This window comes from Mauremys reevesii, linkage group 17 (assembly GCF_016161935.1).
Source record: "Mauremys reevesii isolate NIE-2019 linkage group 17, ASM1616193v1, whole genome shotgun sequence".
Classification (NCBI taxonomy): Eukaryota; Metazoa; Chordata; order Testudines; family Geoemydidae; genus Mauremys; species Mauremys reevesii.
Window position 1 is genome coordinate 17,557,256 of NC_052639.1, and position 72,089 is coordinate 17,629,344.

A 72,089-nucleotide genomic window follows, 5' to 3' on the forward strand; every position below is an offset into this window, starting at 1 on the left:
TTATAACATTCAAAAACCAGTCGGAGAACACTTCAACCTCCTAGACGCTTGATTACAGACCCAAAAGTCGCAATTCTTCAACAAAATAACTTTTCCAAAAAATTTCCCCATGCTAATTTTTCCCTAGTGTTACTCTCACCTTCTTGTCAACTGTTTGCTATCCTGATTATCACTACAAAAGTTTTTTTCTCCTGCTGATAATATCCCACCTAAATAGAAAAATCTTGTTAGAGATGGTATGGCAACCCCCATTTATTCATGTTCTCTGTATATGTATCTTCTTACTGTATTTTCCACTGCATGCATCTGATGAAGTGGGTTTTAGCCCATGAAAGCTTATGCCCAAATAAATGTGTTAGTCTCTAAGGTGACACGAGTACTCCTCGTTCTATAAACTACAATAGGGCCAGGATTTCATCCCATGATATCAAAATTCATCTTAGTAAAAGTATCAATGAATCAGTTTGCAGGATTTATATCAAGCATCCTAAAGTAGTTTTCATATTGCTCTAATTAAGAGATCATCTCTCTGCTGGAGAATGTTATCTTAGGATAATGGTCTCCCGCTGCCGAAGCATTTATGGAAAAAATGTTGACGTGTGATATTTATTTTCAAAACCTAAGGCTTTGATCCTCTCTCAATGTTCTGTTACGATGACTTTGTTTCTGTTCAAATTATCAGAATATATATCTAATAATTTTCTCAGCTGAATGTTGAAGCAGTAAAGTAACAGATGTTTCCCAAACAGTTATTGCCCTGAAGCATCGTGATTCGTTTAGAACAACTTATTGTTTGATTCAGCCAGTCAGATCAGTTCAGTTTATCCATAAAAACACATCCAGAGAAAGTTGACAATGGTGATGGAGAGAGGGTGGGTGAGAGGGGCTGAGCTGTTGTCTTAAATACTCTTTATGCATCTGATTAATTAGCACAGATTTAATTTAATATACATCTAGTTTAAAATTGGAAGAACTTTCCTACTTACTCTCTACTTTCTCTTCATGTAAATTCAAGCATTGCACTATGCAAACTTGGGACAGCTATAATGTTAAAGAACCTGAATCTCTAAATAGGACTCAGGGAGGGCATTTGGATAAAAATCCTAGCACCTTCCCTCTTCTGACAATTGGGGAAGAGGAGTTCTCTGGGCTTCTCCCAGGGCATCGCCCTGATCCCACCCCTATATTTCATATTTACTGCTGATTGATAGATTTAACGCTCCAGTTGGTTTGGTGGCTTTAGCTGGTTTTGTCAAGCTCTGTTATTGTCTCTAATTCCTTCATCAGCACAGGGAAAATACAATGAATCAGCCTGGCTGATTCTCCTCTGTGTGTCTTTAAAAATACTGTGAATTTAAAAGACACTATTATTGTTTATTTTTTGTTTGCACAGGTTCCATTCTGGGAGCTATGTATACAAGTCATTGTTAAACCTCAGGAACATCTGAGTTCAACTCCTTTAAAATAATGTTTGAACTATAAAGAAAATTAAACAGTGATTTCTTTTGAAATGTCAAGCTATTTTGCCCTTTTTCTAAAAAAATTCTCCGTGTCAACTAAGTCCTTGGATTGTTTGAAAACAAAATGTATTTTTGCATGGTAGAAAATTTTATGTTCAATACCCACATGAGTAACTCGTGGGTGCTGGGAATCCTTGCAAGGGGGGACACAAAGAAGCACTCTCCCTCCTCAGTATGCAAAATGGGAAAAGATCAATGGCTGGAGTAGCTTCCACTGCTCTAATACTCTATTAAAGTCAATGATTTAGGTACATAACTATAGGCACTCAAGTATGGAAATTTTGGCCTATGTGATTTGACCAGGGCCACAGTGGGAGCCAGTGTCAACGCTAGGATTAGTCCTTTGTTCTCATCCCTGAGCCCACTACATACTATATTGCCTCTTCTATTTGTCTGCCCCTTTTTGTGGTCAAACGTCATGCTGGATGCTCAGCAGAAGAACTTGTGATGGTCCTAGTGTATCAACGGTAGCCTGAGTGGTGCTGCCCACTCCAGCTGCAAAATGATCTGGGGCCTTCCCAAAAATCAAAGAGCTTCTGGCTGTGATTTGTCAGTCCTCAAAGGCCAGCCAGGTGACTGTAAATAACTTACAATCATTAGGAAAAATTAGTATCAAGATTCCAACTCTAGCAGTCAGACAACATTGGTTCAATTTACAAGAGATTACTTTTTATATTCCTTGGTTCCCCCGAAATTAGGAAGGGCCTGTGACCACAGGTCCTGCAGGGTACAAAGGGCAGGTCTACATCCCTTTTCTCTTTGTGCATAGTCCTGCCTGCTCCCTTTTCAGTTTCAGTTCTGCTACCACAGTACTGATCAGCACATAAGAATAGGAAAGGGCACACACACACCCCCTTCCTGGTGTTGGGAGGGGAGCACAGGAATGTTATGTGCTCTTATTCAGCACATAAGAATGTTATGGCACATAGGAACGTTATGGAATAACATAGGAATGCGTTAGGGCACATAGGAAAGGGCACGCTGGTAGCACACGGCCAGGCGGACCAGTGTGCCTCTGGCTCCCAACGGGGCTGCGCACCTGTGTCTGTCTGTCTCCCCCCCAGCTCCACCAACGTGGCCTGATAGTTCACGCTTGCGATCTGGTCACCCTCCCACTCCGTCCATCCTTCACTCCCTTCCCTGCGTCTCTCCATCCTTATCCTCTGTCCCGTCCCCTCTGTCCATCCGTCCCTGCCCCCTTCGTCCCCTCCGTCCCATCCCTGCATCCGCCCAGCCCTGTCCTCTGTCCCGTCCCGTCTCCATCCGGCCCACCCCCCTGCGTCCCCTCGGTCCCGTCCCTGCATCCCCCCCGCCCTGTCCTCGGTCCTGTGCCGTAGGCACCCGTCCCCGCCCCCGCCGTCCCCTCCGTCCCATCCCTGCATCCACCCAGCCCTGTCCTCTGTCCCATCCCGTCTCCATCCGTCCCTGCCCCCTTCGTCCCCTCCTTCCCGTCCCTGCATCCCCCCAGCCCTGTCCTCTGTCCCGTCCTGTCTCCATCCGTCCCTGCCCCCTTCGTCCCCTCCGTCCCGTCCCTGCATCCCCCCAGCCCTGTCCTCCGTCCTGTCCCCCGTCTCCATCCGTCCCTGCCCCTCCGTCCCTTCGGTCCCGTCCCTGCATCCCCCCAGCCCTGTCCTCCGTCCCGTCCCGTCTCCATCCGTCCCTGCCCCCGTCGTCCCCTCCGTCCCGTCCCTGCATCCCCCCAGCCCTGTCCTCCGTCCCGTCCCGCCTCCATCCGGCCCTGCCCCCTCCGTCTCCTCCGTCCCGTCCCTGCATCCCCCCAGCCCTGTCCTCTGTCCCGTCCCCTGTCTGCATCCGTCCCTGCCCCCTCCGTCCCCTCCGTCCCGTCCCTGCATCCCCCCAGCCCTGTCCTCTGTCCCGTCCCTCTCCATCCGTCCCTGCCCCTCCGTCCCCTCCGTCCCGTCCCTGCATCCCCCAGCCCTGTCCTCTGTCCCGTCCCGTCTGCATCCGTCCCTGCCCCCTTCGTCCCCTCCGTCCCGTCCCTGCATCCCCCCAGCCCTGTCCTCTGTCCCGTCCCGTCTCCATCTGTCCCTGCCCCCTTCGTCCCCTCGGTCCCGTCCCTGCATCCCCCCAGCCCTGTCCTCCGTCCCGTCCTGTCTGCATCCGTCCCTGCCCCCTCCGGTCCCTCTGTCCCTTCCCTGCATCCCCCCAGCCCTGTCCTCCGTCCCGTTCCGTCTGCATCCGTCCCTGCCCCCGTCGTCCCCTCCGTCCCGTCCTGCACCCCCCAGCCCTGTCCTCCGTCCCGTCCATCTGCATCCGTCCCTGCCCCTCCGTCCCCTCCGTCCGTCCCTGCACCCCCCAGCCCTGTCCTCCGTCCGTCCGTCTGCATCCGTCCCTGCCCCTCCGTCCCCTCCGTCCCGTCCCTGCATCCCCAGCCCTGTCCTCCGTCCCGTCCGTCTGCATCCGTCCCTGCCCCTCCGTCCCCTCCGTCCGTCCCTGCATCCCCCAGCCCTGTCCTCTGTCCCGTCTCCATCCGTCCCTGCCCCTCCGTCCCCTCCCTCCCGTCCCTGCATCTCCCCAGCCCTGTCCACCGTCCCGTCCGTCTCCATCCGTCCCTGCCCCTCCGTCCCCTCCGTCCCATCCCTCCCCCAGCCCTGTCCTCCGTCCGTCCGTCTCCATCCGTCCCTGCCCCTCCGCCCCTCCGTCCCGTCCTGCATCCCCAGCCCTGTCCTCCGTCCCGTCCCGTCTCCATCCGTCCCTGCCCCCTTCGTCCCCTCCGTCCCGTCCCTGCGTCCCCCCAGCCCTGTCCTCCGTCCCGTCCCGTCTCCATCCGTCCCTGCCCCCTTCGTCCCCTCCGTCCCGTCCCTGCATCCCCCCAGCCCTGTCCTCCGTCCCGTCCCGTCTCCATCCGTCCCTGCCCCCTTCGTCCCCTCCGTCCCGTCCCTGCATCCCCCCAGCCCTGTCCTCTGTCCCGTCCCATCTCCATCCGTCCCTGCCCCCTCCGTCCCGTCCCTGCATCCGCCGCCGCCTCCCCTCCAGCACAGGTGCGCGAGGCGCTGGGTCGCTGACCGCGAGCGGGGGGGCGGGGGGAGGAGCCGCCCTTGCGTCGCGGACTCCTCCTCGCTGACGTCATTGCCGCGCGCTGCCAGCCAGCTGCTTTCTTTGCGTCACGGCCCAACCTTACCCCCCTCCCTGCCCCACGTGTTCCGAGAACGTTTGTTTTGGTGGTTGCCGCGGCGACAGTGGGCGGAGCCCGGGTGAACACGCTAGTTGGACGGGCCGAGAGGGCGGTGACGTCACAAGTGGGGAGTCACAGTTCCGAACGGACAGTGTCAGCGCTCTGGGCGCGAGCCCCGCCCGCGAGGACACCCCCCCTCCACCCCCCGCGCACCAGCTCGCAGCAGCAGCGGCTCCCCCCGGCAGCGGCGCGAGCAGGGAATCCCCGGGAGCCGTCTCGCGCCGCCCCCTCCTGCTGCCTCAATGCTGCTGCTGCTGCCCGGCGGCGGGACGCGGCTGGCCCCGCCCCTGCTCCAGAGGGCCCGTCCGAGCTGTAATTAAAGGGTTTTGTCTGGCAACTTTTTCATATTTTTGGTGCAACGTTTTTACCCCCCCCCCCCTTTGAGCCTCTCCCCAGCTGGACTCTCCGCCGGGCTCCCAGCCCGAGCAGCCCCTGACACTTCCATGGGGTGGGGGGGGGTGTCCCCCGCTCCCGTGGCCCGTGGTGGGGCGCGGGGGGCCAGCAGCGTGGATCCGGGTCCCGAGCAGCGGCGGCGTTACAGGGCTGTCTGGTTCTCTCCCCCGTGCTGTCTGCAGGCAGCCACCCGGCCAATTGGACACGGCTCTCAGCGGCACGCTGCTGCCCTCCCTGGCGATCCTCGCGGCGGGCAGGGAGAAAGCCCTGAGGCAGGCAGGTGTCAGCAATGCGAGTATACCCTGCACAGCCTGCCCGGTGCTCCGCGGTGCCCGGTGCTGGATCGCAGCGCAGGGGAGCTGCCCGGCCCCACCTGGCGAGAGTGACCGGGGCTGAGCTGGGCTGCAAATGAACGGGAGGGGACGGATGGAGACAGGGGACGGGACAGAGGACAGGGCTGGGGGGATGCAGGGACAGGACGGAGGGGACGAAGGGACAGGGACGGATGGAGACAGGACGGGACGGAGTACAGGGCTGGGGGGATGCAGGACGGACGGAGTGGACGGAGGGGGCAGGGACGGATGGAGACGGACGGAGACGGAGGGCTGGCTGGGGCTGCAGGACGGGACGGAGGGGACGAAGGGGCCAGGGACGGATGGAGACGGGACAGGACAGATGACAAGGATGGAGAGACGCAGGGAAGGGAGTGACAGATGGCCGGAGGGGGAGGGTGAGCAGATCGCAAGCGTGAACTATCAGGCCACGTTGGTGGAGCTGGGGGGGAGACAGACAGACACAGGTGCGCAGCCCCGTTGGGAGCCAGAGGCACACTGGTCTGCCTGGCCGTGTGTTACCAGCGTGCCCTTTCCTATTGGGGTGCGCCCATGCTGTGCCACAGAGCTCCCCTGCCCAGCAACCCCCTACAACTCTTCCACCACAAATGCACAGTGCTGTGCACACACCTCGCCCAGCACACCCCTGCCCACAGCCCCACCACAGCTGCCCAGCACCCCACACAGAAACCCCACTCTCTAGTTTCCCAATACACACAGATTTCCCTCCCTTCCTTCCTCCCTCCCAGTGCCCTTCCCCACAGCCCCACACCATAACTGCACAATGCCCCACACAGACCCGCAGTGCCCTGACACACACAGATCTCCCCCATAGCCCAGCACCCTGTTTTTCACTCTTGTTTTTTCAAGACCCACAGGAGAAATCCCTCCCTCCTCCTACTCCATGGGAGGAGGGAAGCGGGGATTGAGCTTCTCTATGAATAGCTCCAGTGCCTGATTCTGCTTGAACTTACTTTTCCTGAAAGAGGCACCATTTTTCTCAGTTTTACCGTCACCCCTGGGGTTCTGAATAACAGCAGTGAAACTGACCAAAGCTGCTAGTGCTTGGCAGCATTGTGAGGCGGAATAGAAGCTCTGGAACTGCCAGTTTGCAGACTCAGGAAGACAGGTCTGCACTGGTTTACATTTGGAAGGTTATCTTCAGATAATGAAAGCTGGGCATGTGCTTTCTTCAGTCCCTGACAATGCATGGCAGAGAATACAATTATTAAAGAAAAACAGTTTTAGCCCCTTTTTGCACAGTTACCTGCACTTATACAGGTTGCAACCTGATATTCCTTGCACAATCTACAAGTTTGGGTGCATCGGTAATGCCCTATTGTATTACCTTTGCACCGTGATTTTGCTTGGTTCTTTTTAACCAAGGTGAAGTATTCCTAGAAAATAGGTGAAACATTTGGATTTGTAACAGTAATGTAAATACTGTGATAAATTCAGTGCCCCTGGCTTCCCATGGTTCCACAATCATAGCTCACGAAAGCTCATGCTTAAATAAATTTGTTAGTCTTTAAGGTGCCACAAGTACTCCTGTTTTTTTTGCGGATACAGACTAACACGGCTGCTACTCTGAAACCAATCATAGAAATGGCACTGGAATTTACTTTTATCTTCAGAATTCTTCCCCCCTCCCTCCGCAGATCACCATAAGAACTTCAGGAAGGGCATTTGAAATAACACATAAAAGTGATTCCATGCACAAGTCTAGAGTGTTTTCTGTTTCTCTGGAATTTGGCAGTCTATGGTGCTTAATACGGGCATATATGTTTGATTACTATAGAAATTTTTCAGATCCTGTAAAAAAAAGTCTGTCTTCACAGAATCCTCTCATCATTGGTACAGAAAGTGAAACAGAAGTGCTGCAGTATTTTAGGGTTTCTGGATTTGTTTTTCTCCAGGAAACAATTTTGGTGCTTTTATTATGCCAGATAATTACAAAAAATGTACTATCTTAAAAATATTGGTGATTGGCAGCAGTAGCCCTGGAAACGAAAATGGGTGAGATTTTCAAAAGAGAGTAAGTGATTTAGGAACATAAGTCTCATTAACTTTTAATGGGACTGGCATTTCTAAGTCATGCACTTTTCAATGTCTCACCCATCATGTAAAATAGGGCTTGAATTTTCTATGATTTAGTTGACCACTGGCATGTACTTTCAGTATTTTCAAAAAGCATATACCAAATGGTAAATTAGAACATGCTGTAGCATGGCTAGTGCTGAATTATCAGACAAGTAGTTTCAAAACTTCCAATTTTTATGCAGTATGTAGCTATTTATTTGTTCTAAAATCCATACTCTTACTGGCAGACTATTCTCAGACCTTGTAACCTTGTATGACTCTTACATAAACAAAGTTGTAGCTTCTAGTAGAGACTTAACTGATTTGCTCCGCTCTTTGTGTTATAGAGGAAAATCTTGTTCTCAGATGCCGATTCTTGAAATGATGAGGGTTTGTCGATCCCATAAATCACCTTCTTTCAAGGCCGGATCAGATATTCAAACAAGGTTATGAACCTCCTTACTTGTACAGTCATAGTTCCAAAACAGGTCGATCAAGAGGAGTTAAGTCCCTGCCCTGTATAATTTATAAACATGAAGCTGAGTAACCTTGGATGACTAAATTAAACTCTAAAATAATAATGAAAAGCTTAGCTTTATTTTAGCAAACTGGTATTACAAGTTTCATGACATAAATGTTAATTATCAATATCTTTGGCACTAGAAAATGGATTTTCTCTGCACAAAGTCCATTTCTTGGCAGAGGATACATTGGGAACTATCAATATAAAAAGGATTCCTTATTTATTTTCGTGGCCCAGGGTTGTCTCCCTGGTTTCCCTGTTTATATATTATATAATAAGCATGTTAATCAAGGGTGATCATGTTAGGTTCTTTTCATCCGTGGTTTAAAACAATTAGAGAAACTCTTTCTTTTCCCCCCCTTAGCTTAGTCTGAAGAAAAATTCACAAGATGAAATAAGCTCTGTGTGGGTTTTTCCCATGTAGAGCAGTGAAATTGTCCTATTTGTTTTTCTATTTCATATTTCTGTACATGTTAATTTATTTTTATTCCTAAACCATTCCACAAGTTCCTATGTTTAAATATAATTTGAAAGTCAGAGTCACTCTAGGCAAAAATTAGAATTAAATTCTTTATTAGAAGTACATCATTAAGCATAAAGAATGAGGAGTACTTGTGGCACCTTAGAGACTAACAAATTTAATAGCTCTGTAAAGGCAAAAGGGGAAGGGCATGGGTGGAAATGAAAAAGTGCAGGCATTTGCAGAGGGATTTCAGTGGAGAGAGGATGAGGCTTGGAGATGGTAGCACACATTTTAAAAAAATCCATATTGCTTGTGTTTCAGGCAAAGATTAGGCATTTATTTACCTTTAAAATACATTTTTAACTGGATTTTCAAAACAGTTGCTCTCAGAAACCACTGTGTAACTTAACCCCCTTAATTTAATTGTCGAGTAATTGATAGAATTAGAAACCACAGATATTAAGAAAGATTACACCAGAGGTTATCAAGGTAATTCACTGGACTGCATTTCTGGTATCTTTTGGATGATGCTGCAGAATATTTGGGGCACGGGACCATTGTTTTGTTAGACAGTGCCTAGAACAATGAGGCCCTGAACCCTGATTGGTACAAATCATAATAGAAAGAACTGGGTGGAAATTGCTGAAGGGCCCGATCTTGCTCTAATTGAAGTCAATGGAAAAAATTCCATTGATTTCAATGGTGTAGAATTGAACCACAAAGGAGGCAGTTGGGGGAGGGATACCGCTGGGATAGGTTTACAGAAGGACAAGTGGCATTTGGGACTTCAGACACCTTGCAGAGCCAGAATGAAGTGACATACACAGAAGCAAAGACAGAGGGGTGGTTGGTGAAGCTATTAACAGCTGGGAGGTCCAGATATGTGAGCCACACTCAACAAAGTGAACATGTACAAGCACCGGGGCCAGAGTTTATTGTTTCCTGGATACTTTAAACAGGATCATTACATGCTGAAATAGATGAGTATTGCTAGAGTTATGAAGGCAAAATTGTCCTGTTAGATTGCACCTGGGGAAATCTGGGTTTTGTTTTATCTGTTGGTTTTATGGTTACTGTATATTTTGTTCCTGTCCTCTTTATAAAGTGCTGCTGATTTTTTTATATTGTTCCTTATTCATTTGATGCCAGGGCCTTATTATATCCCGTTGTTGTTTTTAGGCTACTCTTGTGGAGTATGAAATATAATTAAAAGGCCACATTTTCAAAGGATCCTCCTCTATTCAGGCGTGTAGAAGTTTTCATGCAAATAGCAGCATGTGCATGTTTCAGGTAACAGCAGATGCATGCACAGGTGATAGATTCAGACTTGCAGTGCTCAGAAAGTGTGCATACAGATATTTGCATGGATTTAAATAGAGGCCACTTTTTGAAAACGTGTCAAAAAATATCAGTAAGTTAGGCCAGCTTATAATTAGGTTACATTTAAATAGCTACATAAGTGGGATCAGGGAGATCTACTTTGTCCTGAGCTGTTACAATTGAAAAGTGCTGGGTCACTTTAATAATTTCAAACCCCTATAAAGAACCCTTGTTATGGCAGGAGTCTTGTAGGTGATGTATGTGATGATGAATATGCCAGAAAAATTCCAAGATATCGTGTGTAATTGAGCAAAACCCCAGGTTTAATGGAATTGAAAAGTACTTGTGTCACAGATGTAGGCAATTACTGTTCATAAGGGGCACCCACAACTTGAAAATCATTTCAATCAGAAAATGCTGCATCTACTATTGTTACAATTAGCCACGGAGGTTGCTGTCACTGAAAGGGATTAATGAAAAAATAACATTTTCATCTCTTGTTTTCATTTGTTTGCTGTGTGCATTTGGCAGGTCTCTGTGTAATAGTCCTTGTGTGATGGTGCCTGCCCTTCCCTATGCTACTGAAGAATGTGCTGATCAGTACTGTGGTAGCAGAACTGAAACTGAAAAGGAGCAGGCAGGACTATGCACAAATTGAATAGGGATGTAGACCTGCCCTTTGTACCCTGCAGGACCTGTGGTCACAGGCCCTTCCTAATTTGGGGGGAACCAAGGAATATGAAAAGTAATCTCTTGTAAATTGAACCAATGTTGTCTGACTGCTAGAGTTGGAATCTTGATACTAATTTTTCCTAATGATTGTAAGTAATTTACAGTCACCTGGCTGGCCTTTGAGGACTGACAAATCACAGCCAGAAGCCCCCTCGAGGTTTGAAACCTGTTCAGTCTCAGTCATCTGGTGAGAGTTGAATTCTAGGCATGGAAAAAACGAGCTTAAGGAGGCAGAATTTTATTGTGTACCTGGGATTTTGTCCCTTAGATTCACTGGGGACATTGGGGTTTGTCCTTTGTTTCACCTTTTCATCCCTCCCTCCCTCCCTCCTTTCTCTTCGTCTCTTGCTTCTTTTATCCTCTCTTCTATTCCCCACCCAAAACCAGGAGAGGTGTGTGTGTGTGTGTGTGTGTGTTGCGGGGCAGTGATCCCCACCAGTGACCTGGGCCATCCTTTGGGCTCTCTGGTGAGAACTCTCAGCCTCCCATCCTCAGTTTCTACCCTGATTGTCTGAGCAGGGGGTTATTGCCAGAGAAGAGACTCAGGTCTTGTTGTTCTTTTTTAAGACCAAGTAAATAAGTCATAAGCAGTTGTATGTTTGATGAATTTTGCTGCTTCTCTGCATTAATTGTCTCTGAGCAGTTCATGATTCTCTCTGACATTCCAGTTCTCCTAAAATACTGGCTGAATATTTACTGTGCACTGTTGCTGGTCTGGAGCTCATCTGAGAGCACTTTACTCAGATCATTCAATGTCGGAAATTTAAGATCCGATGCTTAGTTTGAAATTCAGGGCTCTTGGGTCTTATTCCCAACTCTGCCACTGATTATGCGACCTAAGACAAGTCAATTATCCTTTCTCAGCCTTATCTTCTCCCTCTTTCAAGTAGGGATAATAATGATCCACTCCTACCTACCTCACGGTGGGTGGAGATAGGGCCAACTCTAGGTTTTTTGCTGTCCCAAGCAAAAAAAAAAATTGACTGCCCCCACCCCAGCCCTGGGCTCCTCCCTGAATCTCCCTGCTGCCCCAGCCCTGGGCTCTGCCCCTCCACCCACACCCCCTGCTGCCCCTGTTCTGGGCCTCCCCCCCCACAACCTGTACCCCCCTGCTGCCAGCCCTGGGCTCTCCCCCACACACCCGCACCCCATGCCATCCCAGCCCTGGGCTCTCCCCCACACACACCAGCACCCTCTGCCACCCCAGCCTTGGGATCTTCCCACACATGCACCCCGTGCTGCCCCAGCCCTGGGCTCCCCCTCCCACTTGCACCCTCCGTCCACCCCAGCCCTGGGTCACTGGTAACTTGCTCCCAGAGTGGGTCATTCAGCAGGAATTTTGGATGTGCACAGAACACAGACAGGATTGGTTCCCATATGGTTACAGAACTGCAGTAACATGGAACAATTTCCAGCTTGTGTGATTAAAGGATATCTGGATGCATATTATAAGACTGTCCTACAGAAATGAGGAAACGTTGAGGTGCCTTTATTATTCTTATGTTCCATTCTTTGTTTCTAGGGCAATTTGCCAATGCAATATCACTGTCTTCCTTTTAAACAAATAAAACTATAAAACAAACAAACAAAGGCAATGGCTGTTGAAAATAGCAATTCCAGTCCTAAAAACCACTGGGAAGCATTTCTTGCTCAAGTTTATCCTACTTTTTCTACAGCAACTTACAGTGAATCAGTATATTTGATTTGGGAGAAATGAAGTAACAGCTGCCCAAATTGAGCTTCAGCACTCCTGAATTTTGAGGGTGTTCAAATCTGGAAGGCAGGTGCTAGATTCCCTTTCTGAATATTAGCTAAATCTGGAAAGGAAAAGTCAATTTCTGCTTCGATGGCTCAGAAGTGGAAATCCCTGCCCCTGCAAATGGGCTGCTCCAAGCACCTGCTTGCTTTGCTGGTGCCTAGAGTCGCCCCTGCCTCCACCCATCCTGCACGCCCACCCTGTGCCCCAGCCTGGAGCCTGCACCCAGCACCCAAACTCCATTCCAGAGCCCAACCTCTCAACCATCCCACACCCCAAGTGGAAATCCTCTACGTGCCTGGTACTGTATCTAAAGCTGCCCAGGTCCAGTAGAGCCTCTCCTCCCTTACTCTTAAATTCTAGTGGGATCCACGTACCTCCCTTGCTAGGATTCAGATAAAGAGGGGAACTGTCCATTTAGTCCACCCAATTCCTTCCTTGGGGGCTGCAAGGTGAGGTCACACCAGTATCTCTAATCCAGTCTGGGGATGTCTTCTGAAGGGGATATCTAGGGCAAAGCCTTCTACAACTTGGGCACACTCGTTCCCCATTCACAGTGCCACCCCGCTCTAGCAGTGAGCTCTCCATTGACAGCAAGCTGCAGCTTGAGGTTTCAGCTACCGTACTCCCTCCCCCTCCCTTTCCTGTTGATAGCGGCCAAGGGAATGCTGAGAAATGTAGTTTTTTCCCTGCTCCAGAGCTGGCTCTATAGGCAGGGAGCTAACCAAGGAACTACAGCTCCCAGGGCCCCCTGTTGGTTCTCAGCTCCCAGGCTGGATCCCTGCTGGCTGCCGCCCCTGCAAATGGGCTGCTCCAAGCACCTGCTTGCTTTGCTGGTGCCTAGAGTCGCCCCTGCCTCCACCCATCCTGCACCCCCACCCTGTGCCCCAGCCTGGAGCCTGCACCCAGCACCCAAACTCCATTCCAGAGCCCAACCTCTCAACCATCCCACACCCCAAACCCCTGCCCCAACCCAGGGCCTGCACCCCAGACCTCCTCGCCCGACCCAAACTCCCTTGCAGAGCCTGAGGCAGGTGAGGGGCAGAGTTCGTCGGGGGGGGAGGGCTCTGTGCAGTAATATAGTGACTCCTTGGGTCTTTGAATGAGGCTTTATACTTGGGGTGGGGGGGGTGAGGAGGCAAGCAGCGAGTCGGTGGATGGAGAGGGCAAATCTCCCAGATTCAAAATCTGTGACTGTGTCTGTTGGTCCTTCTAGCTGCTTTTCTCTGGGCTGGGGGTTGTTCCCACAGGAAGGTGTTTGCTTCTTATCCCCGAGGCCATCAGTATGTCTGCTCTTCTCTAGTCAGCCCACTTGCCAAGCTTGATTGTCCTTGGTTGGGCTGCCAGCCCCTCTCCAAGGATTGCAGCTGTCTGGAGGTACTGCCCTCCACGCCTTCCTCAGTCACACCTCATTCATGCAACAGGGCAGTTGATTACCGAGTGGGGGGGAGATCTTATTCTACTTCTAGCAAAAAGACACTTTTCTTTTACCTTAATTACACTACCTTAGGGGCCCGCTATAACATATTACCAAGGTTCAATACAAAGTCATATACAAGTTATACAAAAATGCATAATGCAGAGATTTATCTACAACTGCACTGATTGACTGCATTGATTGACTGTGCAGTAATATAGTGACCCCTGGTCTTTGAATGAGGCTTCATACTTGCCTCATTAATGCAGAGAAGCAGCAAAATCCATCAAACATATAAGTGGTTATGACTTATTTACTTGGTCTTAAAAGAGAACAGAAAGGCCTTGAGTCTCCTCCCTGTCATTAACCCCCTGCACTGTACAAAGACTGAATGGCCCATCCCAATTGTGGATGTACTGCAGAGACTTGATTTGAACCTGCAGTTTATTCCATCACTGCTACAAGCCTGAACCAGGGCACCATTTACCCTAACACTGATTTTCATATTAACCATCAGATCTTGCATCTAAAGAAGTGGGTATTCACCCACGAAAGCTCATGTTGCAAAACGTCTGTTAGTCTATAAGGTGCCACAGGATTCTTTGTTGCTTTTACAGATCCAGACTAACATGGCTACCCCTCTGACACTTGACATCAGATCTTGAATTTCATACATTGAATGACCTCAATAAAGTGCTCTCAGATGAGCTCCAGACCAACAAGTATGCACAGTAATTATTCAGCCAGTGTTTTAGGAGAACTGCAATGTTAGAGAGAATCATGAACTGCTCAGAGACAATTAATGCAGAGAAGCAGCAAAATCCATCAAACATATAAGTGGTTATGACTTATTTACTTGGACTTAAAAGAGAACAAAAAGGCCTTGAGTCTCCTCCCTGTCATTAACCCCCTGCTCAGACAATCAGGATATAGACTGAGGATGGGAGGCTGAGGGTCTCACCAGAGAGCTCAAAGGATGGCCCAGGTCACTGGCGAGGATCACTGCCCCAGCACTACTGCAGCTCCACAGTTTGGGGTGGACCTCCCACAGTGAGAGCTGCCGAGCACTCCCCCACAACACACACACACACACACACACACACACACACACACACACACCCCTCCTGGTGTTGGGAGGGGAACAGGAGAAAGGAGAAAAGAAGCAAGGGAGGAAGAGAAAGGAGGGATGGCTGGAGGAAAGGTGAAACAAAAAGGACAAACCCTAATGTCCTCAGTGATTCTAAGGGACAAGATCCCAGGTTTGGAATAAAATTATGCCTCCTTAAGATCATGTTTTCCATGAATTCAACTGTCACCAGATGGATCGGACTGAACAGTTTCAAACTTCGAGGAGACTCTTACCTTCTAAACAGGGTCGGCTGTTTTCAAGTAAAATCACTAAAAGGGAAGGAGAAAACTCGAAAGAGGTTCCTCCTGGCGCTCAGGTACGGGAACCCCAATATTCCCCCAGTCCTCAAAGAGAGACCTGGAGAAGGAGACTTGCTGAAGCAAAGCCACAGGGTCTCTGAGGTTTCCCTGGCCCCTCGCCCCTGTCCTGCCTGGCTGATGTCAGCATCTCTCTGTGAGGTCACCACCTCCCCACCGCCTTTGGCCAATAGTCTGAGGTCCTGCAAAAGGCCTTTGTGATGTCACTGCCACACCCCTCCCTTGCTGGGCTAATGTCCTGCCCCTGGCCAGGCACTTTGGAGGTTTGAGCTACTCCCTGTGGATCACCCCACTCAAGGAGCATTCGTTCTAGGAAGCAAGCCGGGTAGACAGGAAAACATCAGACACTGCTCCCAAGGTAAACTCCCAATGCAGTTTTAAAGAAATTAGTCGACTTTATTGCCAGAAGAGACCATTAGAGCATCTAATCTGACCCCGACATATCACAGGCCTCCTGTATGACACACTAGCTACTTTTGGGGTAAACACATTCCAGAAAGGCATCTAGTCTTCATGAAATGACGTCACGAGACGGCGAATCCACCACTTTCCTTGGTAACTTGTTCCTGTGGTGAATCAACCTCGCTGTTGAGTATTTGTGCCTTAATTGTAATATGAATTTGTCTCTTTTCACCTTAGGACCCGGCGAGGTGGGAGTGTGCCAGACCTTGGGCTGCAGCCCAAGCCGGAACTTCTACATGACAATTAAACAGCCCCACAGCCTGAGTCGTGTGGGCCCAAGTCAGTGGTACGGGCCAGCCACCGGTGTCTAACAAGTTTCGTGGAGAATTTGTGGCAAAACTGGGAACTGAACCCAGATTGTTTCAATTCTTGCCTCCCCCCTTAACCGCAAGCCCAGCGTGTGTGTGTACAGCATTGTTTTGGTCTGTGTTTGCCTTGCATTGGCTTCCAAGCGAGGCTGTGGAATTTCCTTCATTGGAGGTTTTTAAGACCAGGTTAGAGATACGCCAGTCTGCGAATGTCTAGGGATACTTGGTCCTACCTCAGCACAGCGGGCTGGAGTAGATGACTTCTCAAGATCCCTTCCAGGCCTACATTGAAATAATTCTCTTTTGTGCTGCGTCATGTTCTACGCTGAGCTGTTTTGCATGGTGCCATTTGGAACTGTGATCGCACCATGTTGTGTAGCAGTTTTATGGTGAATTGTTTTGCCTCAGCTTGTTTTCCATTGTGTACTTTTGTCCTAGGATGTCATAGTTCGCATCGTGTTGCTTTCTTTTCCTTTGTATTGTCATTTTATGTTGTGGAGTGTAGGTTGTGTTTTTTTTCCCCCTGAATTTGCCTGACATTATGTTGTGGTGAGTTTTATTCTGTATGTTGTGTTTTTATATGTATATATTGCATCGCATCCTAGAAATGTAGGGCTAGACAGGACCTCAAGATGTCATCAAGTCCAGCTTTCTCTGCTGAGGCAGGACCAAGTATATGTAGATTATCTCTGACAGAGCTTTGTCCTATTTGTTCTTAAAACTTCCAGGAAAGAGACTCCCAGCACCCTTGTAAGACTGTTCCAGAGATTAACTGCCTTAGCTCTGGGGACACACACACAGATTTTAGTGGTGAGCAGCTCTGGAGAGAGAGGAGACCCCAGTGAGTGGGCAGTTGGATAAAGAGACTAAAGTTGGGAGGAGAAACATTGACGTGTCCAAGGTCACCCAGGCTGTCTGTGACCGAGCTAGAAATAGGTTCTAGTGCCACCGTACTGCTGTTTCTGAAGGTCTCTGCCACACTGCTGTTTTAGGCACTGATGCAAACCCTTGGTGTAGACAGAATTTACACTAGTGCACTCTGGCACTGCTGCACCATGTCCCAGTTTGAAGGTTTGGGGTGGGGAGAGGGGCTGTGACCTCCCTGAGGCCTGAGGCTGACTGAACGGTGCAGCTGGTAACGGAGGGGCAGCAGTGAGTGCTGGAGGTATGAGCCAGGAGCACAGCCCCACAGGACTGGACACTGACTTCTCCTGACCCAGGGGACACACCCCCAGCGAGGTGGTTTGTCCATGGATGTGCAGGCTGTATTGGCAGAGCAGCTCATTTGCAATCTCTGCACAGCTCTTCCTACAGTGTGCACTGGGGACCTTTCCAAGCTGCGAGTGACGGGGCTCGGGAGTTAACAGGATCTGTTCCTGGCTCTGTCATGGACCTGTTTAGTGACCTTGGGGAAGTCACAGCTCCTCTCTCTGTAACACTGTCTTCAGTGACTCGAGAGCACTAGCACCAGCCTCAGGCAGACTGGTGAGAAGTAGGGCACAAACCCCAAATTGGGTGTGAGGTCTGTATGGAGATTTCACCAACCAAGTATCCAGTGTAAACGCTTCAGGCATTGTAACAGCATTAACATGGAATCACAGACAGTCCTCTTGGGTGATCCCATATATCTCACCAAGCAGGTGAGCTCCCCTTTGTGACAGGTGGTCCCTTACTCCAGGGGTTCCCAACCTTTTTCTTTCTGAGCCTGCCCACCCCCCAACCCCACACACGCTTCTAGCCAGTCCTGTCATAACCTGTATTAAGACTTATTTAAAAGGAAACGAGAGTTGTTAACAAAGTTAAGCAGGTAATCCTATAGATGCAGATGAGTTGCAGTCTTAAATTTCAAAGGTAATAGAAGCTTCTGTAATAAGCAAGCTCTACATATTCCTTAGGACTAACCCAGGTTAAGCAGCTGGGGATCTCTTGCTTATGCCTAGAAACTTTGCCCCGAGTCCAGGCAGCATACAGACATTCAGTTCCTTCTCTATTGGGTTTTCATCCCCTTCCTACCATGTGCTCTGAGCAGGAAACTCAGCAAATGGGAAGTGAAGAGCACAACAACAGTCTTGTGTCCTTGTTAACATCCCATAATAGTCTCTCTGTTGTTGATGGACCTTTCCTGCCAGTCATTCTGTTGCCAATCAGCACTTCACGTAGGTAAAGTCTCTCTCCTGTCTGGTGATTTACAGAGCCACAGAGGCTCACAATGCAACTAGTCAGATGTTAACTCAGGCAGCAACTTACAAGCATTCAATAAAGTCTAAACACAAAACACATTCTTATGTTCACAGTCTGTATGAGGAGTATCTACTCATTTGGACTCACTGGGGAGCCACAGAAAGAAACAAGGTGTGCTGAGGCAAGAAGGCCCAATCTCAGAGCCCCCAGGGTCACGCTTCCCAAAAGCTAAAACTAGGCCCAGCCCATGAAAGTGGCACTCCCAGGAGAGACTGTATAAAGGCTGGAGCATCAAATAACTTAGTTAATCTGAGAGAGCTGCCTTGGGGACAATGACAGGGAGAAACCCCAGAGTGACTTCTTTGATTCTGCTCATCTCTGGCCTTTGGTTCATAGAATCACAGAACTGGAAGGGACCTTGAGAGGTAGCTAGTCCAGTCCCCTGCACTCAAGGCAGGATGAAGTATTATCTAGACCAGGAGTGGCCAACCTGAGCCTGAGAAAGAGCCAGAATTTACCAATATACATTGCTAAAGAATCATCAGCTCCCACCTCCTGCTCCCAGTGCCTCCCACCCATGGGAAGCCACACTAATCAGCACCCCCCCCCTCCTCGCACTCCCGATCAGCTGCTCATTCTATGCAAGACAGTCGGTGGGAGGAGACGGGGGGGATGGAGCGTGGGCACTGCAGGCTCAGGGAAGGGGGTGGGAAGGGGTGGAGTGGGGGCAGGGCCTGTAGCTGAGTAGTGAGCACACCCAGCACATTGGAAAGTTGGTGCCTGTAGCACCAGCCCCGGAGTTGGTGCCAGTACAAGGAGCCGCGTATTAAATTCTAAAGAGCCACATGTTGGCCACCCCTGATCTAGATCATCCCTGAGAGGTATTTGTCCAGCCTGCTCTTAAAAATCCCCAATGATGGAGATTCCACAACCTCCCTAGGCAATTTATTCCAGTGCTTAACCACCCTGACAGGGAGTTTTTCCTAATGTCCAACTTAAACCTTCCTTGCTGCAATTTAAGCCCATTGCTTCTTGTCCTGTCCTCAGAGGTTAAGAACAATGTTTCTCCTCTCTCCTTGAAATGAACTTTTATGTACTTGAAAGCTGATCATATCTTCTCCTGACTAAACAAACACAATTTTTTCAGTCTTCCCTCATAGGTGATGTTTTCTAGACCTTTAATCATTTTTATTGCTCTTCTCTGGACTTTCTCCAATTTTTCCACATCTTTCCTGAAATGTGGCACCCAGAACTGGACACATTACTCCAGTTGAGGCCTAATCAGTGCAGAGTAGAGCGGAAGAATTACTTCTCATGTCTTGCTTACAATACTCCTGCTAATACATCTCAGGATTATACTTGGGTTTTTTCCAACAGTGTAACACTGTTGACTCATATTTAGCTTGTGATCCACTGTGACTCCCAGATCCGTTTCTGCTGTGCTCCTTCCTAGGCAGTCATTTCCTGTCTTGTATGTGTGCAACTGATTGTTCCTTCCTAAGTGGAGTACTTTGGATTTGTCCTCATTGAATTTCATCCTATATTCTCCAGTTTGTCCAGATCATTTTGAATTGTAATTCTAGCCTCCAAAGCACTTGCAGCCCCTCCCAGCTTGGTATCATCTACAAACTGTATACGTGTAACAGAGAGACTCTGCTACTGGGAGGGTTTCACTATGTCTAGGAGGGTTACACCCTGGTGGGAGGGGGCTAAGCCTGTACTGGAATAAGGTCATTTTGTGCTACACAGTGTGGCAGAACCTAGAATGTACATTACCAGGGAAAAATGCTGGGGGGAATTGACATGTGGAAAGGACAGAAACCCTGTCTGAATTCTCTCACATTGCCCTTCTTGCCCTGGCAGGCTACAGAATAATGTCCACCTTTCACCCTAAATCATCCCCTCCTCCCAGCAGGAAGGAAACGGCTGCAATGGAGCTGGCTCAGGTAAGGGATTATCAGGGAGCTGGTGGTGGGTTCTGCTTGGAGGGAGAGGAGAAGTAAATGAATAGGAGGGTGGGAGCTGCTAGAGGTAGTGGGAGGCAGGAACTGTCTAGGGTGTGGAATGGGAGGGGAAAGGATGTGACAAACCTGCTGAGACTTGTGTACTCTAGGGTGTGATGGGCTGTCACCCCGGGGGTGCAGTCTGGGGGGCTTCTGGGAAACACTGTCCCTCTAACCCTCAAACTGGGTTGGCCCTTCTCACACTGCCAGCCTCTCCAGGCCCTGTTATTACCCAACAGGACAGCAGGTGGCACCACGCATCCAACTAAGCTACCTGAGTGCGTTACCTAAGCCACTCAAAGACAGATAGAAGACAAAAGCCAATTTCCCAGCCATAAGTGGTAGCAAACAGATCAAAGCAGATTACTTAACAAATAACCAAAAACTCAAACTAAGCTTAACATACTATCTGGATAGAATTTGAATTAGCAGTTTCTCACCCTGACTGATGATACAAGCAGTCCACCAAGTTTCCATACACAAACTAAAAATCCCTTTACCCTGGGACCAGCAGTTCCCCCAGTTCAGTCTTTCTTCCTCAGGTGTTTCCAGGAGTTCTCTTGTGTGGGGAATGAGGCCAAGAAATGATGTCATACTCCACCTTATGTAGCTTTTCCATATTGCAGGAACCATTTGTTCCAAACTTGTTTCCCAGTCCAGTTTGTGGAAAAATACAGGTACAAAAATGGAGTTCGTTGTCATGTGGTCTGCTCACATGCCCTAGCATGCCCTGCTGAGTCATAGTAGCCATGGCTCATAGGCTAGCTGAAAAATTCACAAGAGGGCTAAGCTCTTCCACGGTCCATTGTCTTTCTTGATGAGCCATGGACACTGTCTGGCTTCTTTGTTGTACCTGAAAGGCTTGTTGTGAGTGTTACCCAGAGTAAACACATTTGAAATACAGATACAGAGTCAATATCCATAACTTCAGTTACGAACATGATACATGCACACAAATAGGACAGTCATATTCAGCAAATCATAACTTTTCCAATGACACTGAACATGACGCATCTTGCACAAAATGTAACATAATTATGTCCTAATCATTTAATAATCATACCACTATGCTGAATGTGTGGTGTAGTGTCAGGGCCTAATTTCAAGGCACAGGAGTTGGGAATGGAACTTCCACTCTTTGTGGAACAGGAAATAACCCTCCAGCCAGGGCTGGGAAAACTTCCCGGACTCCCAGTGCTGGAGCCTGAATCTTCTGACACTTCATTAGTTACCACGAACCCCAATCTTTGTGGCAACTGCAAACTTTATCAATGATGATTTTATATTCTCTTCCAGGTCATGGATAAGAATGTTAAATAGCACAGGGCCAAGAACCAATCCTTGTGGGAACCCCCTAGAAAGAAATCTACTCAAGCATGGTTCCCCATTTACAATCATAGTTTTTAATCTGTTTAATGTATGCTGTGTTTATTTTGTATCTTTCTATCTAGTCAAAATATTGTGCTGAACCAAGTCATATGCCTTACAGAAGTCTAGGTAATGTTTTCACCTCTCAGCTCATCAATACTATTAGCTGCAACCAAACTTTTGATCTCACCCAATAAGGATATCCAGTTAGTTTGATTGGATCTGTTGTCTCTGAACCTTTGTTAATTGGTACTAATTATATTACCCTCCTTTACCTCTTTATTAATTAAATCCATATTCGCTGCTCTATTATCTTGCCCAGTATCAGACTAACACTCTTGTAATTAGCTGGGTCATCTCTTTTACACTTTTTAAATATTGGCACTGCATTAGCTTTATTCCATTCTTCTAGAATTTCCCCATTGGTCCAAGTCCTAATTAAAATCAACATTAACAGTCCTCCACCAGGTCTTTCAAAACTCTTAATACAAGTTATCTGGACCTGCTTATTTAAACATGTCTAACTGTAATAGCTGCTGTTTAACATCCTCGTGAGTTATTGTTGGGATGGAAAGACTGTCGTTGTCAACGTCTTATATGATTACATCATCTGTTTTCTCCAACTCCAGGAGTGAAATATTTATTGAACACTTTTACCTCTTCTGTATTATTTTTGATAATTCTGCCATTTCCATCTAGTAATTTACCACTACCATTGTTAGGGATTAATTTTGTACTTAATATACTTTTTTAAAACTTCCTTCTTATTTTCATTAAGTGGTCATTGATTTCTGATAGCTTCCCTTACCAATTTTCTACAATTCTGACTTTCTAACTTATATTCTTTACTGTTGACTTCCCCTTTCTTCCATATATTTTCTTTGGAGATTCCTACCAGGGAGCCACCAGCAGGGTCCAGAGACAGCCCCATCTCCTATATCAAGCCCTGGCTAGTAGCTATGTGATAAATGTGATGACTCTGCCTCTGTCTGTCAGCTGGGAGACACAAAGGTTCTCTCTTTCCACCCTCTGATGCCTCCTGGCTGCTCTAAGCAAGGTGGGGTGGGACTCTGTTAACATGTGCCTCCTGGAGCTCCCATATACCTGGTGCTGCTATTCCGTGAATAGTGGGGTTGTGAGTGGGGCAGCAGGTACTGAGTGTTGGACTCTTGCTCTTTCAGGGGCCGGTGACCTTCGAGGAGGTGGCTGTGTATTTCACTAGGGAAGAGTGGGTTCTGCTGGACCCCACTCAGAGAGCCCTCTACAGGGATGTCATGCAGGAGAACTATGAGACGGTGGTCTTGCTGGGTAAGGAGTCCTGTCGCCTGGGTTATTAGAAGCTGTGGGGTCTCTAAAGAACCTGAGTAGTAATAACTGTATACCTTTATTCATCATACAAGTTTTGCAGGTTTTCTTGCTCCCCTTTTTTTGCCTTATCTCCCATGCGCTAGTATCATTTTTGGACATGTGCCTTTTTGGTGCCATCAGTCATTTTAAAATTGGATTTAATATATCCTTATTGGCTATATTAATCACTGTAACTTTCATGCCTTTTCCTCATTTTAAGAGGAAAATATGCCTCCTGTAGAATTCTAAATTGAGTAAATATGTATATGACTCATGCATGGTTTGTGTGACAGTGAGATGAGCTCTTTTAGGAGAGCGTGTAATGTTGCCATTCAGGATCCCATGGGTGAAGGGATAAGAGAGTCGTGGGAGGGGCGGAGAAGTGGGGGGAGTAGATAATTCTGGGGTGCCAGGACATGGGGAGGGTGTGTGCAGGGTTAGAGCTAAGACGCAGCAGGGAGGTAGGAGGTAGTGAGAGATGAGGAGAAAATACAAGAAGCTCCCAAGGTGCCGGGAAGTGGTGCCGGCTGAGAGTAATGGGAAGAAGGGGAGGGGAGTGTGGAGGAAGGGCACCCGGGAAGTGGGCTGGGTGGGTCATTGGGAGGGAGGAGAGTTTTGAAAATCTAGAGGTGTGGGGGATCCCAGACCTTTAACCCTCAATCCCTACTGAAGCCTTGTTGCTTTAGAGCCTACACTCCAGTTTTATTTCTGTTCAGTTTCACTTCTGTTTACATTTTCCCCCCCAAATATCATTATTTTAACATTTGACCTCCCTCTCCCACTCATAACCCCTCTCCCCATATAACCTCCCCATGTCTATGCTCAGTGACCCTGGCCACTGATCCTGAGTCCTTGCTGCATTCCTCCCTGTGACGATGCGGTTCTGGCGGGACCCAACTGAGAGTGTCAAATCAGGACCAATTGCTCAAACAGGGCAGTCACAGCCCTAGGCTGGGGTTTTTCCACCTCTAAGGCAAACCAAACCAGCCAGACAAAGAGGACTTTGGTTTCACCCCACTGGCTAACCACAAGTCACACAAGCAATTCCCTTAGACACTCCAGTCTCCCAGTATCACCACCAGTGCCACTCGTCCTGGGGATGAATGGTTATGAAAACCAACACCCCAATAAAAGAAAATGGTTCTCTCGATCCCAAAGGACCAAGCCCCAGACCCAGGTCAATATACACATCAGATCTTACCCACAATTCACACTGTTGCCAATCCTTTAGAATCTGAAATCTAAAGGTTTATTCATAAAGGAAAAAAGGTAGAGATGAGAGCTAGAATTGGTTAAATGGAATCAATTACATACAGTAATGGCAAAGTTCTTAGTTCAGGCTTGTAGCAGTGATGGCATAAACTGCAGGTTCAAATCAAGTCTCTGGAGTACATCCCCCACTGGGATGGGTCATCAGTCCCTTGTGCAGAGCTTCAGTTTGTAGCAAAGTCCCTCCAGAGGTAAGAAGCAGGATTGTAGACCAGATGGAGATGAGGCATCAGCCTTAGATAGGCTTTTCCAGGTGTAAGAACCTCTTTGTCCTTACTGTGGAAAATTACAGCAAAATGGAGTCTGGAGTCACATGGGCCAGTCCCTGCATACTTTGCTGAGTCACAAGGCGTGTCTGCCTTCTCTCCATGGGTCAATTGTGTAGCTGATGGTCATTAATGGGCCATCAAGCAAGCTGGGCAGAGCTAACACCAACTTGTCTGGGATGTTTCCCAGAAGCACAGCACCAACTTGAAATACAGACAGTATAGAGCCAATATACATAACTTCAACTAAAAATGACACATGCACACAGACAGCATAATCATAACCAGCCACCCATAACCTGGTCTTAGACACCTTATATGACCCCCTTTACCTAAGATTTGGTGCCACTACAGGACCTTGGTTGCAAAGCCTGTTCTATATGGTCCCAGTTTATACCAATAACGTCACACTCCCTCCCATAGCAGGGCCGCTACCCAGACACAAATGGGCACTTTGTTGATGATGTCACTGGGTGGTTGTGTAGCCCGTACAATTGTTACACCTATAAGATTACATATTCCGAAGCCCTTCACACCACTCGGGCTTATCTCTATACACCCATACAGTCTGTTCCCCAGTGTTCCCTTCCCAGCTCTGATGCTGCAGAGCATTTACCCCCGTCCTCCTTCCCAGCCTTGCCTGTGTCCCTGTTCCTGTTCCCCCCACTTAATAAACATGATTCCAATTTCCCTTCCCCCTCCTGTTTGACCCCAGTTTATATAGTCATATTCTCAGCTACACCTAGCACGATTGATTGTACAGAAGAGAGAAACAATTAGAGAACCAGACAGATAAACAACAGAAAAGTGAGGGCCATGAAGATAGAACAATACAGAAATGAGAGTTTCGCAGTCAGAGCCATTGATAAGTGATTTCTTGCCAGACAGGATGCTGTCAAACTAAGTTTCTTTTATCCACCTTAAGATCTGTTTCTTTATCTGGTGGTGATGGGCATCATACAGACAGGATCGTCTTCCTAACAGCCTAATAGCACCTTATTTCAGTGTGACTGGTTTGGGATGAGAGGATGTGACCCTTCGCTTCCCAGCTAATGGCTGCCCCTGCTGCTTAGCCAAAGTCCTTAGCCTAAGAAAAAGGCCTCAGACTATCCTAGTCAGGGCCGGCTCTGGCTTTTTTGCCGCTCCAAGCAAAAAAAAAAAAAAATGGAGGGTGGGGGCCACCGGAGCTGCAGGGGAAAAAACAAAAACAAAAACAACGGGGCCAGAGCGGCAACGGAGAGTGCCAAATCAGGACCAATTGCTCAAACACCACCTCCGCGCCGCCTGCCGGGAGGGCTCCGAGCTGCAGCTGCTCCGGTTGGCAGGGAGGGAAGGACGCGGGCTGCCCTCCGGGCTCGCTGCAGGGCGCTGCCCTCCTCCGCCCCCTACAGGGCAGCCAGAGCAGCAGAAAAAAACCCCGTCAGTGCCGCCCTAGGATTGGGCGGATGCCGCCCCCTAGAATCTGCCGCCCCAACCACCAGCTTGCTCAGCTGTGCCTGGAGCCGGCCCTGATCCTAGTGAGAGAAGACCCATACACAGGCAGACTGAGATTTTCATTCTTTGTTTTCATACTCCTGTAACTAGTTAAGTGATAAAAAACAATTGTAAGTTCTTAATGTATAGGCTTTACAGGCAGGCCTGAATATCTCTATTCTAACAGAGGATTCGACCCCTTCCTCCATTCTGTGTTTGTCTTTTCTATTTAGATTGTAATTCTTCAGGGCATGGGCCATCTACTATTCTGCGTTTGTACTGTGCCTAGCACAATGGGGACCCCCTGTTAGTTGGTCCCTAGGCACTGAGGTAATGAATGTGATTTAGAATAATTACTCTCCTGCCACATTGAGCCAAGGAAGCTGGCCCTGGGATGTTACTGCTTAAAAGGAGATTGGCTTAATACCTTTGAATATTTTTTGTGAATAGTATCCCACAATTTCCAATTACATACATTGATTTCTTTGCCTTGTGTAGAGTTTCCAGTTTCCAATCCTTATGTTATATCGCATCTGGAATGAGGAAGAGCCGTGGGTCCCAGGTCTCCAGGGCTCTGAGAAAGAAGTGCCCTGAGAGCTGCCTGCACAGGTGGGGAATTGGTTAAACCAACTCGAAAACTGTCCAGGAAACATTTGGGATGCCCTACAAAGACCTTGTGAGCTCTCCAAGTTCAGGATTGTTCCCTGCAGATGTGGCATCATTAGATAGATGTCACTTACAGCATCCCACCTATCCTGACTGACAACTGGCAGCAGGTCCCCCAATCTCGCTTTCCCTGAGAGTTCTGGTGAGATGCAGACCAAAACTGATCCCTTCCATTCTCCTCTGGGGAGAGGTTTGGGAAAATCTCCAACATATATTTTGGTTGGTTCATCCCTTTTCCATTCCTATCTCTGAGATTTCCTTTCTCTCAGGCACAGAGAGTGACCTATGTCTCATTCTCTCTGTCTCCCATCAGGTGACGGGATGGTGAGTGATAACAAGGAGGAGAAACCCCAGCAGGAAGATGCTGAGCCAATAGAACCACATGGGACATTATCAGGAAGATCGAAAGGGAATGTTTCCTGGAGTTGTACACTCCCAGAAAAAGCAAAAGCAAAAGCCTGTGAGACTCAGCAGAGGCCAGAGGAAAACTTCAGTAGCCACACAGACCTTATTACAAGTGAGAGAATCAACTTGGAAGACACACATTACACATGCCATGAGTGTGGGAAACACTTCAATTGGAGCTCACACCTTATCACACATCGTAGAATCCACACAGGAGAGAAACCTTATGGATGCTCTGAGTGTGGGAAATGCTTCACTCATAGTTCAACCCTCATTTCACATCAGAGAATCCACACAGGGGAGAAGCCCTACACATGCTTTGAGTGTGGAAAAAGCTTCAATCAGAGCTCACACCTTTTCAGATATCAGAGAATCCACACAGGAGAGACGCCCTACACGTGCTCTGCGTGCGGGAAAAGCTTCACTCAGAACTCTACCCTGATCGCACCTCAGAGAATCCACTGTGGAGAGACCCTACACATGATCTGAGTGTAGGAAAAGCTTCAGTCAGAGCACAAACCTTATTAAACATCAGAAAATCCACATGGGAGAGAACTGTAATAAATGCCTTGATTAGGGCTGGCCAAAGGTTGAGGGGGAGTTTTTTTGTTGTTTTTATCGCATTTGCTCATTCCTGCATTGTGGTCTTTGCTCCATCTTCACTGTGGTCTCTCAGCTCCCACACATGAGTTACCTGCTTCTGCATTTTGCAGCTCACCCTTCATTGGGGTCAGTCCTGTGATCTTTTCTATCAACTCCTTTCCTTTTGAGTCGTAGGAGTGTGTGTCCCTCCAGCCAGGAATGTTCATCAGCTCCAGGTGAGAGAGAGGTTTGATCCCAACAAGCTACACTGAGGCAAAAACTACCTGTGCCTTCCATCCACTAGGGCTGTACATGGCATTGGCTGCTCAAGTTAGTGATCTTGGTGTAAAAAGACAGTTATAGTTGTAGTGCAGCTGCAGCTGCAGCCCAGGTGCAGTGGTTGGCATTAGCTTTCCCTTTGACCTGACCTAAACTCCATCACTTTTCCTAGTCTAAACAAACCCTGAGCATCACGGTTATACTGTTCCCCCATTTCAAACCAAGTGTTAGTCATCGAGTTCCCCCTTTGGAAACCAATTGTTTCATTCCCAGTTGCTCTGATGTTGCTTCAGGTTGTGCTGGAGAGCAGATATTTTTATTATCATTTTCCTCACTTAAAATATATTGAACTATAACAAAGAGCAGGAACAGGGCAGGGATAGGGGAAAATGTCATTTCACCCTTTGTAACAACAGAAGAAGTTAGTGTAAGTCAGAGGGATTCCCTTATTCCCGATCACCATTCCAATCCTCCATTTGTTCAATTGGTTAGGTCACTATTTTTTCTAAAGGGCTGAGAAGAGGATTCCTTAGTAAATGACTTGGAATGAAGCAAAATACCAATGGATTTCACTACCAAAGTCGTTGTGGCCCAGGCCCTGCAAGAGTCGCTCCTGAAGATATCTCCTTCCTAATCAGCTGCTTATTGCCTATTATTTGGGAAATACAATCCATATTGAGGTAGGGATGGGAAAAATGGAAATGACATTTGTCTTCAGCTCACCCCTGGAGGTGCTGCAAATGTGTAGAAAATGGAATGTGTGTTGAATGTGATATAGCTGCAGAAAGATGCCTGTTTTTAATAGAGACCTGACATTTGGTGTCTTACAGGGATTCTAAGCTGCATCTGAATTTAGTCCCTAATTTAAATCTGTGCCTCCAGATTAAAGAAATAAAAGGGCATAGTTGGGGGAGTTGTACCTCACTATCACTACTGATCTGTTGTGCAGTTGGTGAAGAATTCTACGCCAGAGAAGTATAAAATTACTCCAAGCAAGGTCACAGATTTGACAAGAACTCAGGTAGAAATTGCAGGTACTGGTGGTTGATTTTCACCCCGAGATGGAAGCTATGGTGACCTGTGGCCCAGGTAAACTCTTTTTAGACCCCTGCTCCCTAGTTAAGTGGCCTTGGTCACACTCCTAAAGGACACCATGATTAAATTGGGAACAACTGTCCTTTACCATTTCAATCCAAAGTTTCATGAAGCGTAGAGAGAAACAGCTGATTCCTTCAGAGCCATTCCATGCCTATGGATCCCAATCTGGCTGCCTTGTTGGACAAAAAGCACTTCCATGCTGGGAAAACAATGGTAGCCAATGAGAATGTATCGGATTCGAAGTTCAGACTGCAGGATACTTGAATGCTGAGTCCAGAGTCTGTGGTTTAGTCCAGGACTGCACAACTCGTAAAGCGGCAAGGGCAATAGTACTCCAAAGAAAACAGCTGAGGGCCAAAACCCCTGGCTCCACTGAAACCCCCAGTGCCACCCAGCCCCACAAAACACCCCCCCCAAGCACTGTCCGCCCTGTGGAAACAAACCCTCCTTCCCCAGCACCACCCCGCCAAAACAGCAGTATTGAATGTTGGTAATAAGTTATAGCAGGCCCCTAAGGTAGTATAACGAAGGTAAAAGAAAAGTCTCTTTTTGCTAGAAGTAGAATAAGATCTTCCCCCCACTTTGTAGTCAATTATGCTATTGAATGAATGAGGTGTGAATGTGGAAGGCAACACCCCCAGACAGCTGCAACCCTCGGAGAGGGGATGGGAGCCAGACCAGATCAGTAGAACAGGTCAGCCACTGACTCACTACTCGCCTTCTCAGCCTCCCACCCCCCGCTCACCTTCTCAACCCCCTTCCCCACCGCCAGCTCACCTGCCAACCCACCAATTCCTGCCCGCTCACCTCCTCAGTCCCCCAGCTCACCTCAGCTCTCCCCTCCCCGGCTCGCATACTCATCCCCTGCCACTGCCCGCCTGCTCTCCTCCTCAGCCTCCCACCCCCCTGGCCAGGGATGAGCTACCAAAATCTTAACAACCAGTTCCCTCCTCACCCCAGGGGGTTGTGTCCCCCCGGGACTCCGGCGCCTCTCCACACCCCTGCGTTCCATTTCTGCCCCCCCTCTGGATCCCACCCCATCCACTGCCCTTCCCTGTCCTCTGACTGCCCCCTGTCACCCCATCCAACCCCTCCTCATTCCTGATGGCCCCCCTGGGACCTTTGCCCCATTCAACCACCCCTTCTCCCTGTCCCCTGACCACCTCTGGAACCCCTGCCCCTGATGGTTCGCGCGGGACGCCTGGGAGGACTGAGAAGCAAATGGCACCTTCACACTAAGGCCCAGGGTGGCAGAGGGGAGGTAGGTGAGCTGGGGTGGGGAGCGGTTCCCCTGTGCACCCCCCGGGTTACCTGCTGTGGTGCGGGCGGCCCCCCTGACCCAGCTCACTTTGTCTCTGTCTCCACCTTCCTGGGCCTGAGCGCGAAGCTGCCACACCGCTTCTCTTCCCTCCAAGGCTTCCTGCGCGAACAGCTGATTCACGGAAGCGGGGTGGGACATTCAGGGGAGTAGGTGGAGCGGAGGTGAGCTGGGGTCAGCCACTGGCTCACCTGTCCCCCCGCCACTGCCAACCCCCTCAGCCCCCTCCCACCCGCTATTGTGTCATACAGGAGGCCTGTGATATGCAGGGGTCAGATTAGATGCTCTAATGGTCTCTTCTAGCCATAAAGTCGACTAATTTCTAAAAAACTGAGTGTAGCATTGGGAGCAGCAGCATCTGATGTTTTCCTGTCTAGCCGGCTTGCTTCCTAGAACGAACGCTCCTTGAGTGGGGTGATCCACAGGGAGTAGCTCAAACCTCCAAAGTGCCTGGCCGGGGCAGGACATTAGCCCAGCAAGGGAGGGGTGTGGCAGTGACATCACAAAGGCCTTTTGCAGGGGCTCAGACTATTGGCCAAAGGTGGTGGGGAGGTGGTGACCTCACAGAGAGATGCTGACATCAGCCAGGCAGGACAGGGGCGAGGGGCCAGGGAAACCTCAGAGACCCTGTGGCTTTGCTTCAGCAAGTCTCCTTCTCCAGGTCTCTCTTTGAGGACTGGGGGAGTATTGGGGTTCACGTACCTGAGCGCCAGGAGGAACCTCTTTCGAGTTTTCTCCTTCTCTTTTAGTGATTTCCTAGAAAACAGATGTCCCTGTTTAGAAGGCAAGAGCCTCCTCGAGGTTTGAAACCTGTTCAGTCTCAGTCATCTGGTGAGAGTTGAATTCTAGGCATGGAAAAAACGAGCTTAAGGAGGCAGAATTTTATTGTGTACCTGGGATTTTGTCCCTTAGATTCACTGGGGACATTGGGGTTTGTCCTTTGTTTCACCTTTTCGTCCATCCCTCCCTCCTTTCTCTTCGTTTCTTGCTTCTTTTATCCTTTCTTCTGTTCTCCTCCCAAAACCAGGAGAGGGCTGTGTGTGTGTGTGTGTGTGTGTGTGTGTGTGTGTGTGTGTGTGTGTGTGTGTTGCAGGGCAGTGATCCCCACCAGTTACCTGGGCCATCCTTTGGACTCTCTGGTGAGAACTCTCAGCCTCCCATCCTCAGTTTCTTCCCTGATTGGCTGAGCAGGGGGTTATTGCCAGAGAGGAGAGTCAGGTCTTGTTGTTCTTTTTTAAGACCAAGTAAATAAGTCATAAGCAGTTGTATGTTTGATGAATTTTGCTGCTTCTCTGCACTAATTGTCTCTGAGCAGTTCATGATTCTCTCTAACATGCAGTTCTCCTAAAATATAGGCTGAATACTTAACTGTGCACTGTTGCTGGTCTGGAGCTCATCTGAGAGCACTTTACTCAGATCATTCAATGTAGAAAATTTAAGATCCGATGCTTAGTTTGAAAATCAGGGCTCTTGGGTCTTATTCCCAACTCTGCCACTGATTATGCGACCTAAGACAAGTCAATTATCCTTTCTCAGCCTTATCTTCTCCCTCTTTCAAGTAGGGATAATAATGATCCGCTCCTACCTACCTCACGGTGGGTGGAGATACGGCCAACTATAGGTTTTTGCTGTCCCAAGCAAAAAAATATTAGCTGTCCCCACCCCAGTCCTGGGCTCCTCTCTGAATCTCCCTGCTGCCCCAGCCCTGGGCTCTGCCCATCCCCCCCCACCCCTGCTGCCCCAGTTCTGGGCCTACCCCCCAACCTGTACCCCCCTACTGCCAGCCCTGGGCTCTCTCCCACACACCCGCACCCCATGCCATCCCAGCCTGGGCTCTCCCCTACACACACCAGCACCCTCTGCCACCCCAGCCTTGGGATCTTCCCCACACATGCACCCTGTGCTGCCCCAGCTCTGGGCTCCCCCCGCCCACTTGCACCCTCCTTCCACCCCAGCCCTGGGTCACTGGTAACTTGCTCCCAGAGTGGGTCATTCAGCAGGAATTTTGGATGTGCACAGAACACAGACAGGATTGGTTCCCATATGGTTACAGAACTGCAGTAACATGGAACAATTTCCAGCTTGTGTGATTAAAGGATATCTGGATGCATATTATAAGACTGTCCTACAGAAATGAGGAAACGTTGAGGTGCCTTTATTATTCTTATGTTCCATTCTTTGTTTCTATGGGCAATTTGCCAATGCAATATCACTGTCTTCCTTTTAAACAAATAAAACTATAAAACAAACAAACAAAGGCAATGGCTGTTGAAAATAGCAATTCCAGTCTTAAAAACCACTGGGAAGCATTTCTTGCTCAAGTTTATCCAACTTTTTCTACAGCAAATTACAGTGAATCAGTATATTTGATTTGGGAGAAATGAAGTAACAGCTGCCCAAATTGAGCTTCAGCACTCCTGAATTTTGAGGGTGTTCAAATCTGGAAGGCAGGTGCTAGATTCCCTTTCTGAATATTAGCTAAATCTGGAAAGGAAAAGTCAATTTCTGCTTCGATGGCTCAGAAGTGGAAATCCTCTACGTGCCTGGTACTGTATCTAAAGCTGCCCAGGTCCAGTAGAGCCTCTCCTCCCTTACTCTTAAATTCTAGTGGGATCCACGTACCTCCCTTGCTAGGATTCAGATAAAGAAGGGAACTGTCCATTTAGTCCACCCAATTCCTTCCTTGGGGGCTGCAAGGTGAGGTCACACCAGTATCTCTAATCCAGTCTGGGGATGTCTTCTGAAGGGGATATCTAGGGCAAAGCCTTCTACAACTTGGGCACACTCGTTCCCCATTCACAGTGCCACCCCGCTCTAGCAGTGAGCTCTCCATTGACAGCAAGCTGCAGCTTGAGGTTTCAGCTACCGTACTCCCTCCCCCTCCCTTTCCTGTTGATAGCGGCCAAGGGAATGCTGAGAAATGTAGTTTTTTCCCTGCTCCAGAGCTGGCTCTATAGGCAGGGAGCTAACCAAGGAACTACAGCTCCCAGGGCCCCCTGTTGGTTCTCAGCTCCCAGGCTGGATCCCTGCTGGCTGCCGCCCCTGCAAATGGGCTGCTCCAAGCACCTGCTTGCTTTGCTGGTGCCTAGAGTCGCCCCTGCCTCCACCCATCCTGCACCCCCACCCTGTGCCCCAGCCTGGAGCCTGCACCCAGCACCCAAACTCCATTCCAGAGCCCAACCTCTCAACCATCCCACACCCCAAACCCCTGCCCCAACCCAGGGCTGCACCCCAGACCTCCTCGCCCGACCCAAACTCCCTTGCAGAGCCTCAGGCAGGTGAGGGGCAGAGTTCCTCGGGGGGGGGGAGGGCTCTGTGCAGTAATATAGTGACTCCTTGGGTCTTTGAATGAGGCTTTATACTTGGGGTGGGGGGGTGAGGAGGCAAGCAGCGAGTCGGTGGATGGAGAGGGGCAAATCTCCCAGATTCAAAATCTGTGACTGTGTCTGTTGGTCCTTCTAGCTGCTTTTCTCTGGGCTGGGGGTTGTTCCCACAGGAAGGTGTTTGCTTCTTATCCCCGAGGCCATCAGTATGTCTGCTCTTCTCTAGTCAGCCCACTTGCCAAGCCTGATTGTCCTTGGTTGGGCTGCCAGCCCCTCTCCAAGGATTGCAGCTGTCTGGAGGTACTGCCCTCCACGCCTTGCTCAGTCACACCTCATTCATTCAACAGGGCAGTTGATTACCAAGTGGGGGGGAGATCTTATTCTACTTCTAGCAAAAAGACACTTTTCTTTTACCTTAATTACACTACCTTAGGGGCCCGCTATAACATATTACCAAGGTTCAATACAAAGTCATATACAAGTTATACAAAAATGCATAATGCAGAGATTTATCTACAACTGCATTGATTGACTGCATTGATTGACTGTGCAGTAATATAGTGACCCCTGGTCTTTGAATGAGGCTTCATACTTGCCTCATTAATGCAGAGAAGCAGCAAAATCCATCAAACATATAAGTGGTTATGACTTATTTACTTGGTCTTAAAAGAGAACAAAAAGGCCTTGAGTCTCCTCCTTGTCATTAACCCCCTGCTCAGACAATCAGGGTAGAGACTGAGGAGGGGAGGCTGAGGGGTCTCACCAGAGAGCTCAAAGGATGGCCCAGGTCACTGGCAGGGATCACTGCCCCAGCACTACTGCAGCTCCACAGTTTGGGGTGGACCTCCCACAGTGAGAGCTGCCGAGCACTCCCCCGCAACACACACTCACACACACACACCCTCTCCTGGTGTTAGGAGGGGAACTGGAGAAAGGACAAAAGAAGCAAGGGAGGAAGAGAAAGGAGGGATGGATGGAGGAAAAGGTGAAACAAAAAGGACAAACCCTAATGTCCTCAGTGATTCTAAGGGACAAGATCCCAGGTTTGGAATAAAATTCTGCCTCCTTAAGATCATGTTTTCCATGAATTCAACTGTCACCAGATGGATCAGACTGAACAGTTTCAAACCTCGAGGAGGCTCTTACCTTCTAAACAGGGTCGGCTGTTTTCAAGTAAAATCACTAAAAGGGAAGGAGAAAACTCGAAAGAGGTTCCTCCTGGCGCTCAGGTACGTGAACCCCAATACTCCCCCAGTCCTCAAAGAGAGACCTGGAGAAGGAGACTTGCTGAAGCAAAGCCACAGGGTCTCTGAGGTTTCCCTGGCCTCTCGCCCCTGTCCTGCCTGGCTGATGTCAGCATCTCTCTGTGAGGTCACCACCTCCCCACCACCTTTGACCAATAGTCTGAGGTCCTGCAAAAGGCCTTTGTGATGTCACTGCCACACCCCTCCCTTGCTGGGCTAATGTCCTGCCCTGGCCAGGCACTTTGGAGGTTTGAGCTACTCCCTGTGGATCACCCCACTCAAGGAGCATTCGTTCTAGGAAGCAAGCCAGCTAGACAGTAAAACATCAGACGCTGCTCCCAATGCTACACTTAGTTTTTCAGAAATTAGTTGACTTGATGGCCAGAAGAGACCATTAGAGCATCTAATCTGACCCCCTGCATATCACAGGCCTCCTGTATGACACAATAGCTTCTTTTGGGGCAAACACATTCCAGAATTCTCCGGTTCTCCATATGAACCCAACAACCAGCGCACACAGGTCCAGAAGTGGGCAATCTCTCCTATGGTCACTAGATGGCGATGCAGCCTGGCACTTTCCCATTCATGCGATGATCCGACCTTTTGGTTAACTAATCTGGCCCTGGTCCCAATTCGATGGGATAAAGGGGGTTCCTCTCTCCTTGTGAGCGATCGTTTGATGCAGGGGATCTTCTGCTGGTGTTATTCCTTGTGGAAAAGTACAAATTGCAAAACTGATGGGAGGGGCCTTCTGAGGTGGTAGGGAGGGTCATGCTGTTACCTGCAATGTACACAGGCCCCGCATCAGGGACGCACCTCGGAATGTGCATAGAAACAGGTTAAAAGTGCATCACAACAGTGAAGCCGTTGTCAAGATGCTATTCTGTGCAGAGGACTTTAAGACAGCCCCTGCTCCTGATCTGAGGCCTGAATTGATTTCAATGGGAATTAGGAACTGAAATCCCTTTAAAAAATCTGGCCCTAAGTGATTTGCTCAAGGTCACAAAGGAAGTCTGCAGTGAAGGCAGAACTTAAACTCAGACCCCTCAAGTGTTAGTCGAGTGCGATAACCTCTGGACCATCCTTCCTTTCTCCTGTGTCTGTCTAATGACGTGCTTCTGTCTATCTAACCCCAGACGTAACCATGTCTCTCTCTATCTAGCCCCATAGAAAAATAATCCGTCTGTCTAGTGTCTACCTACTTTTCCATAACTAAGCCAGGAGCTAGACTATTTATAAGAAGTCAATTAAAACCACAAACTAGGAATAAACTCTGATTACGTTCAAGAACCAGCATTCTTGTTGAAATCAGTAAGATTATGTTCACACTGGTTCACTGTATATTAACTGAGAAGATATGAATGAAGAGCAAAGTTAAGCAGCGGGAGCTCTATCAAAACTATGGGTGAAACCCTCATGCCTGCTCTGGCTTCTTGCACAGCCTAAAACTGGAGTTCTGCAGTGGGGAAGCATAATAGTAATAATTCTCTGCTACATTAAAGAGCCCTTTAATACCCAATATGTTCTCTCCATTAAGGCACTTCAACACTTCAATGAAGTTATCTTTCAATCTTCTTTTGATAAGTTAAACAGGTTGAGCTCTTTCAATAGCTCACTAGAAGGCATTTTCTCCAGCCCTCAGAACATTTGGTGGCTCTTTGCTGCCCCAGCTCCAATTTCACAACTTCTTTTTCAAACGAGGACACCAAAACTGGAGGCTGTATTCCAATATCAGGCTCACTGATGCCGTGTTACCTCCTGTGATGTTATTGACATAAACTGTAACTGTATAGATCACCGTTGTGACCACTATTCTAGATTTGCAGCCAATATTGCATAAAGGTTGTCGTGTAAGGGGTCTATGGAGAGGTTATGATTGGCTGATTAGAATTATGCTCAGGGCCGGCTTTAGGAAGTGCGGGGCCCAATTCGAACAGTTTCGATGGGGCCCCGCCAGGGATGACTAAAACAAAAAAACCACGTTAAAAAAACACGTGGGGCTTGTACTCACCGGGCGGTGCTCCGAGTCTTTGGTGGCACTTCGGTGGTGGGTTCTTCACTCACTCCAGGTCTTCGGCGGCACTGAAGGACCCGCCGCCAAAGTGCCGCCGAAGACTCGGAGCGGGTGAAGGACCCGCCGACGACATGCCCCTGAAGACCCAGAGTGCCGCCGGGTGAGTAAAAATTAAAAAGGCGCCTCTAGCCAGGGAAGGGATTCTTACTGGGTACGGGCCCTCTTAGGCGTGGGTCCCAATTCAGGGGTGGTGGAATAGCCCTAAAGCTGGCCTGCAGCTACGGATTAAAACTCCGCAGCGTTTGTTGGGGCAACTGGAGCCGTGGGACCTACCTGGAGATGCTGAAATCTCACCCTTGTCTCTCTCCTCCTGCCTCTACCTCCGAGCCAGGTACTGGGCAGTTCAGTGGGGAAGGGATGAACTGATGATCATCAGTTTGTTTTATGATGGTGGGGGAGTGGTTTAAACTATTTCCCTCAATCACGCCTCCCTTGCAGGGGCGGCTCTAGGGATTTTGTCGCCCCAAGCACGGCAGGCAGGCTGCCTTCAGCAGCTTGCCTGTGGAGGGTCCACTGAAGCTGCAGGACCAGCGGAGATCCCCCTGGCTTGCTTCCCCAAGCACGCGCTTGGCGTGCTGGGGCCTGGAGCTGCTCCTGCTCCCTTGGCAGCTCAGTCACCATTTTAGATAGAGCACTGCTGTGGTGCCTGGGCACTGGGCCATGCGGGGCCTTTAACACCACAGCCATGGGGAGGGGGGGCTGAGAGGGACCATCGTGCGAGGAACACGAGTCCTTCTACCATCCACCACACCCTAGTTTGGAACTGCTGCTGCCGGCTCACCCCATCAGTGGGGACTTTTATCACCTCTGCCTCCCTCTAGCTGGGGGTTTTCCCTTCTGCACCTACCTGGCATGGCAGCCCCCGTCTGAACCCCTGATCCTGTCCCAGTTTTGTCCCTCTGCCCATCCCGCCCCTCCGATTCCCCCCTTCAGGGGGATTTTCCGGCCTTTGATTGCAGGGAGCAGATTCTGATGGCGCGTGAGGGCAGCAGCTTGCAGCTGTTACTGAGCATGTGAGAAGAGCATTAGAAGGGAAGACCGGCCAGACTGGGTCAAACCAAAGCTCCATCTAGCCCAGTGTCCTGTCGGCCGATAGCGGCCGGTGCCAGGTGCCCCAGAGGAATGAACAGACAGGAATCATCCAGGAGCCATCCCCTGTCGCCCAATTCCCAGCTTCTGACAGACAGAGGTTAGGGGCACCATCCCTGCCCACCCTGGCCAACAGCCATTGATGGACCTGTCCTCCACAGAAACACAGAATCCTAGACAATGAGGGTTGGAAGAGACCCCAGGAGCTCATCTAGCCTAAGCCCCTGCTGAAAGCAGGACCACGAATCTCTCTAGTTTCCTTTTCATCACAGGACCCTGCTCAGGAACAGTGAAGTTGCAAGATCTAACAGGAAACAGCTTCAGAAAGAAGGGCAGCTCCTCTTCCTCCTCCTCCCGTGGGGACAGGCAGCCCCCAACAGCCTCTCTGCCCCGGCCTCCTTCAACCCATTGCCCCCTTCAGCCTAACCCCAACTTCCCCCATTGCTCCTTTAGCCTCCCCCAACTTCCCCCATTGCTCCTTTAGCCTCCCCCAACTTCCCCCATCGCTCTCTTCAGCCTCCCCCAACTTCCCCCATTGCCCCCTTCAGCCTCCCCCAACTGCCCCCATTGCCCCCTTCAGCCTCCCCCAACACCCCCCCACACAGCCCCGGCTCCACCGCTCTCAGGTTCCCTTCCCCACAACCATCTCCTTCCTCACCATGGGGAACAGGAGCAGAAAATGCTTTTGAAAAAACCTTCTGCGAAGTAAAAATAAAACAAGCCAAGCAACCCCCTCCCTGGCTTTGTGCTGGGTGCCCAGCTGTGGGCTTGTGTGTGGGGGGGGAGGCTGTTCTGAGCACACTCCAGTCAGGGAAGGGGCAGAGTTGGCCAAAGGGGCAAGTTGAATCTTTAGCAGAGAATTCCTTTCTCCATTGTGTTAGCTAAGCGTTGCTGTTAAATGTCAGCCGACGAATGCCGCATTTGAAACAATCTGACTCTAACCCCACTGCCATCTCTGTTGCTATAGTTCTCACATCCTCTGCTCTTGTGATGTCACCACATGACATAGTGTCTTATTCTCATAGTGTCCTGTGGGTTAGACAGGAATAAGTTTATGAGGTAAATACTGAAGCATAACTCCATCCCTTCCTCCTTTTGACTTCGGAAAAATAAATCCTGTCGCATCCCTCAGTCCCAAGCCAGCCCCACCGGCGCTGCTGCGGCTTGGAGACAGGTGCCCTCTCACCTGGCCCTGAGCTGCTGTGGGGAGAGAGGGCTGGAGGGGGCAGTTCTTTCTCCCTGGGGCAACCTGCTCCCCAATCTCCTCATTCCCAGCCCCACCCCAGAGCCCTCACCCCCTGCGCCCCTACCCTCTGCTCCAATGCTGAGACCCTCATCGCTAGCGCCACTCCAGAGCCTGCACCCCCAGCCGGAGCCCTTACATCACTGCGCCCCAACCCCCCCCCCCGAGCCTCTCCCACACTACAAACCTTTCAGCCTTACCCCTGCCACACACCATCCATGTGCAGAATGAATTTTGTAAGGAGCGCAATATGCAGGTGATGTGTCACACCTCACCTCCATATTTGTGCCCAAAACAAAATTCATTCCACACATGGACATAACAAAATAGAGGAAACACTGCTCCTTACTTTCAGCCTCTCTCTCACATCTTGAATTTCACACATTGAGTGATCAGAATAAAGTGCCCTCAAGTGAGCTAGAGACCAACAGTGGTTCATAGTAATTATTCAGCAAGTATTTTAGAAGACCTAGGACATTATTGAAAATCATGACCTGCCAAGAGACAATTAATGGAGAGAAGCAGCAAGATTAATTCCATACATTGGATTGGTTGTGACTTATTTGCCTGATTTGAAAAGAGACCAAACTGACCTGAGTCTCCTTGGTGTCGATAGCCCCCTGCTCAGCCAATCAGCACTGAGACTCTGAGTGGCAGGAGGCTGAGGGGTCTCACGGGATGTCCCAAAGGACGGCCCAGGACACCATCAGAGGATCACTCTCAGACCCAGACCCACCTCTTGGGGAGGACCTCCGCAATGAGAGCAATACCCCTCCCCTGCCCGCACTCCAGACCCATCCCTCCTAGGTAGAGGGAGGGACGCTGGAAAAGGGAAAAAAGAAGCAAGAGAAGAGGAGAAAGGAGGGAGGAAAGAGGAAAAGGGAAACCAAAAAGGACAAACCCCAATGTCCCCAGAGATTCCAATCATCAAAACCTAGGGAGGAAATCAAATTCTGCCACCTGAAGCCAGTGTTTCCTGGGCCTAGAATGCTGCCTGCGCCAGGTGGATCAGACGGAACAGGTTCCAAAGCTCTCTGAGCCTCTTACCTTGTCAAAGGGAAGTTTGTTTTCGGCACAATCAGTGGTAGGAAAGGAGAAAACTCCACAGAGGTTCCTCCTCATGCTCACATCTGTGAATCCTAATCCTCTCTCAGCCCTCGAGGAGAGACCTCGCGAAGGAGACTTGCGGCAGCAAAGCCAGGAGGTCTCAGAGACAGACCTGGCCCTGCACCTCTGTCCTGCCCGGCTGATGTCGGGGTCTCTCTGTGAGGTCAACCCCTCCCAACACCTTTGCCCAATAGGCCGAGTTCCTGCAAAAGGCCTTTGTGATGTCACTGCCACCCACCCCTCCCCTCAAAGCTGATGTCCTGCCCCTGGCCAGACTCGTTGGGTGTTTGATTTGTTTCCCCTGCATCTGGGGTTGCCAACTTTCTGACCCCACAAAACTGAACACCCTCATCCCGCCCCTTCAGCGAGGTCCTGGCTCGCTCACTTGCAGAGCGGGAGGTTTAGGTTGGACATTAGGAAAAACTTTTTCACTAGGAGGGTGGTGAAGAACTGGAATGGGTTCCCTAGGGAGGTGGTGGAATCTCCTTCCTTAGAGGTTTTTAAGGTCTGGCTTGACAAAGCCCTGACTGGGATGATTTAGTTGGGGTTGGTCCTGCTTTGAGCAGGGGGTTGGACTAGATACCTCCTGAGGTCCCTTCCAATCCTGAGGTTCTATGATTCTATGATCTCCCTCCATCACTTGCTCTCCCCCACGCTCACTCAGTCGCTCGTTTTCACCGGGCTGAGGAGGGCTGGGGAGAGTCCCTTTTCAACTGGGTGTTGTCGGGACAGACCTGGGAAGGAGGCTACCTGCCAAACACCTTTGAGAGGTGCCGTCCCTCCCTGTCAGAAAATCATCTCCCTCCTTCACTTCAGTGACGGTCTCAATTGTTCCTTATCCCGGCAGAGCCGGAGGATTAAGCAGCAACATCAAACCCCTGTGCAGCTAGCAGGAATGGACACACACACTCCCTTGTATCTCAACAGATATTTAGTTTCACTCTTGGTAAACTACAAGGCTAAAGGGACGGGCGGTGGCACCACATCTAAGGAATGAAACACAACACAATCATCATCGTTATGCCCATCGGTGCCTCTTTATTCTTCCTTTGTCTCTCTCTGACCACCGTCGCCCTCTGTCGGTTCACTGAGAGTTCCACACTCACTGCTTCCGACACACAAAGACTCACACACACATCTTGCATGCAAAACCTCACCAAGGAGTCAGATGCACCTGCTGGTTCCCTGCACCCCTGTTCTACAGAATCCAATCCCAGGGAAAGCTTGTCAGGCCCACAGCTGGTGGGGAGTCCTGGGCTGGAGGATTTAACCTACAGTGACGGCACTCGCAGGAAAGATGCTGAACGAGTGCAAGTTAAACATTGGGAGCTCCGCTTCCAGTCCCCTCACAGATCAGTCCATCTCTCCAGGAAAGGGGCACATCTGAATTCCCAGCTGGCTCAGTCTATCTGCGTAGTTCTTGTTTACACCCAGTCAACTCTGAGGCCTGTTTCGCACCCTGGGTTTGAGAGACCGTCAGAACCGACTCTCTGCAATAGCAAAAGCAGGAGGCCGTGTTATTTCTCCTGCCCCAGCACAGACAGACAACGAGGAAATGCTCTATGTTGGAGGATGGGGCTCCCTGCCCTTGGCTAAAGATCAGCACCTCCCTTTGCCTTTTGTCACTCCTGAAGCTTTTCTTTCAGCAGCGAGCCCTAGAGCTCAGTTGCTGGAGCGCTGTGTTTGTCACTGACGCTCGGGGAGCTCCAACATCACTGGGCTCTTCTACCAGCAAGTCCAACGAAAGGACTGATTTCCTCATGTAGCCTGCTCCGGGACCGTCAAAAGGATCTTGTCCCATTCTTCTTCATGGAAGGCCATCTTGTAGCCTGCAACAACATCCATGGTGTGATGGCAGCCCTCAACATCGTTCACAGTCCACATGAGTGGAGACTGTTCGTTGATTCATCGAAGACGAGTCTTAAAGATGTTTTACTGCATAATGGCAATGTTTTGCCATCAATTCCACTTGGTCATGCAGTCCATATGAAGGAAACCTATGACAACATGAAACAACAACATGAAACCTCTCTGAGGCTCTTCTCTGCTCCACAGGGACGTCTGTCTTCTCACTCATTAGCAGGGGAAAGGGGAAACCCCAAGGAGGCTCCTCCTCGCGCTCACAGGCGTGACCCTGTATTCTCTCTCACTCCTCAAGGGGAGACCTTGAGAAGGAGACTCCCTGCAGCAAAGCCATTTCCCCCACCCTGCAGCCTCTTTACCTGCCCCTGCTCATAGACTCTCTGTGAGGTCACCGCTTCCCAACCTCCTTTGACCAATCAGCCCAGCTCCTGTAAAAGGCTAGTGTGATGTCACCGCCCTGGACAGCCCCTTTGCATCTTTGAGCTGCTCCTGCTGTGTCACACCCACACCCCCACTCACTCAGTGTTACTTCTGGACACGAAGCAGGTGACACATGAAAACATCAGAGGCTGCTCAATGGCCCATACTTAGTTTTGCAGAGATTTGTAGACATTAAGGCAAGTAAAGACCTTTGGATCATAGAATCATAGGACTGGAAGGACCCCAAGAGGTCATCGAGTCCAGTCGCCTGCACTCAAGGCCAGACTAAGTATTATATAGATCATCTCTGACAGGGCTTTGTCTAACCTGCTCTTAAAAATCTCCAAGGATGGAGATTCAACAACCTCCTAGGCAATTTATTCCACGGCTTAACCACCTGACTCTTAGCAAGTTTTTCCTAATGTCTAACCTAAACCTCCCTTGCTGTAATTTAAGCCTCTTGATTCTTGTCCTATCATGAGAGGTTAAGGAGAATATTTTTCTCCGCCTCCTTGTAATAACCTTTTAGGTACTTGAAAACTGTAATGTCCCCTCTCAGTCTTCTCTTCTCCAGACTTAACAAATCCAATTCTTTCAATCTTCCCTCATAGGTCATGTTACTAGACTTTCATCATTCTTGTTGCTCTTCTCTGGACTTTCTCCAATTTGTCCACATCTTTCCAAAAATGTGATGCCCAGAACTGTACACAAGAATCCAGTTGAGGCCTAATCAGGACGGAGTAGAGTGGAAGAATGACTTCTCGTGTCTTGATTTCAACACTCCTACCAATACATCCCAGAATGATATTGGCTTTTTTGCAACAGCATTACACTGTTGACTCTTATTTAGTTTGTGGTCCACTAGGATCCTTGGATCCTTTTGCTTAGTGCTCCTTCCTAGGCAGTTATTTCCCATTCTGTATGTGTGCAACTCATTGTTCCTTCCTACGTGGAACACTTTGCATTTCTTCTTATTGAATTTCATCCTATTTACCTCAGACCATTTCTCCAGTTTGTCCAGATCAGTTTGAGAGTTCATCCTATACTCCAAAGCACTGGCAACCCCTCCCACTTCATGTCATCTGCAAACTAGGCCACGATCTAAATCACTGAGGAAGATATTGAACAAAACTGGACCCAGAACTGAGCCCTGTGACACCCCACTCATTATGCCCTTCCAGCCTGACTGCGAACCCCTGATAACTACTCTCGGAGAACAGTTTTCCAACCAGTTATGCACCCACCTTAAAGTAGCTATCAAGGGCTGGTTTGACACGATTTGTTCTTGATAAATCCATGCTGGCTATTGCTTAGCACCTCATAGATTCACAGATTCTACGACTGGAAGGGACCTCGAGAGGTCATCGAGTCCAGTCCCCTGCCCTCATGGCAGGACAAAATACTGTCTAGACCATCCTGCATAGACATTTATCTAACCTATTCTTAAATATCGCCTGAGGTGGAGATTCCACAACCTCCCTAGGCCAATTATTCCACTGTTTCATCACCCTGACAGTTAGGAACTTTTTCCTAATGTCCAACCTAAACCTCCCTTGCAGCAGTTTAAGCCTATTGCTTCTTGTTCTTTCCTTAGAGGCTACGGTGAACAAGTTTTCTCTCTCCTCCTTAGGACACCCTTTAAGATACCTGAAAACTGCTATCATGTCCCCTCTCAATCTTCTCTTTTCCAAAGTAAACAAACCCAATTCTTGCAGCCTTCCTTCATAGGTCATGTTCTCTAGACCTTTAATCATTCTTGTTGCTCTTCTCTGGATCCTCTCCAATTTCTCCATATCTTTCTTGAAATGCGGTGCCCACAACTGGACACAATACTCCACTTGGGGCCTAACCAGCCCAGAGTAGGGCGGAAGAATGACTTCTCATGTCTTGCTCACAACACATCTGTTAATGCATCCCAGAATCACGTTTGCTTTTTTTGCAACAGCATCACACTGTTCACTCACATTTAGCTTGTTTCCACTATAACCCCTAGATCCCTTTCTGCCGTACTCCTTCCTAGACAGTCTCTTCCCATTCTGTAGGTGTGAAACTGATTGTTCCTTCCTAAATGGAGCACTTTGCATTTGTCTTTATTAAACTGCATTCTGTTAACTTCAGACCGCTTCTCCAGTTTGTCCAGATCATTTTGAATTATGACGCTATCATCCAAAGCAGTTGCAATCCCTCCCAGTTTGTTATCATCTGCAAACTTCATAAGCGTACTTTCTAGGCCAATATCTAAGTCGTTGATGAAGATATTGAACAGAGCCAGTCCCAAAACAGACCCCTGTGGAACCACACTTGGTCTACCTTTCCAGCAGGATTGGAAACCATTCATAACTACTCTCTGAGTACGGTTATCCAGCCACTTATGCACCCACCTTAGAGTAGCCCCATCTAAATTGTATTTGCCTAGTTCACTGATAAGAATATCATGCGAGACCGTATCAAATGCCTCACTAAACTCTAGGTATACCACATCCTTCCTTCTCCCTTATCCACAAGACTCGTTATCCTATCAAAGAAATCTCTCAGATTGCTCTGACATGATTTGTTCTTTACAAATCCATGCTGGCTATTCCCTATCACCTTACCACCTTCCAAGTGTTTGCAGATGATTTCCTTAATTACTTGCTCCATTCTCTTCCCTGGCACAGAAGTTAAACTAACTGCTCTGTACTTTCCTGGCTTGTTTTTATTTCCCTTTTTAGAGATGGGCACTATGTTTGCCCTTTTCCAGTCTTCTGGAATCTCTCCCGTCTCCCATGATTTTCCAAAGAGAATAGCTAGAGGCTCACATACCTCCTCTATCAGCTCCTTGAGTATTCTAGGAGGCATTTCAGCAGGCCCTGGTGACTTGCAGGCATCTAACTTTTCTAAGTGATTTTTAACTTCTTTTTATTTGATCTTCTAAGCCTGCCCTTTCCCATTAGCATTCACTCTCTTAGGTATTCCTTCAGACTTCTCGGTGAAGACCGAAACAAAGAAGTCATTAAGCATCTCTGCCAATTCCAACTTTCCTCTTATTGTTTCTCCCTCCTCACTGAGCAGTGGGCCTACCCTGTCCTTGGTCTTCCTCTTGCTTCTAATGTACTGATAAAAAGTCTTCTTGTTTCCCTTTATTCCCATAGCTAGTTTGAGCTCATATTGTGCCTTTGCCTTTCTAATCTTGCCCCTGCATTCCTGTGTTGTTTGCCTATATTCATCCTTTGTACTCTGTCCTAGTTTCCATTTTTTATATGACTCCTTTTTATTTTTTAGATCATGCAAGATCTCGCGGTTAAGCCAAGCTGGTCTTTTGCCACATTTTTTATCTTTCCTACCCAGCAGAATAGCTTGCTTTTGGGCCCTTAATAGTGTCCCTTTGAAAAAGTGCCAACTCTCCTCAGTTGTTTTCCCCCTCAGTCTTGAGTCCCATGGGACTGGACCTATCAGCTCTCTGAGCTTACCAAAATCCACCTTCCTGAAATCCATTGTCTCTAGTTTGCTGTACTCCCTTCTACCCTTCCTTAGAATTGCAAACTCTAGGATTTCATGATCACTTTCACCCAAGCGGCCTTCTACTTTCAAATTCTCAATGAGTTCCTCCCTATTTGTTAAAATCAACTCTAGAACAGCTTCCCCTCTAGTAGCTTTTCAACCTTCTGGATGGCCCAGTGGGATCCCAGCTAGGCGGACAGGCTGGAAAATGGATCTTCCAGTCACTCCGTTCCAGGTCTCCCCAGCATTAAGATCAAATTCCCTTCTCCTGCCCCCGCCCCCCGCACATTGGGCTCACCACCAAGAGGTATTGGGGCCTGTCTATATGTGGGGATTCTGCAGCAGCTCCCCAGCATGGCACCCGAGAGGTTGGCCAAGACCTTGTGCAGAGCCTATACCGCAAGGAGAGCCATGGGTCAGGGCTACACCTGCCACAGGACAGCAAGGGGTGGGAAGCACTGGTGAGACCCCAAACACATACCCTGGCCTCTCTGATTCATATCCTCCTGCAAGCTTTGTCCCCAACCATTTCTTCTTTCTCTACACGAGACATTTTCACAAATGTCACAATGCCTTGGCACACAACAGCATGAAACAACCCTTTCTCCTCCCCAAAGTGCTTTAATGTCCATTCTCTCGCCCAGCCTTGCTCCTGCCAGGCATTACAGACGTGTCTCATTTCCCATTACACAGATTGGGATGCTGAGGTACAGAGAGAAGAAATGACCAATCCCAGCTCACACAGCAAAGTGATGGCACAGCTAGAGAGAAAAGCCAACAGCTCTCACTCTTGCTGTCATCAGCAGACACCAAGACCCCCGGGGGAGGGACAGAGGCCAGCAATTGAAGGGATGTGCGTGCAATTTTCATCGACACAGTTTTCTGTTAGAAAATACCAGGAACATTAATCAAGGTTGATTTGTGGAATCATGAATCAATTTGGATGAAAAATCTTTGCAAAAATATTTCGTTTTCCAAACCAAAAGCATCTCCCGTTTGTGGCGTCCCCTTAAACTGTCTCTTCGCACACAAAGAGGAGACACTTCAATTTGGAAACGAGATAAGATGCTTCAGTCAGGGTAAGCAGTTGCTCCCCTTCATAATTGAAAGATCATAAAATGCCAGTAAAATTGACTTTCAGTCCTTACACAGCAGACCCCACTGACGGCATCTCCCCGGGGCCGGGTGGAGCCAGCTCACCTTATCAAACCTTCCCATACCCGGGGGAACGGGAAAGTGCGAGGCTGCAGCGCCACCTAGCGGCCACAGGACAAATCGCCGGCTGCGGCACCTGTGGGCACTGGGAGTTCGCTTAACATGGAAAGCTGCCTAATGCAAGGTTGGCAAAACGGGGGTCTGCTGCACTACATCATCATCTGCAATGACTCAACCCGATAGGACACCTCCTGTGCTACGCTGCTACTAGTGACCCTCTCAAACAGGTCCCCATAGCTCCCCAGCCTCCCCCCACCAGGAGGCAGCTAGGAGAGGCTTGTTACACTGCTCTACAGCCAAAATGCTTCTGAAATTAATATAGTCAAACTTTACTAACTCTGGGTCACTCAGAACGAAAATGATGCTTAAAATTCTTGATTGGCTCTAGTTTTCAAGATATGCTATTGGGTCAGTATTTATGACCCTTGACTTGGGAATGGCGGAGGAGAAGTGAGTTATAAAGGGACGGGATCTCAATTTAAACCAGTAATGACTAAAATCCATCTTTGACTGGATCTATGAATAAATCTATGAATGGGTTTGGACAGTACTTGCTTTTTAGGCAAAACAATGAAGGATGCAATCTGAAGCTGGTATTGCCCCATACATGATATGAATTGCATCATGTTATTCCTAGAAGTCATGGATGATGCAATCATAAGGAAGCTGAATCAATTGCCCTATATCAGCTATTTAAATCATACAGTGTCTTGCTCTCTTATTTGTCAGTGTTTGATTTTGCAAAGGGACCCATTTCTCTTTAGCCAAAGTGAGCAGAGATGCCTTGTACTTGTGTGAACAGTGCAGATAACTTCTGCTATGTTTGTGGTGAAGTGACTTTTGCATCACAAAAGTGCAGTAGAACCACTATGGTTAAGAAAGCCTATCACTTTTCTTTTGGCTGCATAATTGGAGATCAGGACAAGAGGTGGGCCCACACATATGCTACAACACTTGTGCAACAAATCTTCGCCAGTGTTTGAACAGGAAAAGGAAATTTATGCCTTTTGCAGTGCCAATGATGTGGAGAGAGCCAACAGATCATACCAGCAATTGTTACTTCTACATGGTGCCTCCAGTTGGGAAAGGTGTGACAAAGAAGAAAAAGTGGACGCTGCATTCTCCTAACATTCCATCAGCTCTATGCCCAGTACCCCACGGAGAAGGACAGCTGGTTGCTGATGCACCACAATCATTCTCACTTGAGTCAGACGAGGAAGAGGAAGAGGACGAAACTTCTGGTCCTGAACCATCAATGTCACAGGACCCACATTTTCTCCCATCCTCCTCCTCTGAACGACACCTCATAACACAAGGTGAAGGGAATGACCTTGTCAGGGATTCGGAACTACCCAAGAGTAAGGCAGAGCTGTTGGGCTCTGCACTACAGCAGTGGAATCTCCTGGCAGGTGATGTTAGGGTTTCCATGCTCCCTGGCCGTCAAAAGGATCTTGAACCATTCTTCTTCATGGAAGGCCATCTTGTAGCGTTCAACAAAACCGATGGTGTGATGGCAGCCCTCAACATCATTCACAATCCACATGAGTGGAGACTGTTCATTCATTCATCGAAGACGAGTCTTAAAGCTGTTTTACTGCATAATGGCAATGTTTTGCCATCAATTCCACTTGGTCATGCAGTCCATATGAAGAAAACCTATGACAACATGAAAAAACAATATGAAACCTCTCTGATTGGGATCAGTTTATTCCCCAGTCTGCTCCTCCCTCCAAGTGGAGAGGATCATGCACCAGTCTCTGGTCCTGAGCAGGTGCCCCAAGCACATCTAGCAAAACACAGAGTTTTAGGGGGAAATAGAACACACATTGATTAACTATGCAAAGATAGGCTTGAAGGGATTGTATGCAATGAGCGCACAGCTCAATGCAGGTTAGCCAAGAACTGAACCAAAAGAACCCTCTGCTTTGGCCTCAGCAGCAGATCTGGGGTGGTGAGAGCTGCAGCTACAAACTCACTTTCCTGCTCAGCCCCAGCTCTTTCCCCCAGGTCTCTCCCCTTGCCGGCAGGCTCCGGCTCAGCGGCTGGCTCCAGCCACCGCAAAGAGTCCGAACCCTCCCTGCCCCCCAGAGCTGGGCACAAAGGGGGCTAATGCAGATCTCTCCCCCATACAGACCCGGCTGGGGCAGCAGCAGCAGCAGCCCAGGCACCCACCAGCCCCCCAGCAGCCCCCACACTCCAAATGCCCTGCACCACACACACCCGCCGGCCTCACAGCTCCTCCCCACCCTCCCATGGTCTCATGGTCTCATAGACTCTAAGGTCAGAAGGGACCATAATGATCATCTAGTCCCACCTCCTTCACAATGCAGGCCACACAAACTCACCCATCCACTTCTAGATCAAACCCCTAACCTATGTCTCACTTACTGAACTCCTCAAATTGTGCTTCGAAGACCTCAAGCTGCAGAGAATCCTCCAGCAAGTGACCAGTGCCCCATGCTGCAGAGGAAGGCGAGAAACCTCCAGGGCCTCTGCCAATCTGCCCTGGAGGAAAATTCCTTCCTGACCCCAAAGATGCTGATCACTTAAACCCTGAGCATGTGGGCAAGACTCACCAGCCAGCACCCACGAGAGAATTCTCTGCAGGAACTCACATCCCCACCCATCTAACATCCCATCCAGACCACTGGGCATACTTACCTGCTGAGAATCAAAGATCAATTGCCAAATTCATTGCCAAAATTAGCCTATCCCATCATACCATCCCCTCCATAAACGCATTAAGCTTATTCTTGAAGCCAGATATGGCTTTTGTCCCCATTACTCCCCTTGGAAGGCAAGTCTAAACTCCCTAGTGTCCACTTGATAGCCACTGGTTCTTCTTCTTCTGCACATCATCACTCGTGGAGAACAAGGTCCTGCAAATCTACAGTCGTACTCTATCTTTGTTTCAAGAATAAAAACAAACTAGCGCCTCAGAGGACTGGAACAGATTTCAGCTGATGGACAGCTTTGCTCAGTGTTTGTACATTTTAACAGGAAAATGTTGAATGGTGAAATTAATTTCACCTCCCCATTCAGCGGAACTCCTGAACATACAGGAGATGGATATGAAAATATAGATCAATTAAAAAAAGGGGACATGTAAGAGAGCAGCTGGACTTGAACCAGAAACCTCTCGATCTGCCATCAAATGCACCACCACTGAGTTCCCTGAGGCAGCTGAGTGTTGGAGCCAGTGATCTTGAAGAGTATGAAGGGGACACTTATTTCAAAGAGCTTCTCTTCCATTCCCAGACATGAGTGGTTTTAAAAATGGAGTTTCATTACATTTTCTATGTGCATGTAAACACCACAGCTTGCACAATCCCCACAACTGCTCAGTCTCACCAGAGCACAATAACTTTGGAGGCCCCACACCCAGCTACCCAGCTCTGCGGCCTTTAACCTCTTCAGCAGTTCTCCAATGCCTTAAAGCCACAGGGCACAGCATGGAATTTGACCCCATTAATCCTAAATCAATTTGGATGAAAAATCTTTGCAAAAATATTTTGTTTTCCAAACCAAAAGCATCTCCCGTTTGTGGCGTCCTTAAACTGTCTCTTCGCACACAAAGAGGAGACACTTAATTTGGAAACGAGATAAGATGCTTCAGTCAGGGTAAGGAGTTGCTCCCCTTCATGATTGAAAGATCATAAAATGCCAGTCAAATTGACTTTCAGCCCTTACACAGCAGACCCCACTGACGGCATCTCCCCGGGGCCGGGTGGAGCCAGCTCACCTTATCAAACCTTCCCATACCCGGGGGAACAGGAAAGTGCGAGGCTGCAGCGCCACCTAGCGGCCACAGGACAAATCGCCGGCTGCTGCACCTGTGGGCACTGGGAGTTCGCTTAACATGGAAAGCTGCCTAATGCAAGGTTGGCAAAACGGGGGTCTGCTGCACTACATCATCATCTGCAATGACTCAACCCGATAGGACACCTCCTGTGCTACGCTGCTACTAGTGACCCTCTCAAACAGGTCCCCACAGCTCCCCAGCCTCCCCCCACCAGGAGGCAGCTAGGAGAGGCTTGTTACACTGCTCTACAGCCAAAATGCTTCTGAAATAAATGGAGTCCAACTTTACTAATTCTGGGTCACTGAGAACGAAAATGATGCTTAAAATTCTTGATTGGCTCTAGTTTTCAAGATATGCTATTGGGTCAGTATTTATGACCCTTGACTTGGGAATGGCGGAGGAGAAGTGAGTTATAAAGGGACAGGACCTCAGTTTAAACCAGTAATGACTGAAATCCATCTTTGACTGGACCTATGAATAAATCTATGAATGGGTTTGGACAGTACTTGCTTTTTAGGCAAAACAATGAAGGATACAATCTGATGCTGGTATTGCATCATACATGATATGAATTGCATCATGTTATTCCTAGAAGTCATGGATGATGCAATCATAATGAAGCTGAACCAATTGCCCTTTATCAGCTCTAGAAATCATACAGTGTCGTGCTGTCTTATTTGTCAGTGTTTGATTTTGCAAAGGGACCCTTTTCTTTTTAGCCAAAGTGAGCAGAGATGCCTCGTACTTGTGTGAACAGTGCAGATAACTTCTGCTATGTTTGTGGTGAAGTGACTTTTGCATCACAAAAGTGCAGTAGAACCACTGGTTAAGAAAGCCTATCACTTTTCTTTTGGCTGCAAAATTGGAGATCAGGACAAGAGGTGGGCCCCACACTTATGCTGCAACACTTGTGCAACAAATCTTCGCCAGTGTTTGAACAGGAAAAGGAAATCTATGCCTTTTGCAGTGCCAATGATGTGGAGAGAGCCAACAGATCATACCAGCAAATGTTACTTCTACATGGTGCCTCCAGTTGGGAAAGGAGTGACAAAGAAGAAAACGTGGATGCTGCATTATCCAAACATTCCATCAGCTCTATGCCCAGTACCCCACGGAGAAGGACTGACACTTCCTGATGCACCAGAATCATTCTCACTTGAGTCAGACGAGGAAGAGGAAGAGGACGAAACTTCTGGTCCTGAACCATCAATGTCACAGGACCCACATTTTCTCCCATCCTTCTCCTCTGAACCACACCTCAAAACACAAGGTGAAGGGAATGACCTTGTCAGGGATTCGGAACTACCCAAGAGTAAAGCAGAGCTGTTGGGCTCCACACTACAGCAGTGGACTCTCCTGGCAGGTGATGTTAGGGTTTCCATGCTCCGTGACCGTCAAAAGGATCTAGTCCCATCTTCTTCACGGAAGGCCATCTTGTATCGTGTAACAACATTGATGGTGTGATGGCAGCCCTCAACATCATTCACAATGCACATGAGTGGAGACTGTTCATTGATTCATCGAAGACGAGCCTTAAAGCTGTTTTATTGTAGAATGGCAATGTTTTGCCATCAATTCCACTTGGTCATGCAGTCCATATGAAGGAAACCTAGGACAACATGAAACAACTTTTGAGGTGCATAAAGCAGCTTTGTGGCGATTTGAAGGTTCTTGCTCTCTTGCTTGGTCTGCAGACTGGATACACAAAGTACTGCTGTTTTCTCTGCGAATGGGATAGTCGTGCAACAGATTCCCACTACATCAAGAAAGGTTGGCCACTCCGACAGTCATTGGAGCCTGGGAGGAACAGTGTTCAGCATGCACCACTTGTTGAATCAAGGAAGATTTTGTTAACACCCTTACACATAAAGCTGGGGCTGATGAAGAACTTTGTCAAAGCCATTGACAAAACACAAGCAGCTTTCAAGTACCTCCGTGGAAAATTCCCAAGGTTAAGTGAAGCTAAGATAAAGGAAGGTGACTTTGTTGGTCCTCAGATTCATGAACTTCGAGATGATGCATTTGACCATGCACTGCGTGGCAAGGAAAAGACGGCATGAAAAGCCTTCCACTTAGTGGCAATACATTTTCTCGGAAACAACAAGGCAGACAACTACAGGTTGTTGGTGGAAAACCTCCTCAAGGCTTACAAAAGCCTTGGTTGCAACATGTCACTAAAGAGACATTTTTTGCACTCTCATCTAGATTTTTTTCCACCGAACTGCGGAGCAGTGAGTGACGAGCACGGTGAGCGATTTCACCAGGACATTGCAACAATGGAGAACCGCTATCAGGTCAATTGGAGCCCATCAATGCTGGCAGACTATTGCTGGACAGTGACAGGAGATGCTCCATTTAATGAATACAAGAGACAAGCCAAGAAGTGCCAGTAGAGACTGAATAGGACTAAACTATGTACAGAATAGTATTTGCCTTTTGTTTCATAATACATTTTAGCTAGATAACCCTTTTGCTGATTTTTAAATTGTTACATAAACAGGAGAGGTGAAATACTATCATGTAAAGCGACCATAAACACAAAAAAGACCTAGGTTTAAAATTGATGATTAAAACTCTGCTATCTACACAATATACATAGACATAAAATGTAAAAACTTAAATATCTTAGAAACAGAAGCCAATCAGTTGTTTTGTCATATTTGAATTGAGCACATCAAAATACATTCTAAATAGCACATTTGATCTCTGAAGCAGATGACCTCTGAAAAATTGTAGCCCAGTGTAAGCCAAGCAACCCCCTCCCTTGCTTTGTGCTGGGTGCCCAGCTGTGTGTGTGTGTGTGTGTTGGAGGGGGTGTTGTGAGCACACTCCAGTCAGGGAAGGGTGGAGTTGTCCAAAGGGGCAGGTTGAATCTTTAGCAGAGAATTCCTTTCTCCTTTGTGTTAGCTAAGCGTTGCTGTTAAATGTCAGTCGACGGATGCAGCATTTGAAACAATCTGACTCTAACCCCCCTCCCATCTCTGTTGCTGTAGTTCTCACACCCTCTGCTCTTGTCATGTCACCACAAAGCATGGTGTCTTATTCCCATAGCGTCCTGTAGGTTAGACAGGACTTAAGTTTAGAAGGGGAAAACTGAAGCATAACTTCCCAAACCCCTCATTCCCAGCCCCAACCCAGAGCCCGCATCCCTAGCCGGAGCCCTCACACCCCTGCACCCCAACCCTTTACTCCAGCTCTCAGCCTCTCATCCCCAACCCCACCCCACACACTGCTCCCCCAGACAGAGCCCTTTCACCCCACCCTCTGCTCTACCTCAGACCCCTCCACTCTCCTAAGCCTTCAGCCTCACCCCGCCACACACGATCCATCTGCAGAATGAAGTTTGGAATGAGCACCAATAGACAGGTGAGGTGTCACACCTCACCTCCGTATTGGTGCACTCAGCAAAATTCATTCCGCACACGGACATAGCAAATTAGAGGAAACACTGCTCCTGACATTCAAACTCTCTCTCAGATCTTGAATTTCATACATTGACTCATCAGAAGAAAGTGCTCTCAAGTGAGCTACAGACCAACAGTGGTTCAGTGGAATTATTCAGCAAGTATTTTAGAAGACCTAGAACATTAGAGGAAATCATCACCTGCTAAGAGACAATTAATGGAGAGAAGCAGCAAGATTAATCCCGTACATTGGATCGGCTGTGACTTCTTTGCCTGATTTGAAAAAAGAACAAAAGGACCTGAGTCTCCTCACTCTCAATAGCCCCTGCTCGGCCAATCACCACTGAGACTCTGAGGGCAGGAGGCTGAGGGGTCTCACCAGATGTCCCAAAGGACGGCCCAGGTCACCATCACAGGGGATCACTCTCAGATCCAGCCCCACCTCTTGGTGAGGACCGCTGCAATGAGAGCAATACCCCTCCCCTGCCGCACTCCACACACATCCCTCTTCGGTAGAGGGAGGGAAGCTGGGAAAAGGGAAAAAAGAAGCAAGAGAAGAGGGGAAAGGAGGGAGGAAAGAGGAAAAGAGAAACCAAAAAGGACAAACCCCAATGTCCCCAGGGATTCCAACCATCAAAACCTAGGGAGGAAATCAAATTCTGCCACCTGAAGCCAGTGCTGTCTGTGCCTAGAATGCTGCCTGCGCCAGGTGGATCAGACTGAACAGGTTCCAAACGTCTCTGAGCCTCTTACCTTCTCAAAGGGAAGTTTTTTTTCAGCACAATCCATGGTAGGAAAGGAGAAAACTCCAGTGTTTCCTCCTCATGCTCACATCCATGAATCTGAATTCTCTCTCAGCCCTCGAGGAGAGACCTCCCGAAGGAGACTTGCGGCAGCAGAGCCGGGGGCTCTCAGAGACAGACCTGGCCCTGCACCTCTGTCCTGCCCGGCTGATGTCGGGGTCTCTCTCTCTGAGGTCACCCCCTCCCCACCACCTTTGCCCAATAGGCCGCGGTCCTGCAAAAGGCCTTTGTGATGTCACTGCCACACCCACCCCTCCCCTCAAAGCTGATGTCCTGCCCCTGGCCAGACTCATTGGGTGTTTGAGTTGTTTCCCCTGGATCTGGGGTTGCCAACTTTCTGACCCAACAAAACTGAACACCCTCATCCCGCCCCTTCGCAGAGGTCCCGGCCCGCTCAATCCATCTCCCTCCGTCGCTCGCTCTCCCCCACGCTCACTCACTCGCTCCTTTTCATCGGGCTGAGGAGTGCTGGGGAGGGTCCCTTTTCAACTGGGTGTTGTTGGGACAGACCTGGGAAGGAGGCTGCCTGCCAAACACCTTTGAGAGGTGCCGTCCCTCCCTGTCAGAAAATCATCTCCCTCCTTCACTTCAGTGACGGCCTCAATTGTTCCTTATCCCAGCAGTGAGGGGTATGGGGTTGTTAAGGTAGACAATTGGGGAGGGTTTCTTTTGGTGAACAGTAAGGGGGTTTCAATAGTGGGGTACAACACAGTAGGATACAATACAGTGGGTAATCAGTTAACACTGAGGTATAAATGTAACAGGTAGCTAGCGATTTCTATGTAAAAAGGTGTGTCACAGCAGCATATAACCAACTAACAGTTATGGGTAAAATGTGTTAAATAACAAACAATTTCAGGTAAAAATGTGTCACAGTGGTGTAAATGTAGAATGTGAGGGGTATCAGAGAGGAAGAAAGTAACCAATGGGGTTTTATGCTAGAGATTTAAACTTAGTGAGACAGAACAAACAGGCTGCAAGCTTAAGCAGCAGAGAGAGTGTAACAAGGTAAAAGACACAGAGAAGCTGGGCGGGGATGTTTGCAGTGGGAAGACAGACAATTACAATTATACAGAACACAGCAAAATCTGATCTATGAGCTAACTTAACCAAGACTACACAAATTAAAACACAATGCAACAATTCTCTAAGCCTAACTTACAAAGTATAATGCTAAACTTAACTTAATGGGTGCACCTTATGCTAAGGATAGTTCCAGAGGGCTGAGTGGTGTGTGTCAGGACACAGCTCCAAAGAGGGGGCAGTGACTGCAGCAGTGGATACAGCTGAAAACAGTCCAAGGCAAAGCCCACAGGAGCAGAACTTAGCAGCAGCACAAACTTATTTTCAGTGGCAGAGTGCCACGGGGTTTAAGAGAGAGGTTTTAAAACACAGACCAAGGTTTAGCTTGAGTCTGTGTGCTGAGAGACAGAGCCAGCAGCCAGGATGCAGGGGTTGTTTGTAAGAGAGGTTTTAGGACACAGACCAAGGTTTAGCTTGAGTCTGTGTGCTGGGAGACAGAGCCAGCAGCTAAAATAATAAAATAAAAGTATAGAAAGTCTCACAGAGGATTCTTACCATCCCCAAGGCAGCAGCAGAGGCAGAAACAGCAAGCACATCAGAAGGCTCAGTACAGTCTTGATAATCAGGAGATCTCTCAGGCAGCAATTTGTTCTTCGTGGGGTTTAAAAACGGGGATACGCTCAAAAATAAAACGAGAGCAGAGAAAGGACCCCAGAACCCTGGTTGATCAGACCAGGCAGCAATGCAAGAACCTTTCTGAAGTCTGTTCAAAAAATGTCTGTTTTTAAAGGCAAACCTTGGCAGCTTCCGCCAGTTACTCTGATTGGCTCCCCTCTTACAGGGAGGAGGGAGGCAGAGAAAAAACTGCAGGCAGCCACAGAGGCATGTTTGGACTAGCCCTGAGCCCAGAGGTATGACTCATGCCCAGGATCCTAAAAACACAATAGGTCTTGCAGCTCTGGACAGTGGCCACCCTACACCAAGCCCAGGTTTTAACAAGGTGATACCAGGACTAACCCTTTGAACAGGGCAGTGGTCCCACTTAGCATAAGTGGCCATCCCTTTGAGAAGGGCAATGGCTCTGGTTAGACAACAAGGGGCCCTCCTTTGAGAAGGGCAGAGGCCCTGGTAAACAACAACAGCCAGTGAGGTGCGTCCATAGAGGAGAACAAGAACAAAATGGAGTAAGGGGACAGCTTTAAGAAACAAAATGGAGCTGTAACAGACAGGATATATTACAGGGGTAACAGTGTAATGGAGGACATGGCAGGGGCAGTGGCAACAAGGTGCCTTTGGTACTTGTCATTTAAAATCCAATTAGGAGGGCAATACATGCTGAAGGATTTATCCAAAACACAGGGCACAGCCTGTAAAATAAACCCCAACATCCAATCAATACCACATTCCCAAGCATGGGTCCCACAAATTTCTTCCTGCTAGTGTATAATTCTTTGTTTCTCCACCAGGCTGAGTTCTTAATGTCCTTTCTAGTCAGGAATTCCTGGACTTTGGCAATTTCGGTGGAGCAAGTGTCCCTTCTTTTTCCCCGAAACAATCGTGGTAGGGCATCCTACAGGGGAGAGGTTACCAGCACATCACCCTGTCATGGTTTTGCTTCTTGAAGAAAAATCCAAAGGCACAGTAGGTCTGTCAGTGGACAAGGGAGAGGTTACTAGCACTTCACCTTGTCCTTTTCCCTGCTGTCCAGAAGGCACAGCAAAGCTAGAAGGAGAAATAGGCCAATCATCAGTAGGAGAATCCTCCCAAGGTGGAGGGGTCTTTTTGCAGTGAGAATCATGGGTCCAGGCAGGTAGTCCTTGGCACTTCATGGAAGTGTTGGTGGTTAACAGGACTCAGAAAGGGCCTTTCCAGTGTGGAGCCAGAGCAGTCTTTCGCTGATGGACCTTTACATAGATCCAGGCTCCTGGTTCCAAGGAGTGGCAGGGCTGCTAGGGTCTTTGGGCAGCGCTTCTTTACTTGTGAGAAAAGAAACCTAACTCATTTCATTGATGCCTGGCAGTGTTTTGCAGATCTCATAGCTGCTTGGGCACATTCAAGCCCCACCTTTTCTTGGTTTTCAGCTAAGTCTTAGCTGCGAGCAGTGTCCTTGAATGGGGCCAATGTCTTATCTTTAGACTGAGCATACTAGCTATTTTTTCCCCAGTTAATTCGTTCTGTTCTTTTCCTTCTCCCCTTCTTGGCTTCTTTTAACCTACAAAGGAAACTTCCACTCTTCACTCATACACCTTTTCCCAACAATGAACACATAAACATTGCCACTATACAGTACATTAGTCTTATTATTCAATGTATGCCACATATACCCTTCCAGTAAAATAACTTTATTACAGAGCTTTGGAGCAACAAGCCAGGACAAGCACACCCACTTTGAGAGTCCACTCAGTACAACCTCTTGTGTCCAATGGCTTCCCACCCTCCCCAGCCCTCTGGCTAGAAATCTGAGGTAGCCAGAAGGATCCCATGTGCAATATGGGGAGTGGGTTAACTTTTCATGTCCTTGCTTCCAACGACTGTTGGTATGCAAATTTTAACAAGAATTTTTCCAGTTAAAAGATCTGGCCAATGAAGTTTCTTTTTCTTACTTAAGTAAATGTATTAGACTTTAGTATATCACGTTCTCCTGATTTATCCAAACACTTTGTATTCCAAAACTCCACCAGAGAGTTTGCCTGTCCCAAGTCAGGGTAAAGGAGGAGGGTTGGGCGTGGGGCTAGCAACTCCACCCTGTAAAAATCAGCTTGCTACAGAAACGCCAACAATAGAGTTAACAGAGACTTTTAGCCTGGAAAAAGAAGGGTCTTCAACTCGAAGATGCATGACGCTGGGTGGTGAAAGCCGCGAGGAAGCCACTAAGCCGATCACCCTTCTTGCAGCCAGGAGGATTACCATCGGCACATGGAATGTGAGGACCATGTACGAGTCAGGAAAGACGGCGCAGGTTGCAGCAGAGATGAGGAGCAACAACCTGACCCTACTAGGCATTAGCGAGACAAGATGGGCGCAAGCTGGACAGAGACGACTGTTGACAGGAGAGCTGTTGCTGTATTCAGGACATGAAGAGAGCGACGCACACCACACACAGGGAGTAGGCTTCATGTTGTCCAAGCAGGCACAGAGAGCACTGATTGGTTGGGAGGCACATGGTCCCAGGATCATCACAGCATCCTTCAGAACTAAAATGAAGAGGATTAAGATGAATGTTGTTCAGTGCTACGCTCCAACCAATGACAGTGAAGAGGAGGACAAAGACTACTTTTACAACAGACTCCAGAAAATATTAGAGACTCTCCCAGACAAAGACATTACCATCCTTATGGGAGACTTTAATGCCAAAATTGGACCTGATAACACCGGATACGAACAAGTCATGGGGACCCATGCTCTGGGAGAGATGAGTGAGAATGGAGAGAGATTTGTGGATCTGTGTGCACTTAACAATCTGGTCATAGGAGGCAGCATCTTTCCTCACAAGTGGATCCACAAGAGTACCTGGGTATCGCCAGCAGGCATGACAGAAAACCAGATCGACCATGTCTGCATTAGCAAGAAGTTCAGAAGATCCTTGCAGGACGTTAGAGTTAGAAGAGGAGCAGACGTGGCGTCCGACCATCACTTAGTGGTGGCCAGATTGAAGCTGAAGCTGAAGAAGAACTGGATAGACGCGTCAGACAGAAGAGCGAAGTACAACGTCAACCTTCTGAAGGACCATAAGACCAAGGAAGATTTTGGATTGACGCTGAAGAATAAGTTTTCAGTACTACAGGATCGGTCTGAGGAAGAGGAAGACAGTGTACTCAACAGATGGCAGAAAGTGAGAGACACACTTAGGTCAGCATGCCAGGAAGTGCTTGGAATTAGGAAACACCAGCAGAAAGAGTGGATCACAGCAGAGTCCTTGACAAAGATAGAAGACAGAAAGAAGAAGAAGGCAGCAGTCAACAACAGCAGGACTAGAGCAGCAAAGGCCAAAACTCAAAAGAGTATGCTGAAGCCCACAGAGCAGTGAAGAGGAATATTAGGAAGGACAAGAGAGATTATGTGGATGGACTGGCAGCAGAAGCAGAGCAGGCAGCATACAGCGGTAACATGAAACAGCTGTGCGATACTACCAAGCGACTGTCTGGAAAGTTCAGCAAGCCAGAACGTCCCGTTAAAGACAAGCAGGAAAGTCTATAACAGGAATAGAACTACAGATGAACAGATGGGCGGAGCACTTTGAGAACTCCTGAACAGACCAGCACCACCAAATCCACCAGACATCGACCCAGCCAACGAGGACCTCCCAATCAATTGCGATAAACCAACCAGAGACGAGATCAGAAAAGCCATCACCATGATGAAGAACAGGAAGGCGGCTGGACCTGACGATATCCCAGCAGAGGCCCTGAAAGCAGACCTGGATGCCTCAGTGGAAATGCTGTACCCCTCTTTGAGAAAATATGGGAAGAAGAAGTGATTCCGGCTGACTGGAAAGAGGATATCTCATCAAAATCCCCAAGAAAGGAGACCTCAGCAACTGTGCCAACTATAGAGGAATCACACTCCTGTCGGTGCCAGGAAGGTCTTCAACCGAGTCCTCTTAGAGAGAATGAAGGATGCCGTCGATCCACAGCTACGAGATGAACAGGCAGGTTTCGGAAGAACAGATCATGCACGGACCAGATAGCAACGCTCCGCATCATAGTCGAGCAGTCTATGGGTGGAACTCCTCGTTGTACATCAACTTTGTTGACTATGAGAAAGCATTCGATAGCGTGGATCGAGAGACCCTCTGGAAGCTCCTTCGGCACTATGGCATCCCAGCAAAGGTGGTCAACCTGATCAAGAATTCATACGACGGCATACACTGTAGAGTGATCCATGGAGGGCAGCTCACAAACAGCTTCCAGGTGCAAACCGGAGTCAGACAAGGATGCTTGTTGTCACCACTTCTCTTTCTTCTCGTCATCGATTGGATTATGAAGACATCCACTTACAAGCGTAGGAATGGAATCCAATGGTCATTGTGGACCCAGCTTGATGACCTGGACTTTGCCGACGACCTTGCACTCCTTTCGCACAGTAAACAGCAGATGCAGAGAAGACCAACGTAGTGGCAGCCACGTCATCACAGGTTGGCCTCAACATCCACAAGGACAAGACCAAGATCCTTAGGATCAATTCCATCAGCAACGACCCAGTCACACTGAATGGAAGCCCCCTGGAAGAAGTACAGTCCTTCACCTACCTAGGTAGCATCATCGACCAGCAGGGTGGCACAGACGCAGACATCAAAGTAAGGATTGGTAAGGCAAGAGCAGCCTTCTTACAGCTCAAGAACATCTGGAGCTCAGAGAGCTGTCTTTGGCAATAAAGATTCGACTGTTCAACTCCAACGTGAAATCAGTCTTACTGTATGGAGCTGAAACCTGGAGGACAACCAAAACAACCACCAGGAAGATCCAGACCTTCATTAATAGCTGCCTCAGAAGGATTCTCCAGATCCGCTGGCCAGACCCCATCAGTAACATCCACCTCTTGGAGAGGACCCATCAACTCCCAGCAGAGGAAGAAATTAGAAGGAGAAGGTGGGGCTGGATAGGACATACACTACGCAAGCAGCCAACCAACATCACCAGACAGGCACTGCAGTGGAACCCCAAGGCAAGCGGAAAGAGGCCGCCCAAGAAATACCTGGCGACGCGACCTTCAGGTTGATAGCAAAAAATGGGCTATACCTGGAACCAGCTAGAGCGAATGGCCCAGGATAGAAGACTATGGAGATCTGTTGTTGGCGGCCCATACCCGGTTGGGGTGACGGGCATGAATGAATGAATGAATTTGTATTCCAAGTTGAATAAAACAAGTATCTGCTTTTTTTATTTAACCCTCCTGTTTGATTTTAAACTAGACTATTTGATGAAAATATTAAACACAGCAATTCTGGCCACGAGACAAACCCCACAAGACAGGACATAGAACACAGAACATAATTCCTATTGTGCCAGTAAATGCATGGTACGTTGAATGCTGTTCAGCTGGCAGCAGTTTTCTCTGATTATCTGAAAGACAAAAAAAACAGAGGTCTACCCTTCTGGGCAGTCAGTCATTGCTTAAAAGATACAAATACCCTTGTTGATTTCAGGCAAAGAGGGAATTACCCTGTATTTTCTTGTATATGTTTCATAGGCAGCCCAGGTTTCAGTGGCTTCTACCTTATCAGTTAGCTAATTTGCATTAATGGAGATGCTTTCTGGCTTGCTTCTGGATCCAAAGCTATTCACAGCTTAAAGATTCTTACCTTAAAGGGACATAATTAACTTTACCAGAATTTTGATTGCTTTTACTTTTAACTCCTGCTTTCAAACACTGAAAGAAAATATCACTACTTATAGTGGCCTTAGAGCCTAATAGGTTTTAATTACATAGCACTATATACATTTCTTTAGCTAATTCGACTACATTGTTCATAGCCAAATAATTGCAATCAAATAATTTCTTGCCTGGATTTATTTACAAACATTTCAAAGACACCAAGAACTTTCCTCTTTAGCATTTTTACAAAGTTCAACTGCTGTTCCTCTAGCAACTACAGAGTTAACTTCTCACTTCTTCCTTAAATCACTTGCTTGTCTCCCAACAGCCAATTTTATCAACTCACATCACCATTTCAAGTATCATTTTCAAGTATTTCTCTTCCATTTTGGTGGCAAAGCCCACCAAACATCTCATTGAGATGGACGTGTTCCCAGGGAATGTCTCAATTACAAAGAATCAACATTTCCCAGCTGAAATAAATGTTCTGCTGGAAAACTTTCTTCTTTTTTTCTTTCAGAAAGGACTTTTGGCTTCAAATTTTATTTTATTTTTAGACTGTGGCTTTTATGTTTTGTGGCACACAAGCAGACAAGTTAGAGAAAATATAAAATACTGTTGCTGAAAGTTTGCAATATCTTGTCAATTTGTTTATTAAGACCAGAACAACAGTACATAGGAACCCCAAAATCAGAGGGAGAGAACATAGGCTACTGTCTATAACAGAGAGGCACAACTCACTGGGTACCTGCTGATTGACTGCTGCTAAGTCCCAATTTTGTTCTGCCTTACTGAGCTGCCTAGCATGCAAGCACTTACAGAAACCCTTCCCAACATGTAAAGTCACAGTATTCAATTTTAACACAACTGCAAATACACCAGAGCATCAATGGAATAAAATTGTCAGACACATAGAAAAACATAAACTCTTGAGCAATAGTCAACATGGTTTCTGTAAAGGAAATCGTGTCTTACTAATCTATTAGAGTTCTTTGAAGGGGTCAACAAATGTGGACAAGGGGGATCAGGTGGACATAGTGTACTTAGATTTCCAGAAAGCCTTTGACAAGGTCCCTCACCAAAGGCTCTTATGTAAATTAAGCTGTCATGGGATAAAAGGAAAGGTCCTTTCATGGATTGAGAGCTAGGTAATAATTGGAGATATACCAATCTCCTAGAACTGGAGGGACCTTGAAAGGTCATCAAGTCCAGCCCCCTGCCTTCACTAGCAGGACCAATTTTTGCCCTAGATTCCTAAGTGGCCTCCTCAAGGATTGAGCTCACAACCCTGAGTTTAGCAGGCCAATGCTCAAAACACTGAGCTATCCTCCCTGGTTAAAGGACAGGGAACAAAGGGTAGGAATTAATGGTCAATTCTCAGAATGGAGAGGGGTAACTAGTGGTGTTCCCAAGGGTCAGTCCTAGGACCAATCCTATTCAATTTATTCATAAATGATCTGGAGAAAGGGGTAAACAGTGAGGTGGCAAAGTTTGCAGATGATACTAAACTACTCAAGATAGTTAAGACCAAAGCAGATTGTGAAGAACTTCAAAAAGCTCTCACAAAACTAAGTGATTGGGCAACAAAATGGCAAATGAAATTTAATGTGGATAAATGTAAAGTAATGCACATTGGAAAAAATAACCCCAACTATACATACAACATGATGGGGGCTAATTTAGCTACAACGAGTCAGGGAAAAGATCTTGGAGTTATCGTGGATAGTTCTCTGAAGATGTCCACGCAGTGTGCAGAGGCGGTCAAAAAAGCAAACAGGATGTTAGGAATCATTAAAAAGGGGATAGAGAATAAGACTGAGAATATATTATTGCCCTTATATAAATCCATGGTACGCCCACACCTCGAATACTGTGTACAGATGTGGTCTCCTCACCTCAAAAAGATATTCTAGCACTAGAAAAAGTTCAGAAAAGAGCAACTAAAATGATTAGGGTTTAGAGAGGGTCCCATATGAGGAAAGATTAAAGAAGCTAGGACTCTTCCGTTTGGAAAAGAGAAGACTAAGGGGGGACATGATAGAGTTATATAAAATCATGAGTGATGTTGAGAAAGTGGATAAGGAAAAGTTATTTACTTATTCCCATAATACAAGAACTAGGGGTCACCAAATGAAATTAATAGGCAGCAGGTTTAAAACAAATAAAAGGAAGTTCTTCTTCATGCAGCGCACAGTCAACTTGTGGAACTCCTTACCTGAGGAGGTTGTGAAGGCTAGGACTATAACAATGTTTAAAAGGGGACTGGATAAATTCATGGTGGCTAAGTCCATAAATGGCTATTAGCCAGGATGGGTAAGAATGGTGTCCCTAGCCTCTGTTCGTCAGAGGATGGAGATGGATGGCAGGAGAGAGATCACTTGATCATTGCCTGTTAGGTTCACTCCCTCAGGGGCACCTGGCATTGGCCACTGTCGGTAGACAGATACTGGGCTAGATGGACCTTTGGTCTGACCCGGTACGGCCTTTCTTATGTTCTTAACATTTTCTGTTGTACAAGGTCTCTCCTTTTTTGGAACCCTTGTTTCTAAAAAAGCCATGCGAGACTTGAATCAAATTTCAGTGACTAATTATCATGTGTGTGGCATCATCATTAATGCGTGTTCTATGTAGTTAGGTTATTGTCTTCTTTAGGAAATTTGGGGAAACAGGAGCCCTGGGAAACCCTGTTCCCCTCATACACACTGCACATTTGCTGCTACCTGGTGCTGGCTGAGCAGTAGCATTGTGACATCAGAGAGGATCCACCACTCAGCACCCGTCCCTCCCGTTCATTTGCAGCCCAGCTCAGCCCCGGTCCCTCTCGCCAGCTGGGGCCGGGCAGCTCCCCTGCGCTGCGATCCAGCACCGGGCACCGCGGAGCACCGGGCAGGCTGTGCAGGGTGGGGAGGGATACTCGCATTGCTGACACCTGCCTGCCTCAGGGCTTTCTCCTGCCCGCCGCGAGGATCGCGAGGAGGGCAGCAGCGTGCCGCTGAGAGCCGTGTCCAATTGGCCGGGTGGCTGCCTGCAGACAGCACGGGGAGAGAACCAGACAGCCCTGTAACGCCGCCGCTGCTCGGGACCCGGATCCACGCTGCTGTGCCACCGAGACCCATCAAGTGCCACGGGGCGGGGACACCCCACCCCATGGAAGTGTCAGGGGCTGCTCGGGCTGGGAGCCCGGCGGAGAGTCCAGCTGGGAGAGGCTCAAAGGGGGTAAAACGTTGCACCAAAAATATGAAAAAGTTGCAAGACAAAACCCTTTAATTACAGCTCGGACGGGCCTCCGGAGCAGGGGGCGGCCAGCCGCGGTCCCGCCGCCGGGCAGCAGCAGCAGCAGCAGCAGGAGGGGGCGGCGCGAGACGGCTCCCGGGATCCCTGCTCGCGCCGCTGCCGGGGAGCCGCTGCTGCCGCGAGCTGGTGCGCGGGGGGTGGAGGGGGGGGTGTCCTCGCGGGCGGGGCTCGCGCCCAGAGCGCTGACACTGTCCGTTCGGAACTGTGACACCGCCCCACTTGTGACGTCACCGCCCTCTGCCCCCCCGCCCAACCAGCGTGGTCACCCGGGCTCCGCCCACTGTCACCGCGGCAACCACCAAAACAAACGTTCTCGGCACACGTGGGGCAGGGAGGGGGGTAAGGATGGGCCGTGACGCAAACAAAGCAGCTGGCTGGCAGCGCGCGGCAATGACGTCAGCGAGGAGGAGTCCGCGACGCAAGGGCGGCTCCTCCCCCCGCCCCCCCGCTCGCGGTCAGCGACCCAGCGCCTCGCGCACCTGTGCTGGAGGGGAGGCGGCGGCGGATGCAGGGACGGGACGGAGGGGACGGAGGGGGCAGGGACGGATGGAGACAGGACGGGACAGAGGACAGGGCTGGGGGGATGCAGGGACGGGACGGAGGGGACGAAGGGGGCAGGGACGGATGCAGACGGGACGGGACGGAGGACAGGGCTGGGGGGATGCAGGGACGGGACGGAGGGGACGGAGGGGGCAGGGACGGATGGAGACGGGACGGGACAGAGGACAGGGCTGGGGGGATGCAGGGACGGGACCGAGGGGACGAAGGGGGCAGGGACGGATGGAGACGGGACGGGACAGAGGACAGGGCTGGGGGGATGCAGGGACGGGACCGAGGGGACGAAGGGGGCAGGGACGGATGGACAGAGGGGACGGGACAGAGGACAAGGATGGAGAGACGCAGGGAAGGGAGTGAAGGATGGACGGAGCGGGAGGGTGACCAGATCGCAAGCGTGAACTATCAGGCCACGTTGGTGGAGCTGCGGGGGAGACAGACAGACACAGGTGCGCAGCCCCGTTGGGAGGCAGAGGCACACTGGTCCGCCTGGCCGTGTGCTACCAGCGTGCCCTTTCCTATGTGCCCTAACGCATTCCTATGTTATTCCATAACATTCCTATGTGCCATAACATTCTTATGTGCTGAATAAGAGCACATAACATTCCTGTGTTCCCCTCCCAATACCAGGAGGGGTGTGTGTGTGCCCTTTCCTATTCTTATGTGCTGATCAGTACTGTGGTAGCAGAACTGAAACTGAAAAGGTAGCAGGCAGGACTATGCACAAAGAGAAAAGGGATGTAGACCTGCCCTTTGTACCCTGCAGGACCTGTGGTCACAGGCCCTTCCTAATTTGTGGGGAACCAAGGAATATAAAAAGTAATCTCTTGTAAATTGAACCAATGTTGTCTGACTGCTAGAGTTGGAATCTTGATACTAATTTTTCCTAATGATTGTAAGTTATTTACAGTCACCTGGCTGGCCTTTGAGGACTGACAAATCACAGCCAGAAGCTCTTTGATTTTTGGGAAGGCCCCAGATCATTTTGCAGCTGGAGTGGGCAGCACCACTCAGGCTACCGTTGATACATTAGGACCATCACAAGTTCTTCTGCTGAGCATCCAGCATGACGTTTGACCACAAAAAGGGGCAGACAAATAGAAGAGGCAATATAGTATGTAGTGGGCTCAGGGATGAGAACAAAGGACTAATCCTAGCGTTGACACTGGCTCCCACTGTGGCCCTGGTCAAATCACATAGGCCAAAATTTCCATACTTGAGTGCCTATAGTTATGTACCTAAATCATTGACTTTAATAGGGTATTAGAGCAGTGGAAGCTACTCCAGCCATTGATCTTTTCCCATTTTGCATACTGAGGAGGAGAGTGCTTCCTTGTGTCCCCCCTTGCAAGGATTCCCAGCACCCACGAGTTACTCATGTGGGTATTGAACATAAAATTTTCTACCATGCAAAAATACATTTTGTTTTCAAACAATCCAAGGACTTAGTTGACACGGAGAATTTTTTTTTAGAAAAAGGGCAAAATAGCTTGACATTTCAAAAGAAATCACTGTTTAATTTTCTTTATAGTTCAAACATTATTTTAAAGGCGTTGAACTCAGATGTTCCTGAGGTTTAACAATGACTTGTATACATAGCTCCCAGAATGGAACCTGTGCAAACAAAAAATAAACAATAATAGTGTCTTTTAAATTCACGGTATTTTTAAAGACACACAGAGGAGAATCAGCCAGGCTGATTCATTGTATTTTCCTGTGCTGATGAAGGAATTAGAGACAATAACAGAGCTTGACAAAACCAGCTAAAGCCACCAAACCAACTGGAGGGTTAAATCTATCAATCAGCAGTAAATATGAAATATAGGGAGTGGGATCAGGGCGATGCCCTGGGGAGAAGCAGAGAACTCCTCTTCCCCAAATGTCAGAAGAGGGAAGGTGCTGGGATTTTTATCCGAATGCCCTCCTGAGTCCTATTTAGAGATTCAGGTTCTTTAACATTATAGCTGTCCCAAGTTTGCATAGTGCAATGCTTGAATTTACATGAAGAGAAAGTAGAGAGTAAGTAGTAAAGTTCTTCCAATTTTAAACTAGATGTATATTAAATTAAATCTGTGCTAATTAATCAGATGCATAAAGAGTATTTAAGACAACAGCTCAGCCCCTCTCACCCACCCTCTCTCCATCACCATTGTCAACTTTCTCTGGATGTGTTTTTATGGATAAACTGAACTGATCTGACTGGCTGAATCAAACAATAAGTTGTTCTAAACGAATCACGATGCTTCAGGTCAATAACTGTTTGGGAAACATCTGTTACGTTACTGCTTCAACATTCAGCTGAGAAAATTATTAGATATATATTCTGATAATTTGAACAGAAACAAAGTCATCGTAACAGAACATTGAGAGAGGATCAAAGCCTTAGGTTTTGAAAATAAATATCACACGTCAACATTTTTTCCATAAATGCTTCGGCAGCGGGAGACCATTATCCTAAGATAACATTCTCCAGCAGAGAGATGATCTCTTAATTAGAGCAATATGTAAACTACTTTAGGATGCTTGATATAAATCCTGCAAACTGATTCATTGATACTTTTACTAAGATGAATTTTGATATCATGGGATGAAATCCTGCCCTATTGTAGTTTATAGAACGAGGAGTACTCGTGTCACCTTAGAGACTAACACATTTATTTGGGCATAAGCTTTCATGGGCTAAAACCCACTTCATCTGATGCATGCAGTGGAAAATACAGTAAGAAGATATATATACAGAGAACATGAAAAAATGGGGGTTGCCATACCAACTCTAACAAGATTAATCAATTAAGGTGGGATATTATCAGCAGGAGAAAAAAAACTTTTTGTAGTGATAATCAGGATAGCAAACAGTTGACAAGAAGGTGAGAGTAACACTAGGCGAAAAATTAGCATGGGAAATTTTTTTGGAAAAGTTATTTTGTTGAAGAATTGCGACTTTTGGGTCTGTAATCAAGCGTCTAGGGAGGTTGAAGTGTTCTCCGACTGGTTTTTGAATGTTATAATTCTTGACGTCTGATTTGTGTCCTTTTATTCTTTTATGTAGAGACTGTCTGGGTTGGCCAATGTATATGGCAGAGGGGCATTGCTGGCACATGATGGCATATATCACGTTGGTAGATGTGCAGGTGAAGGAGCCCTGATGGTGGGGCTGATGTGATTAGGTCCTATGATGGTGTCCCTGAATAGATATGTGGACTGAGTTGGCAACTGGCTTTGTTGCAAGGATAGGTTCCTTGGTTATTATTGTTGTTGTGTGGTGTGTGCTTGCTTCAGGTTGGGGGGCTGTCTGTAAGCGAGGACTGTCCTGTCTCCCAAGGTCTGCGAGAGTGAGGGATCATCCTTCAGGATAGGTTGTAGATCCTTGATGATGCGCTGGAGAGGTTTTAGTTGGGGGCTGAAGGTGACGGCTAGTGGCGTTCTGTTATTTTCTTTGTTGGGCCTGTCCTGTGGTAGGTCACTTCAGGGTACTCTTCTGGCTCTGGAACACCTGGCATTGGCCACTGTCGGTAGACAGATACTGGGCTAGATGGACCTTTGGTCTGAGCCGGTCCGGCCGTTCTTATGTTCTTATACTTGGGGAAAATGACTAGCAACCTGGCTACCATGGCATGAGCTACCTTTGACAACTGATTGCCTCCTTATTACCAGAACATCATTACAGAAAGGAAGCTTGTAATGAAACAGGGCCAGATGTGGATAGCCGGGATAGCCTCCTGCTGTGCTCATTTGGGTTTGTAGTGTAGTACGGTGCAGTGTTTCTTTACAAAGGGCAATTGTTTGCTACTTTCCTTAGTAGGGACTAGGTGAAAATAAGATGAAAAATTCCAGCTTTTGTTGGATATTGTTTATCTGCTCCTTGCACATTCAGGGTAATAGCTTAGAACTTTCACGAAACTGAAGTTGCATAAAATGAGTTTTGTTTTAATACAGTTTAATTTAATTACTTTCAATTCTCTGATAAACACAGCATTGAGTGGTGAAAAAGGGACTGTCACAAAGATAAGAATGGCAATAAAATATATACTGAAAACAACAGATGAGTAAGAGCTTCATTGTTTAAATAGTACATAGAAAGAAAAAACTATTATATATTAAGAAAAAAATAGAGAAATTAACAAACCAAAAAAACCTTCATTTAACGTTACTTACGTTTGCTTTCATCAATAAAATAAACCATAAAATAATTAGGAAATACAAAGTCAAAATTTTCAAAAACGATTAAAAGATTACGAAATTTTATGTTCTCTTGTTAGCAAATGTCCAAATAAGTGTTGCCCTGGGCACCCTTAATTCAGTCCTCTTGTGCATTTCCATGATGATGCAGACTTTCATTATCTGATCCCAGGAAGAAGATCAGCAGGAAGAAATGGAATAAGAGGAAAGAGAAGATGAGAAAAGAGGAAAGGAGGAAGAGGGAAGCCCAAAGGACAAATTTCAAACACCCGCAGCGAGTCACAGATTCATAAATTCCAAGGCCGAAAGGAACCACTCTGGTCTGACTTTCTATTTAACATCGGCCATTGAATTTCCTGAAAATAATTCCACAGAAATTAAAGCAGATTGTTTAGAAAATCACACAATCTTGATTTATTTTAAAAAGGCCAGTTGTGGAGGATCCAGCACAACCCTTGGTGAATGGCTCCAAACCCTGAGGTTAAAAATGCGCTTTCTCTCTAGTGTGAATTGGTCTAGGCTTCAACTTTCAGCCATTGTCTGCTCTTAACCTTTATCTGCTAAAGTGAAGAGCTCATTAGTAAATATTTCTTCCCTTAGGCTCACCGCTTAACCTTCTCTTTGAATGAGCTCCTGTACTCTGTCAGCACAAGGAGTGTTTGCTAATCCTTTCATCATTCATGTGGCTCTTCTGTGAACCCTGTCCAATGTGAGAGCATCTGTCTCAAACTGTGGACACCAGAAGTGGACACAATTTTCCAGGAGTGGTTGCACCAGTGCTCAGTACACAAATATGGAACCTCTCTATTTCTACTTGAGATTCTGCTCTTTGTATGGCTCCAAGAGTCACATTTGCCCCTTTGGCCACTGGGAACTCATGGGGAGCTGATTATCCCCCATGACCCCAAGTCTTCTTCAGAGTTGGTGGTTCCCAGGTTTGAATCCTCTATCTTGTACACAGAGCCTATATTTTGTCTTACTTTCTACACAGGTGATGACTTCTTTCGACAAAATCTAAACACAGAAATGAAAAAAACTCACAAAGAATCTCCTCCCCACCAATCCCCTTGGTCCTCACAGAGAGACAGCAAAGATGGAGGCTTGCTGCAACCAGGCTACAGGGGTCTCCGAGCTTCCCCCTGCCCCATCCCTGTCCTGCCTGGCTGTTGTCAAGGGAGCTCTGTGAGGTCACATCCGCCTCATCGTCTTTGCCCAATAGGCTGAATTCCTGCCAAAGGCCTTTGTGAAGTCACTGCCACACTCACCTTTCCCTTGCAGGCCTGATGTCTGCCCCTGGCCAGCCCGGTTCGATGTTTGAGTTGCACCCCAAGATCTCCCCACTTGGTCATTATTGATTCTGGGGAGCAAGCAGGCTACCCAGTAAAACAGCAGAGTCTGTTCCTCACCCCACAATGAGTTTTTCACAGAGGTGTCAGTTGAGAAAAAATTTGATG